Source organism: Lathyrus oleraceus, chromosome 4 (genome assembly GCF_024323335.1).
Source record: "Lathyrus oleraceus cultivar Zhongwan6 chromosome 4, CAAS_Psat_ZW6_1.0, whole genome shotgun sequence".
In the NCBI taxonomy this organism is placed as follows: Eukaryota; Viridiplantae; Streptophyta; class Magnoliopsida; order Fabales; family Fabaceae; genus Lathyrus; species Lathyrus oleraceus.
In genome coordinates, this window is record NC_066582.1 from 5673842 (window position 1) to 5745277 (window position 71436).

The following is a 71436-nucleotide window of genomic DNA, read 5'->3' on the forward strand; positions in this document are numbered from 1 at the left end:
CCTTTCCTTTTTCCAGGTTTACTTCGAGCGTTTCCTTTCCCTCCTTTGGGATAAATAACGCACGGTGGCGACTCTTCTGTCTTTTCTTTCGTCGGTTGTTTTTTTCGCACACTGTATTTTTCAGGCAGCGACAGCTGGCGACTCTGTTAGGGAATCTGGTTTCCCTAAGCGAGTCCCTCCTAGCTTTTGTAGGTTGTTTGTTTATTGGGTGTTCATGCTTTTGTACAGTTATTTACTTTTCAGCATTTACCTGCTTCATTGCATTGTGTACATATCATTGCTGTATCTGTTGGCTGGCTGCGGTTGTTTGTTTGTTAGGGTGGATTGTACCCTTGTTTGGTGATCTTTGTGAGATGAGTTCTATACCCGAACTCGAGTGCACTTAGGATAGGAGAATGGCATAGTCTTGTTGACTTGTGTGGAGTTATTCCTTAGCAAGTTGACTTGCAAGCCCGTTCACTTGGTGGAGGTCATGTTGAGATCAATAATGTCACACAAGTAAGTTGTGGTTAGACATTACTTTTTCCAATATAGACCTTAGAAGCCAAGGACCTTAGTTTACCAAACCCATCTTGGCATATTCGTAGGATGTAGTGCGAAAGTCGTTCAAGTGTAAGATTTGATACGATTGTTACGCGATACTACACTCATAAGAGTCTCTCTTGAGAATATTTTTGGAATACGAGTAGTCGTTCCTCCGATAATATCCGAAAGATGGGATTATGACTATGGGAACCTTTCGTAGAACATGTTTGGCAGGTTTAAACCTTAGTACACTCCCTTTGGGTGGTTCTTTAAACTCCATGCTCGTGACTTGCAACAAACCCTTGATTCATGGTTGATCCGATCAGGTATCCTTAAAATCAATGAAACTTGGGTGTTGATAAGGTGTAAACCATAATCCACCAAAATGAGTGATTGATATTAAGGATAACATGATCCATCCCATGACCTTTGCAACCTGACAGATGTTCAAGCGGATCCAGCGATCCTGATTCCCAGGCCACTCATTGATTTTTCTTCTCCTAAACACACGTTACTCCTTCTACTACAGGCTAGTAAGTCTCCAAAGGTCGAGCATCCGGTAGATTGCGTAGTAACGTCGTTCAACCCTTAACCCGTAGTTAGCTGAACTACGGCTTGCTCTGATTCTTATTCCAGATGAGATACGTAGGCATAAGACATGATGTCTTAGCGAGCACACATCCCCCAAACCCATAGGTCAGCCGAGCTACGAAGACTCTGATTCTCATATTCAGATGAGATACGTATGCAGTGGATGCGACATCTGTGCGAGTCATTTTCATTTAACCCTTTTTTAGTAAACAACACAAGATAAAATCACACCCTTTAGACAAAAACTGCAAAAGTGAATCCCGTAGAGTACTACGGATGTGTGGGGTGCTAATACCTTCCCTTCGCATAACCGACTCCCGAACCCAAGATTTGGTTGCGATACCTTGTCTCTTCCTTTCCTTTTTCCAGGTTTACTTCGAGCGTTTCCTTTCCCTCCTTTGGGATAAATAACGCACGGTGGCGACTCTTCTGTCTTTTCTTTCGCCGGTTGTTTTTTTCGCACACTGTATTTTTCAGGAAGCGACAAGACAGATGCTTCTGGTTCAGGTATGAGTGTAGTCCTTATTCAAAACAATCACCTCATTTGCTACTATAGCAAACAATTTTGTCCATGTAAGCTAGCAGCTTTGACTTATGTAATAGAATTATGTGTCATCACATTCGAAGTCAAGAAGTGGAGAATGTATTTTCTTAGGGAACATTTGGCATACATACTGATCATCAAAGCCTAATAGAGTTAATGACATAACTTATTCAAACACTTGAACAACGGTTTTAGTTGGCCAAATTTTTAGGATATTCTTATGAAATTGTATACAAACCTGGCACGCAAAATAGGGTGGATGATGCTCTGTCTTGTATCCATTGTCTGGCCCTTTCTATCCCTCATATGTAAATTATTGATAAATTCAAAGGGTGTGTCGAGCATGATGAGGAGTTTAAACAAATGGTTGATAATATCAAGGCAAATCCGGAACCTCGCGAGGGATTCCAACTAGTGAATGGGATGGTGTTTTTCAAAAGGAAGCTTTATCTCCCTAGTACCTCTGGTTGATGCACACGGTGATTAAGATGAATGAAACAAACAAGAGAGAATAGAGAATAATAACAAACTCCCACAACTCTTAAAATGGTTACAAAATGGTTGCGCACACACACACTATAAAAGGAATAATGATGATATTGTTCACACCACTCACTTGCTTAAATACAAGTGGGACTATAAAGGAAATACCAAAATACCCTATAACAAACTTTGTCAACAAGTTTCTGAAAATGAATTAATTCTAACACCACCCCTTAATTCATATTCAACTTAAAAAAACTAACAACACCAGTTATATCCCTCAAGCGAAGAAATTGACCAGTCTTGGTCGTCTTCGTCAGAACATCTGCCAGCTGCTTTTGGGTTCTACAACGCACAACTTCTAGCTCTCCATTCTAAACCTGATTTCTCAGAAAGTGATACTTAGTCTCAATATGCTTGCTTCTCCCATGCAGCACTGGGTTCTTGGAAATATTGATTGCAGAATTGTTATCAATCATCAACTTCAGAGGCTTGTTTACTTTGATCTTCAGATTCTGCAGTAAGTTCAGAAGTCACACAGCTTGACATGCAGTCACAACACCTGCAATATATTCTACTTCATAGGTTGACAAAGCAACAACTAGTTGCTTCTTGGAACACTAAGAAATATGACTTCCCAGAAACTTAAACAAGTACCCAAAAGTACTTTTTCTATCAACTTTGTCTTCACACCAATCAAAATTTGAGTAACTCAGAAGTTCTGAGTTAGTTTCAGCACCATAAGGGAACAAAACTACATACTTCAGAGTTTCCTTTATATACCTTAGAATTCTGACAGCAACTTGGTAATGAGACCACTTCGGCTTACTCATAAGCTTACTCACCATTTCAACTGCATACCAAATATCAGGTATGGTATTACACAAATACCTCAGAGACCCTACCAACTGCTTGAACATTGCCACATCTACATCATCACCATCTGAATTTGAATCCAATTTTTTATTTGTATCAGCAGGTGTGACATCAACTTTATAACTCAGCAGCTCAAACCTCTTCAGAAACTCAAGTTCATATTTCAGCTGATGTAAAATTATGTCTTTCTTAGAGTACATAATCTCCACCCCTAGAAAATATACCATATTTCCTAAATCAGTCATCTCAAACTCATTCATCAGCTCCTTCTTGAACTTAGCTATCTCATTTTCACAACTTCCTGTTAGCAATATGTCATCAATGTACAAACACACCATAAGCATATTTCCTTCAGAAGTATGTTGAACAAAAACACCATACTCCATCTCACACTTCTGAAATCCCAGCTTCTTGAAAAATGAATCAATTTTCAGATTCCAAGCTCTAGGGGCTTGCTTCAGTCCATACAAAGCTTTGTGTAATTTGTACACCATCCCTTCCTGATTCTTTTTCTCAAATCCAGGAGGTTGTGACACATAAACATCTTCTTCTAATGGACCGTTCAGAAATGCATATTTCATGTCTAAATGCATTAGAGGCCAATTCCTATTAGCAGCTATCGCAATCACCAACCTGCTTATTTCATGTCTTTCTACAGGCCCAAACACTTCAAAGTAATCTAACCTAGGTTTCTGCAGAAAACCTATCACAACTAACCTTGCTTTGTGTTTGCCAATTCATCCATCTGGCTTTAGCTTCACCTTATAAACCCATCTCACGTTGATGGCTTTCTTATTCTTTGGAAGTTATGTCAGCTTCCAAGTCTTGTTTCTCTCTATGGAATCAAGTTCTTCTTTCATGGCCTTTAGCCAGACTTTTTGCTTGAGAGCTTCTTCCGTACTCACGGGTTCAGAGTCTACTAACATGTCACACTAAATAACTTCCCCTTCAGAATCTACTTCAATATCTTGCAGTATGTCAAACTCTACAAACCTTCTCAGAATGTTTCTGATTCTTTGTGGCCTCTGAACTTGTTTAAAACCTTCTTATTCTAGAATAATATCATATACTGGAACTCCATAAGTACTAGCTTCAGAAGCATGACCACCTTCAGAATCTGGAATGTTCCAAGAATCTAGACTACCACCCAAATCAGAATCACCATCAGAATCTGGATCAGAATCAGATTCTTCCTCAAAATCAATCTCACCTTCTGATTTTGACTCATTCTCATAATCATTTTCATGCTTTGACTCATCTTCAGAATCAGAATCAATATCTTCGGAAGTTAACTCTGTACCGGAGTTGGATTGAGACTTACTGCAATCCCATACTTCTGAATCTTTCACAACAACATCTCTGCTGACTTCAACCTTATTAGTGAATGGATAATAAAGCTTATAAGCACGTGTACAGTGATACACCACCAATAACATCACCTTGCTTATATCATCCAACTTCTTTCTAATAACATCTGGAACATGTTTATAACAGACAGAACCAAATACTCTGAAATGATTCACACTTTGCTTATCTTCAGTCCACCTCTCAAAAGGAACAATTTCCTTCAGCTTCTTGGTTGGACACATGTTGATCATATACGTCACAGTGGCAACAACTTCTCCCCATAGTGTTAGGAAGTTTCTCCTTGCCATATTAAGCAAAGTTCGGTTTCTCCTTTCAGCAATACCATTGTGTTGATGAGTATATGGAGCAATCACTTCATGCTCAATTCCATTCTCCTCATAGAACTTCTTGAACTCTATAGAGTTATACTCACCTCCACCATCAGTTCCGAGAATCTTCAGAGTCTGACCACTCTGTTTCTCAACCTTGATTCTGAATTTCTTAAGTTTAGAAAACACCTCGTGTTTGAACTTTATAAGGGATACCTATGTGATCCTTGTAAACTCATCCACAAATGACACAAAGTATTTATTCCCTCCTAATGAAGGTTCTGGAAATGGTCCACACACATCAAAATGCACTACTTCCAAAGCACGTTTTGCTCTTGGAGCTACTTCTGATGCAAATGTAAGTCTTGGTTGCTTCCCTCTCATGCACACATTGCATGAATTTTCTGATTTCTTAATTGTAGGAATTCCACGTACTGGTTTCTTTAAATTCAAATGCCCTAATCTTATGAAGTTCAAATGACCAAATCTTTTGTACCACGGCTCACTTTCCTTCATAACACTTGTTGCGCTACGACATTCAGAGTCTGCAGTTTTAACATTCAGCTTGAAATATTATATTTTTTCCCTGTTCTTACTCCATAATCAGGTTCTGATTACAGTCATACAGCTTCAAAATGTTTTCCTTCATGGTAACTGTGAATCCCTTTTCAATTAATTGACCTACACTCACCAGATTTCTCTTCATGCCAAGAATATACCAGACGTTCTGAATTAACATAGATTTTCCATTATATAGAATCACTCTAGAGATGTAGTCTTGTACCTTCTCATTGTTCTTCATGCTGAGATTCTCATACTGCTTACGTAGAGACTGAAGCTTCACCTTCTTCATTGATGCATCATCGTCATAGCACCGCACCGGTGTGTCCCACGTAACTTTCATCGTCATCGAATCAAAGATTTTCTCAAACACGTTCACATCCACACACTGATGGATATAGAACAGAGCCTTCTGATCCTTCTTTCTCAACTCACGTTGAGCATTTCTCTGCGTATCTGTTGCATTTTCTAGAAGTGCGACCTGAACGTAACTATCGTTGATGAGATCAAGAACATCTTGAGCTCCAAACAACACACGCATCTGAATCATCCAACAATTCCAGTTTATCTCGTCGAACACTGGAAGCTTGGTACTTAGATTACCGTTTCCTTTCATCTTCAACCTTGTGCAATGCACTCAGATCTCACCTAAACACAGTGTTTCTCAATCCCGCGAAATCAATATATGTGATTCTGTTATGATTCTGATCAGAAATTCAACGCGAATTCTCCGAACACAAATCAATCACATAACGCCTCACTGTTTCACTCGTGTTTCCCGTGGTGTTTCCCTGTGGATATAAACAGGAGCTTTAGATACCAATTGTTGGTGCACAAGGTGATAAAGATGTGTAAGACCCCAATTTTTACCCTAAGATCCCTTATGATATCTCATCTTTTGCATTGGCTTTAGGATCACACCTCCGCATCCTCCTTACCCCTCATTTATTGGGTTTGCATTGGGAGAGATCATCAAGCATATTTGATTGTATCATACTTTATATGTCTTTGTTTACTAACAAAAATACCAAAAATATGTATTTGTATAGCTTTGTTTCTTTTGTAGGTAGTGTGTGTGTCCACCTAAGCCTCATCAAGCTCACGACTAGGGTTTAAGACCCTCAGTGCAAGGAGATAAATCAAGAGATGGTTCACAATGGTTATAAACATCATATATAGATCCCCATGTTCTTCATTTGTCATTTGGATCAAGAAATCATCAAGAGTTTGAAGCTTGTTTGCCTTGGAAGCCCTAATTCATCTGGGTATCTTGTGTGACTTCCTTAGCAATTTTCTTCAACATTTAGTCCAATATATCAAGGGATACTTAATTTCATATCATCTTATGCATATATGATACTCCATGAGTCCAAAAGGTCAAGATAACTTCAAGTTTTCAAGTTGGTTCAAAGAAGTTGACCAGAGAAAGTCAACTGGTCAAAATTGGGGTTCACTAGACCCTATCTCCTACAAGTTTTCTCATATGAAAATTATTCCAAGATAAACGTTACTCCATATGACATTACAAACAACTTTCATGTTGACATAAAGATCTAGTTTTTCTTGGAATGTCATTTTTTATGGTGAAAGATTATAGGTCATTTTGTTTGTTCCCTAGTTAGGAGGTCAACTTCCAAGGACCATAACTTGCTCAATTTATATGAGATGAAGGCCATCCAAGTTTCATGATCAATTCCAATATGTCCTATTAAACTTTTATAATTTCAGAAATGTCAAATTCAACTTGCAAGGGCATCTGCCAAGAGGAAACATTATAGGTCATTTTGGGTCATTACCATTGAACAAGCAATTTTCCTCAACTTCTAAAATGCATAACTCCCTCATGCCAAATCCAAATAATGTCAAATTTGTTACAAAATTGAAGAGGGATAAAAGAGCTACAACTTTGGTGAAGAAACCATTTCCATTTGAAGCTTATAGCAAACGTTATTCAAGGTGGAAGAAGTGGTCATTTGACTTGGTACTTGGAAAAATTTCAATTATGTTTGATTTCTCAAACTTCCACCTCAAAATTCATCATGATCCAAGCTCCAAATGGAAAAGTGTTCAACATAAAAGTTGTTCCCCTTAATGCCACCTTTCCAAAAAGTCCAAGATCAATTCATTTAAACAAGACTTAAGGGACTTGCACATGGTTCCTTTAATAGGTTTGTTTTGGCAAGATTTGAATTCAATTGTCCATTTCCTTTTGCATGCTTACATGTTAATGTTGCAGGATCCATTGTGCACGAATTGGAATGTGATCATATCATGAATTGGGCCCAAATCATTGCCCATGCATCCATGCACCAAAGTTGCTAAAATTGACAAAATTTCAAAATGTGTGAAAAGCAACTTGCTAGGCTATATATACATGACCGTTGTGATCAGAATGAGGATCCCTTTTGCCCAAGTTTTGAACCCTTGCATCCCTATCCTCCATTAAAGGATAAACTTGAAGATTTCAATTGAATCGAGTTTCAATTCTCCTTATGTTTTGAGATTGAAACTCCAAGAATCCAAACCTCTCTTTGATCTATTTCACTTCCTGCAAGCTTCTAGAGTCGAGCCAAGGCAAATTAGAAGCAAGATAAAGCTTAATTGAAGCTACCCGAAGGTGATTTTTCTCAAACTTCTCTTCTTCGGTTCTCCCTCATTTCTCTATTTTGCTTGATTATTGGTTGTCTAAAGTACTACCAATGTAGGCAACAAGATTGAGTTGCTTTAATGTCAAATCGAAGCAACTCAAATCATGAACCTCAATTTTCAAATCCATGTATCTTTCAATATACTTGGAATTGGATGAAATGGAGGTCAGATTCGAGCTCCTGAGCATTTTTCCTTTAAAATCATGTCCTTGGTTTTCATTTTTGTGATAGTTTGTGGTGGACCAGTCCGGTGAGGTCCACTAGAGTAAATGACTGAAGTTAGGGCTCCGGTGGTGCGTTGGCACCTTCCAAACCATCTGATCCTTTCCAAATGTTTTAATCTTGGCCTTTCCTTTTGATTACCACGCGTGTGATGCATTGACTCAGGTTCACCACGGAACGCGCACGCTTGGCCATCAGATCTGCCACCTTTTTTTGTATTTTCTGATTTTTCATTTAATAGCTTTATTTTATTTAATTCATAGAAATTTCATTTTTAATCCAAAAAATATGTGACTTTCACCAAAAAATCTTTAAATGTTTTTTTCTTCCATATTCTGAATTAAAATTACTTTTTGGATTAATTTTGGTATTTTTCATGAATTAAATGTTTTTTTGCATATTTTTAATTGTGTAAAAATACTTCTGACTTTCCAAAAATTGTGAAATTATTTGTCTAAGGTCCTTTGACCTTGTTTAACCTAGGATAAATCCTTTGGCCATTTATTTGGTGTTTTGAAGGGATTTGAGGTTTTGTCCAAATTAAAATGCATTTTAATTCATTTTTAATTTTATTTTTAATTGATTAAATGTTTAAAAATTATGTTGAGCCATTTTTATGGTCTTGTGATGTTTGACTTTCTATTTGGGCTTTGGTCATGGTTGATTTGACTTTTGTTTGATCAAAACAATTGGATTTAGTGGATTGATGAAATGTACATTTCATCTCCCAAAATGAATGAATGGTATTGATCAGATAGATTTCCTCTCATGATCAATTTATGTTTCTATCTCCCATTCCATCTTCATCTTCATCCCTATTCTTTCTCATTCCCTCATTTGACCAATGAAATCTCTAATGTCTAAATGCTAATTGATTCATCAATGACCTTGTGTCAAATGAATCAATATGAGTCTGACTGAGATATGTCCCTCCCTTTTTTTTAGTGTGTGGTATGTTTTAGGAGTTTGGTTCTTTGTACAAAATCTCTAACATGCATTAACACCTATATTTTTATTGTCCGACCTCAGATAGTTGTGACTTCTACATAAGTCCAATTACGATTGCTTAACATAGAGCTAAATTTGACCCTCGAGACATAGCATTCTAGTAAGTGAGATTGTAAGTCTCTCATTCTTAATGATATTGTGTGGAAACTTGATCTTTTTTCCTTTCATGAGAGCTAGTGGCATACTTGTTGAATTATCCAAGTTGGAGCCCTTCTCATAGATGATGTCTTGGTTCAAGGATTCATACTTATGAATGAATGATTGAGTATTCTCAAAAGAATGACTTAACAAATCAAAACTCAACAGTAAACATTTGACTAACTATTGACTAACCCTTATTCATTATACTTTTACTTTCAAGTTATTTACTTTATGCAATTTAAATTTCAGGAATTTATCATTCATTTCCATTTACATTTCATGCAACTTGTTTATGTTTCAGTCATTTTTACTTTGCTCACTTGAGCCATGGCTTGTGATTGTATATATTTGTTGGTGTGTTTTGATTTTGTTTGTGGTTTTAGGATCCTAAAATACCTAATAACAACAAAAACCCTAAAAAATATTTTGTGGACTGTTGGGACTTGATTTGAACTCTTGGACTTAGGATTAGGCAACTTTTCCTGTGCTAAAGGACTTGGTCAATGCCAACATCTAAGACTAAGCTATCTTTGACAGTGGCTTTCATCTGATGCAAGACCTTGGATCTCCTTGGATTCATCTGCTACTTTGTATTTGTGCTTAGTTGTTATTTTGATATTGTCTATGTTTGATGTTTTGTTCTGAGTTGATCAAGGAATATTTCATCTACTACATTGGAAGACACTTAAAACTGTTAGCTATTGGAGTTGTTTGCTTGAATATTCTGGCTATCTTTATTTGATGCCTTGGTCTTCATATGATGTCTGAATATTGCTTATTGCTTATTGCTTGATCCAAGTCCAAAGGAAAATATGTTTCTATATGATATTCTTGTCTGTTGGATTGTATCTCATTGGTCAGATCTTTTCAACTCTTAACTTTTAATTTTTGCTTAAGATAGTCTCTTCATCTCCTCTCACTTCTTTAATTTCAAAATCTCCCCCTCTTTTCAAAAAATTTCTTTGCTTGAGATTTCAAACATAGACATGTTTTAAGGATTAGAAACTTTGATCTTATGCCGTTGAATTTTTAAACTTTTTCTTAAATCAAATTTGTAAATAAACTTAATCATATTGATTTAAATTTCAAAAGACAAAAATAATTAACACCCCATTCAAATCTTTGGCCTCTTTGTGCCTTTTCATTTAAACTTTTGTTAAAATCAATTCACCAACTTCTTTGAAATTTTTACCACGAACTACGAGGTTTTGATCCCTCATTTTTATGTTGGTACATAAGCACAAGATCGAAGGTCTTGTCAAACACAAAAATATAATCAATAAATTTTTTCTCATCTCCACACTCTATATTTTATCAAACATCTTTTATACCAAAAACATTTGCACACATAAAAAGGGTTCCCTAGGAGTACCTATGACACTTTGGGTGCTAACACATTCCCTCTGTGTAACCAACCCTCTTACCTGTAATCTCTGGCATTTTATTAGTTTTGATTAGAAAATTTCTTATCTTTGGATTTTTTTCGTTTTTTTGTCATTTTTCTTTAGAAACAATAAATGCGCGGTGACGACTTTGATTTTATTGACGTCAAGTTTATCCATAGCTTGAAGGTCATGAATTTACCACTACAATATGAACAAAACAAACAAGATAAAGAAGAGAGAATAATAATAAACTTCCACTACTCTTAAAATCGTTACAAAATGGTTGGACGCACACTGCAAAAGAAATAATTATGCTATTGTTCACACCACTCACTTGCTTAAATACAAGTTAGATTATAAAAGAAATATTAAAATACCCCTCTAACAAATTTTGTCAACAAGTTTCTGAAAAATGAATTAATTCTAACACCTCTCCCCTCAAATAAGTGTTGTTGGAAGAATTTCACTCCTCATTGTTGGGAGGCCATAGTGGAATACGAAGGGCATTCGGAAGGCTACAAGAAAATGTGTTTTGGAAAAGTATGCGCAAAGATGTGACTGAATTTGTGAGAAATTGTGTGATATGTCAACAAATGAAAACTACCAACCTTGCACCATATGGCCTGCTTCAGCCCTTTCCCGTTCCTAATCCAGTGTCGAAGGACATTTCATTTGATTTCATTATAGGTCTTCCTTCATTCCAAAACAACATAGTAATACTTGTAGAGGTGTGTGTACAGACTCTGCAAGGCAGCTCATTTTGGCATGCTACCTACTCATTTCACAACTTCTAAAGTAGATGAACTCTTTGCTACCATGAAATGCAAGCTGCATGGAATGCCAAAGAGTATGGTATCGGACAGGGACCTCATCTTTCTAAGCCACTTTTGGCAAGATCTATTTCGTTTGAGTGGTACCAAATTACGCATGTCTACGGCTTACCACCCACAGAGCGATGGGCCGACTGAAATTGTGAACAAGTTACTCCAACAATACCTGAGATGTTTTATGCAGCACAAGACACAACATTGGTGTCGTTATCTCCATTGGACAGAGTGGCATTACAATACGGCGACTCATACTTCCATAGGTTTCTCTCTATTCCAGGCGGTGTATGGAAGGGAAGACCACTTCCTACTCTATCTGACTGTAAAACAAACACAATTCACATCCAAGATGTAGACAATACATTAATGGAGAGAAAGATAGTACTACAAGAGCTCAATAAGAAGTTGCTTAAAACGCAAGAAACTATGAAGAGCTTTGCTGATATGAAGAGGATTCCTCATCCATTTGTTGTAGGTGCCTTAGATTTTGTGAAATTAAGGCCCTATAGGTCTTCCTTCATTCCAAAACAACACAGTAATACTACAGTAATACTTGTAGAGGTGTGTGTACAGACTCTGCAAGGCAGCTCATTTTGGCATGCTACCTACTCATTTCACTACTTCTAAAGTAGATGAACTATTTGCTACCATGAAATGCAAGCTGCATGGAATGCCAAAGAGTATGGTATCGGACAGGGACCTCATCTTTCTAAGCCACTTTTGGCAAGATCTATTTCGTTTGAGTGGTACCAAATTACGCATGTCTACGGCTTACCACCCACAGAGCGATGGGCCGACTGAAATTGTGAACAAGTTACTCCAACAATACCTGAGATGTTTTATGCAGCACAGGACACAACATTGGTGTCGTTATCTCCATTGGACAGAGTGGCACTACAATACGGCGACTCATACTTCCACAGGTTTCTCTCTATTCCAGGCGGTGTATGGAAGGGAAGACCACTTCCTACTCTATCTGACTGTAAAACAAACACAATTCACATCCAAGATGTAGACAATACATTAATGGAGAGAAAGATAGTACTACAAGAGCTCAATAAGAAGTTGCTTAAAGCGCAAGAAACTATGAAGAGCTTTGCTGATATGAAGAGGATTCCTCATCCATTTGTTGTAGGTGCCTTAGATTTTGTGAAATTAAGGCCCTATAGGTCTTCCTTCATTCCAAAACAACACAGTAATACTACAGTAATACTTGTAGAGGTGTGTGGACAGACTCTGCAAGGCAGCTCATTTTGGCATGCTACCTACTCATTTCACTACTTCTAAAGTAGATGAACTATTTGCTACCATGAAATGCAAGCTGCATGGAATGCCAAAGAGTATGGTATCGGACAGGGACCTCATCTTTCTAAGCCACTTTTGGCAAGATCTATTTCGTTTGAGTGGTACCAAATTACGCATGTCTACGACTTATCACCCACAGAGCGATGGGCCGACTGAAATTATGAACAAGGTACTCCAACAATACCTGAGATGTTTTATGCAGCACAAGACACAACATTGGTGTCGTTATCTCCATTGGACAGAGTGGCACTACAATACGGCGACTCATACTTCCACAGGTTTCTCTCTATTCCAGGTGGTGTATGGAAGGGAAGACCACTTCCTACTCTATCTGACTATAAAACAAACACAATTCACATCCAAGATGTAGACAATACATTAATGGAGAGAAAGATAGTACTACAAGAGTTCAATAAGAAGTTGCTTAAAGCGCAAGAAACTATGAAAAGCTTTGCTGATATGAAGATGATTCATCTGCTACTTTGTATTTATGCTTAATTGTTATTTTGATATTGTCTATGTTTGATGTTTTGTTCTGAGTTGATCAAGGAATATTTCATCTACTACATTGGAAGACACTGAAGACTGTTAGCTATTGGAGTTGTTTGCTTGAATATTCTGGATATCTTTATTTGATGTCTTGGTCTTCATATGATGTCTGAATATTGCTTATTGCTTGATCGAAGTCCAAAGGAAAATGTGTTTCTATATGACATTCTTGTCTGTTGGATTGTATCTCATTGGTCAGATCTTTTCAACTCTTAACTTTTAATTTTTGTTTAGGATAGTCTCTTCATCTCCTCTTACTTCTTTAATTTCAAAATCTCCCACTCTTTTTAAAAAATTTATTTACTTGAGATTTCAAACTTAGACATGTTTTAATGATTAGAAACTTTGGTCTTATGCCGTTGAATTTTTAAACTTTTTCTTAAATCAAATTTGTAAATAAACTTAACCATTTTAACTTAAATTTCAAAAGACAAAAAGAATTAACACCCCATTCAAATCTTTGGCCTCTTTGTGCCTTTTCATTTAAACTTTTGTTAAAATCAATTCACCAACTTCTTTGAAATTTTTACCACGAACTACGAGGTTTTGATCCCTCATTTTTATGTTGGTACGTAGGCACAAGACCGAATGTCTTGTCAAACACAAAAATATAATCAATAAATATTTTTCTCATCTCCACACTCTATATTTTATCAAACATCTTTTATACCAAAAACATGTGCTCACATAAAAAAGGGCTTCCTAGGAGTACTTATGACACTTTGGGTGCTAACATATTCTCTCTGTGTAACCAACCCTCTTACCTGTAATCTCTGATATTTTATTAGTTTTGATTTGAAAATTTCTTATCTTTGGGTTTTGTTCGTACTTTTGTCATTTTCCTTTGAAAACAATAAAATCGCGGTGACGACTGTGATTTTATTGACGTCAAGTTTATCCATAGCTTGATGGTCATGAATTTACCGCTACAATATGAACAAAACAAACAAGAGAAAGAAGAGAGAATAATAATAAACTTCCACTACTCTTAAAATCGTTACAAAATGGTTGGACGCACACTACAAAAGAAATAATTATGATATTGTTCACACCACTCACTTATAAAAGAAATATTAAAATACCTCTGACAAACTTTGTCAACAAATTTCTGAAAAATAAATTAATTCTAATATCTCTCCCCTCAAATAAAGTCTTGCCGGTCATTGTTGGGAGTAGGAAGGACATTCGGAAGGCTACAAGAAAATGTGTTTTGGGAAAGTATGCGCAAAGATGTGACTGAATTTGTGAGAAATTGTGTGATATGTCAACAAATGAAAACCACCAACCTTGCACCATATGGCCTGCTTCAGCCCTTTCCCGTTCCTAATCAAGTGTCGGAGGACATTTCATTTGATTTCATTATAGATCTTCCTTCATTCCAAAACAACACAGTAATACTTGTAGAGGTGTGTGTGCAGACTCTGCAAGGCAGCTTATTTTGGCATGCTACCTACTCATTTCACTACTTCTAAAGTAGATGAACTCTTTGCTACCATGAAATAACAAGTATCTCCAAAAATTATATATAAACACAACTTTTATACCTGGAGACTTGGATGAAGAAGTTTACATGAAAGTTCCTCTTGATTTCAAAGTTTCAAACAAGAATTTGATTTGTAAGTTAAACAAATATATCTATGGCTTAAATTAATCCAGCTAACAATGAAACCATAAACCTACCATCAGCTTTATTGACTTGTGTTACAAACAATCAAAATATGATTATTATGTATTAAAGAACAAAACGGTTTTGACATGTGCCGATACTGATACCGTTATCACCATTTTTATATTAAAGAATAAATTGAAGTTACGTAATCAATGTCATGACACTTGTATTGATAGAAATCGCGAAAGCCGCAAAGCGACACCTTCCGTTTTTTAAAACTCTGGTTTGAAATAACAACATTTTCTTCTTCTTTCCTTTTATTTTGTGTTACTTCTGATTTTTTTAGTTACATATTACCAATAGACAAGTGTTAACAAAAACCAAAATGCTTAACACGTAAGAAATGATCAAAAGCAACTTTATTTTCGAGCAAGTGACTTATAAAGAAGAATAAGAATGTATCTTTCCTATGCAGCAAAAACAAAGTATAAATGATGAAAATGTAACCTAAAATTTGTGATGTATATCGTAAGAAAGTTATAGTTATGATGTTGAGATGGTTCAGACTTCGGAATTTCTGAAATCAGCTTCAGTCAGAGTTCCTGATTGATCATAATCTAGTTTTCTAAAAAGCTCCATCACAGCTGTAACATCTTCTTGGTTGATCTTTCCCATTTCCTTCAACTTGTACAAAACAAACTCTGCAGCACTGAAAAAAAATGTTATCAGTATCACCATCTAATGTCGAAACAGTAAAATCTTCGTCAAAATAGTCTCTCTATTAGCTTATCGTCGTACCTGACAGCTTTGTCTCCGTCAAGATCAGCTGCCTCAAGATCACGGGGCGAAAACTTTCGCGTAAGAACCATTTTCGCCAAAGATCTTTGCCTATCTTCGGTATAAAAATCAGCAAGATATGCAAAACACTGAGCCAAGCAAATGGTGCTACTCAATATCCAAAACACAGCAAAAGTCCTACCAATAGCAGTTGAGAAGCTCTTATCACCATAACCTAAAGTAGTTACAGTCGAACAAACACAATAGAACGCGTCGACGAAATCTAGCTTCTCAACAAAATACAGAAAAGCAGTTCCTACAATCATGAGTACAACAAAAGTGGACGCTGAAAGCAGAAACTTGTATTTGCTTTTCTTAGTTACAAGCTCTTTAGAAACCTCTTCTAGACCGAGTTTCTCGGCTTTGCATATTGCTTTAACAAGATAGACTTCCTGTTTTTCTACAACGTAATCTGCTGCTTTGCTGAGAATTAAGCCACCAAGAGCCATACCAGTGAAGACATAAAGGCAAGCAAGTAGTTTCGCGATAGTGCTGTTAGGGACGAGATCGCCGTATCCAACAGTAGTCATTGTAACGACGCAGAAATAAAGAGCATCAAGAAAACCATTTGTTTTTATGCCTTGAATTTGGTAACTTGCGAGAAAGAAACATAAGGTGCCTGTACCTAAGTATGCTGCTAAAAACAAGAAAACCGGCTTGAAATTGAGTTCGGCTTCTTGTGTTTCGTCTATGGATTGAGAGTCTAAAGGGGTTTGGAGGCTAACATTCTGTTCTTGCAACAGATTGGTCTCTGTGTCTGAAATGCGGCCTCGCCGCGTTCGTCTTCTCTGAAGAAGGTCGGTTTTCTCATTGACATGAGAATGGTCCCTTGGCTCTGAAAGCAATAACTGTTGAGTCTCATCGCTTCCCATCAACTTACAAATGCTTCATTCGTTATCTGAAAAAGTTGAAGATGTAAGGTATTCATTCGTGTCAATGTCGATATCATGTTTCTGATACGAGCGTTTCATAGCTTATAACACAAGCATTTATCATATAAGCTATTTCTATAAAAAAAAATAGGTGGTATGACTATGTAAGGGTTGGAGAGTGTAAAATAGCATCGGAATCAATATTTCGGAATCAGACAGTACATATTCATCCAAAACATCGAATCAATATTCTATAACTAGGAAATATGAGACACCACGTGCATAGCATCGCCTATATGCATGTATGTTTATTCATATTTTGAGTTATCCAATGACTTTATCAAATCATCAAATCAATGAATTGTTATATATGAGATTAACCAATTACAATTCAATGTATAAACTAATGATTATCGCAATTGAAGAATGATTGAAATTTGAAAAGATTGATTGAGAGAGAATGCAAGAAAACAATAGTTACAATACCTGAGAAGATTGGTTGTGTAAAGAAATTGATAATCAAATTTGGGGGTATGAAGAACGAATATTATCATCAACAGAGGCAACAACGTCTCCTATTCTTCCAAATGGATATTTCATATTATGTTAATTTATTAATGAATTTCACTGTTATTTTATATTTTTTTTCTAATTTTATTTTGATTTATAATATACTAGTGGTAAATTCTGAAAGATATTTTCTTATTATTTAAAAGTGTGTCCATCTATTTTAGCTTTTTTTAAAATAGAAAGGAAGTTAAATTAAGAACACTATTAAAAATAAAGAAAATATTAAAAATTAACTATAAAAAATAAAGATTTTTTATTGATTTCAGTAATATAATAATAATGGATAACGATTAAAAGCTCTAACATTAAAAAGATCCACTCAATAATAATTAAAATAAAAAACTAATTAATATAAATCTTAATTTAGTTTTAATATTAATTTATCTATTTAATTATTATAATTCTACACTACCTTATTCTTCAAGATTTTATTTCTTCTACAAAGTGAATTGAATTGGTTGAGAATGGCCATAGTATAATGTTTTTTTTCTTTTAAAAGAAAAATATCTTTCTTGGCCATTGGAAGAGAGGGGTTCACATTTAATGAAGAAGTTATAAGTTCACGTGGTTGACAAATAATCCGTATAATGACATTATGAAAATCAGGACGCATTGATTAACGTGCAGTTTTGTCCCCTAGTGTATCTAGTCTCTATTATAAAAAATAAAAAATAAAGATTAAAAAAAATATATTTTATTTCTTATAATATATCTAAAGATTGAAAACATTCAAAAGTGTAAAAGTGTAAGCTTAGGTGAGGTTGAAAGAATAAAGAAAAAACACATAGTTTGTTTGGGCTATTATGAATAATAGTAAAAATCTTATACTGTGAGGACCGGACTAACCATGTTTTGGTGAACCATGATAAGTTATTGTGTGTTATCTATTACTCCTTCCGTTTCTTTTTAAGTGTCATTTTTTTGACTTTTTACACATACCAAGGAAGCTAATCATTGTTATTACTTTTCAAACAATAATTCTTCTTTTATCTATAATACCCTTAATTATTTATTACATTCACTTTACTTTTTCTCTCTCTACAATCATTATGTAGGGGTAATTTTGACAAAATTGTAATTAATACTACCTTGAACTTTGCAAGTGACAATTAAAAAGAAACAAATTTTTTGCAAGAAAGTGACACTTATAAAGGAACGGAAGGAGTATTACATTTGTTAAACTGGTTTGTTTCTGTACCTCACACATCATCACCATACTTAACAAATCTCAAACTTTGTTGCTTTATACAACTAATAATATACTAAGTTCAAACAAATTTTAAAAGGGTGACTATTCAAACCCCTTCCCCCTTCTTTCCTAGTGACATTTCTAGTTACTTCAATTGGTATCAGAGCCTAGCTTCTGAACTTTGAAAAACTTAACTGTGTTAGAGCAAAAAGATCCTAAAAGAAATGTCTGATCAAACCAAGTTTATAGCTGAAGGAGGATCGTCTCATAGACCCCCTTTCTACAATGGCTCCAACTACTATTATTGGAAAGGGAAGATGATATTGTTTCTTCTCTATCAATATATCAATATGTGGCCAGTTGTTGAAACAGGAAACTTCATTCCAATGACCACTCCAACTGAAAGATCTACAACAGTCCCCAAACCACGAGAAAATTAGAACAAGGGTGCAATTGATAAGATACTTTTAAACTCTAAAGCTCAATGCATTTTATCTTGTGCATTAAGCAGGGAAGAATATGATAGAATAGAGGAATGCAACACTGCAAAAGAAATTTGGGACACACTCAAGATTCACCATGAAGGAACAAGGCATGTCAAAGAATAAAGAATTGACTAGGGGTAAGAAAATTTGAAACTTTTGAAATGAAGGAAGATAAAACAATAGATAAAATGTGTGCAAGACTAACTATCATTGTAATGAGCTTAGATCCCTTGATAAGACCTGCATAACTCATGAAAGAGTAAGAAAAATTATGAGAAACAATTCTAAACTTTGTAGGCCAATGGTCACCACCATAACACAAGCAAAGAATTGAAAGAATTGCAGGTTGAAGAACTTATTATATCACTATGTTCTCATAAGGGTCTAATCATGGAGGACAAACCATAGCAGAAGGGAAATTTTTTTGCTCTCAAAGAAACTCAAAACACATATACTCAAAATCAAACCAGTTCTTCACAAAGAAATGAATAGAAAACTAAAGAGCTAACAAAACCTCACTCTGAATATGAGGATGATCTGGATTTAATCATTCAGAAGATCCACAAAATGGTGTTCGTAAGAAGTCACAATAGAAAACCATTTCAAAACAAGAGAGATCCTCAAAAAACTAAAGTAGACAAGAGCAAAATCACTTGTTATGGATTCAACAAAGTAGGACGATTCAAAACTGAATATCCTCAGCTCAAAAGACCAACCAAAATATCTCCATTCAAGAAGAAGTCTATGATGGCCTCATGAGACGATTCAAATAATTCAAATTTAGAAACTAAGAAAGAAGAAGTCAATCTATGTTTAATGACAAATTCAGACACTGAAGAGGTAGATGTTTCTAACTCCAGTTAAACCTAGAAAACTATGGAAATAATGTTTGATAAATTCTAGATAATTCAAAACTTCTAACTCAAAAATGTTTTTTCCAAAGAGAACAAAATTTGAACTTAAGCAAGGAAAAGGAAGAAGTTGAGAAAATAAATGAAAGACGTCTAAACACTATATAAAGTCTACACAATTCACACTCATCTCTTTCCACACGTCAAAAATATCTAAACCAAAAATTACAGCAACCTAGTACTCAAATGATAATTCAAACAGAAAAAGAAGCCAAGCACCTTAAAAATCAGGTAGAGGATCTAACTCACGATATCACCAAAATTTTCAAATCATATGAAACATTTCATAAAGTCATGGGATCACAATCAAGAATATTTGATAAAGCTGAAATATGGTTCAAATCTTCAAAAAAATCCAAAGATTTATGAAAACTTGTTTATCCTCATAAGAAGAAAAAAGAACGTTCATTATGTAAAAAGACAGAACACTCAGAAGAGAAATGCTTTATAAAAACAAAACAAAGACATACTAAAAGTGTTGCTATTGCAAAAAGACCATTCATGATGAGTCAATTTTTTTTAAATTCCTATCAAATCCTCAAAACAAGTTTCTACATATAGGGAAAATATGCAATCTAAGAGGATTTATCAAAAGTCAAAGTATTCTTTCAAAACGGGAAAAAAAAATATTCCTTTTAAACCAAAAAAAATTGTTCATACAAGTAAAGAAAGTATCACTAACCACCAAGGACCCAAAACCTTATGGCTACCTAAAAATATTCTAACATCTAATGCAAGAATGTCTTTTATTAATAAAAAAACACTAGTACTTAGACAGTGGATGCTCGAGACATATGACATGAGATCAAGGATGTTTTGTCTCACTAGGAGATAAAGATGGAGGATCAGTAACATTTAAAAATGATGAAAAGGCCAAAATAAAAGGTATAGGAACCATAGGTAAGAATGGTTCCACTCTTACTAAAGATGTTCAATTTGTTGAAGAACTGAAACACAATCTACTAAGTATAACTCAGTTATGTGATAATGGCTATGAAGTTACTTTTAAATAAAACTCATGCATAGTAAAGAAACCACTTTCAAATAAAATTATTTTATGCAGATCTAGACAAAAGAACCTTTATACTTTATACTTAGATGATCTTACATCTGAATCATGTTCTATATCCATTTACAAGGAGAAATGGATATGGCACATAAGGGTTAGTCATATAAGTATGAAGACTATTTCAAGCCTATCTAAACTTGACTTAGTCAGAGGTCTTCCCAAAATAAATTTTAACAAAGATGCAATTTGTGAAGCATGCATAAAAGGGAAACAGGTCAAAAGTAGTTTTCACTCAAAAAATATTATATCAACTACTAAACACTTGATCTTATTCATATAGACCTGTGTGGACCTGTCAAAACAGCTAGTCAAAATGGTAAAAGGTATGGATTTGTTATTTCCAACGATTTTTCCAGAGTCCCATGGTATTATTCTTAAAACATAAGGATGATTCTTTTGAGGCTTTCAAAATATTTTTTAAAAAGGTTTAAAACTAAAAAAGTTCAAATATCATAGCCTTAAGAAGTGGCCACATAGGTGAATTTGAAAACATATCCTTCAAACATTTTTTTTTGATGAAAATAGGATATCTCACAATTTTTCATGCCCTAAAAAACCTCAAAAAATGGTGTAGTTGAAGGAAAAATAGGGCTCTTCAAGAAATGGAAATAACCATGTTAAATGAATCAAAAGTGGAATATTATTTTTGGGCTTAAGCCGTTTACACATATTTCTATGTCTTAAATCAAGTATCCATTAGAAAAATTATGAACAAAACTCCATATGAACTATGGAAAAACAAATCACCTAACATATCTACTTTCACACTTTTGGTTGTTTTTGTTATATCATCTACAATAAAGATAATTTAGGTAAATTTGATTCTAAATCGGATAAAAGAATCTTTCTTGGTTATTATTTAAACTCAAAATGATATAGAATCTATAACTTAATAAATCAACATGTTGAAGAAATCATGCATGTAATATTTGATGAATTTAATGATACTGTGATAGAAAAATATATTAAAGAATAAACTGAAGAACAAATCCAGATCCTCAACAGACAAGGAAACACCTCAAGTAGAACACAAGAAAGTGTAAATAGACATTAGAAGTCATCAATAGCTCCTCCAAAAGGTTGGAAATCAGTAACAAATCATCCTTAAGAACTATTTATGAGTTTTGAATGATGTCAAAACTAGGACACTTAATATTTATGTACATTGGATCTTATTGTCTATGACTAGAAGTGCATTATCATATTAGGACACTTAAAATCAGGTTAGATAGGTCATTACAAGTCAAAATTATGAATTTTCATGAAAAACAAGTCTATGAGTCGATACATTGAGTATATGAGTCAATGCATATTGAAGGGTTCTTAAAACAAAAATTATGTTATCTATTAGCGCTACATACGACCCTTGAGTCTATACATATTGTGTATGTAGCGCTACATACGTGTTTGAAGTCGACTCCTGCTGAAGTTTTTTGCAAGTAAATGACTCTGCCTCACTTGTATTGACTCCTAGAGTCTAAGTAGCAGCTCCCAGGCTTTATGTATTGACTCATACGAATTTGGAGTCAATACATTTTATTCTATTTTATAAAACTTGTAATTTTTGGCTAAAAACCTGTTTTGTTTGTTATTTTTCTAGATACACACATACATATAAATATGCATTCATGCATCATATCTCAACATTAAATCCAAGAACATACAAATAACTTTATCATATTCTTCAACCTTTTCTCTTCATAGATTCAACAATTACACATAATCATTTTTGTTGAATGCCATATATATTAGATTGATAAGGTCCAATTTAGGATTGTTGTAATCAAAGATCAAGAATAAAACCAGTTAGAGTTTTTCCTTCAATATCAAGGATTGATTTTGGTTTTTTTTATAAGATTTCACAACGAGGATTCGGCCGAGTGAAAGCTTTGAAGAACGAGGTTCTATCAAAGGAGTAGCGGTAACTAGAGGATCGACTTGGAAGTCTTGGATCACTTGATCTTGCTTAATATCAAAGGGAGATAAGAAGTTAGGATCAACATCAAACATAGGATTTGGGGGTTTGGATTGCTAATTTTTATCTTGTATACAACTCTTGCAAAGGTTAATTACATATCTTAATTCTATTTGGAATTAGGGGAAGACATGCCCATAGTGAGGATAATTAAGGAACTGCCTAAACAAATCTTGGTGTTCTCTCTCTCTCTCTCTCTCTCTCTCTCTCTCTCTCTCTCTCTCTCTCTCTCTCTCTCTCTCTCTCTCTCTCTCTCTCTATTTCCCACTCACTCTCTCACTCTCTTTAAAATTTGATAATACACTAAGGGTGCAATTTGATAAACTGAATTTTCTGGTTGTGTTGAAGTAATTCAAACTGTTTTATAAAGATAATTGCAATCTAAACAATTGAAGTTGGTTTTCATATCTTCAACACAAAGGGAAATTAGCTTGGTGTTTATTGCACAACGAGTGTTTGATAATTTTTTTGTATCAATTTGTGTTTCCAAGTTCATTGGGAATTGACTAGAAAGTGTAATATTGTTCAAACGATTATTTTGTAAAACATATTGATTTACTTTCTCATCATTAGTATATGTTTCGTTACAGTTTAAACTCATATTCGATTCTTCTGATTAACGGTTCGGGATAGACGAATGTTGATCCGAAATTGCTTTCGCTTGCCATAGTAAACATTTTCTAAAAATGATTTTTAATCGAAGAAAATTTTATTGTGATCTATTCACCCCTCACCCCTACCCCCTCTAGATCGTTGCCTTTGTCTAACAAGTAGTATCACGAGAACTGGTTTATCTTATTCTTCAAAATCGCTTTTTAGATTATGGCTTCCGAACCTAAAAGAGCGTATAATAAATTATACGTCTCGTGACTGTATATAGAATATAGTCTATCAGGTACTTGACTGCAAGTGCGCAGTCTAGTCGTTTTAGTTTTAAAAGATATCGAATCCATAAGGACCGATGGTCAAACTAATGCTACCGACGTTACTATGTTTAGCTAAGGGAATGATTTTTAGAAGTTTGGTTGAAGAAAATTAAATCTAAGGGAAGTTAAGTCTTAAGAAAATATAAATATGAGGATATCAGTATGCAACGCATTAGTCGTTAGGGATTCGATAAGTCACTGATGTATAATTTAAGCACCAAATATCTTTCTGTAGAAAATACTTATTTAAAAGGCTTTATCTCACACTCTCGTGATTGTTGATTCGGACTATACCTTTAAGTCAGAATGTACGCTCTCGCTGTCCCATTTGAAGTTAAAAATACTTTTTGAAAATAAATAAGTTCTAATTGCTTTTAAAGTGCTCTCGCTGTTTTTAAAATCAATGCCTAGTTTTTACTATCCAATTCGACCCTCACGCTCTTGCGATTGTCGGTTCTCACCTTAGTTAATTTCCCACTCTCGTGTTAAATAGCTTCTCACTCTTGTGATAAAGTTAATTAAATTTAAATTAAAAACCACAGCCAAAAAGATTGTTTGAGGAAAGAAGTTTTACACCGATTATTATTAAATCCCGTCTGATTAAATTGTTTACACACCGATACCGGTAGTTTAGTCGAACATGTTAAATAACGCAAACACAGACGAAGATAAACAGATCAACCATAAAGCAAACATGATTATAATAATAATAAAGCAATAACAAATAGTAATTGATTAAAAACCTGGAAATTGGATTAATAGAATACGCTGAATCTTGAAGTACTTGACCAGTCCTCCACAGGTCGGTAGGACTCTGCTTCTTCGAAATAATTACTTAAACTAAATTAAATAAATTGTAGTAGTTCCCCATTGTAGGAAACTACTACTATGGCTAAATGGAAAATGGAAAGGAAAAAGTGAAAATCAAAGCTCTGAACGGTAAAAGAAAATAATGTTGCTGAAGAAAAATAAAAGAAAAACAGAATTGCCATGGAAAAATGCAGAGAGAAAAGGTCTTGAAAGCTAGCTTCAGAGAGAAAAATTGAGTGTCCCCATAGGTCTCCAACTTTCCTCCTTTTATATTCCCCATTAGGTCTTGGTAGTTGAGAGAAATAAGGATGACTTGGTTGAGTGAGGAATTCACGGGAAAGTGGCTGAGGAACGAGAAATAAGGGCCTGGTGGATCGCTTCTATTGACAAATTTAAAGCGCTGATTTTGGCCGCGTGACGTTCGTGATGGGCCTGTGACGGTCGTGACAGGCTGGGCGTGACGGTCGTGATAGGCTTTGTGACGGTCGTCACATGCACATAATTTGTATTCTCTACTTTTCTGTTGTTTTCTCTTCTGTTTATTCTTCTTTTCTTCCTTTTCTATACTTTTCTCATTTAAGCATGGGAATTGAAATACCTGCAAAAATAACTCGAACACTTGCGGAATAATCGGAATATAAATGAAAGTGGTACGATTTTTTAGTGTAAATCAAGGCAAATATAAGACGTATTTTCACGTTATCAAACTCCCCTAAACTTGAATCTTTGCTTGTCCTCAAGCAAATAAAATTTGAAAACACTAGTTAAACGCGAATACATAACACATTTCCAATTCGTACGTGGTTGTTAGGTGCTTGGTTAAGATGATAGATACTCAAGTAAAACACTAAAGATACAGTGACGACACAAGCAATAAGCATTAACGTAGATCTCTCCTTTGTACAAACCAGTTCGAATCATGCTATTATATCTCAACCTAATGCTTCTCGTTCCTATTTCACCTGGTTTCATTCTAGTGCAATCACATTAAGCCCTTTGCCTTTACACGCACTTAGTGAAGTAGCCGGTTAGTGACTTTGATCCTTTTTTTAGCACGAGGTCTGGTACATTAGTGTGGTAACCCTTTATATATCCCATTTGAAGGTTGTGGGGGATCGAACCATAGTTCGCCCTACCGAGGACAGTACCAGGTACCTCTGAACCAACTAGTTGGGTTTTTCTGTTCCTTCCTTTTATACATCTTGAAACCGTTTGTATGGTGCATTTTTCAATTTCTGGATAGCAAAAGTATGAAGGATCTTCTTAATTCGTAGGCATCAATCATTTATATTCATCGGCTCTTCACATGGTTTGTGTTTAAGACGGTGTTGACTGCTAGTATAAACTACTAGGGGTTAATCTAGAATGGAGACTTTAGGTATCGGTATAATGGGTATTCAAACTGATCTCGTAAAAGTGAGAGATCTATGGTGTCGGGACGGTATCAATCTTGTTAGATTTTTCTCAGTTTCCTAACAGAACCTCTGTAAGGCACCCTATATACTCGTAGGGTATGCATTTAACTAAAAAAAACAAAAAAATTGTTATGGAAAATTAGATATAAATGAATGAACGATTAGATAAAGACAAAAAAATTGTTACGGCTAAAAATAGAAACAAGTAAAGAAAAGACAAGGATTTCCTCCCACATTTAAACAAAGCATTGTCCTTAATGCGACAATATAAAGAATGAAAAGGGGAGAAACACAAAGATCACTACTCTTCGTCACGATGTTGGGCTCTGCGCGTTCTAGCTCTTGCTCGTGCATGCTCACTTCTTCCACGCTAGGTAGGATCCAACCTCACATGCTGAGTGTACTCCTGGATGGCATCAACGCGATGTGTCAGGGCACTCATCTCTTCGGAAAGTTCTGCCATCCCCTGGTCGTGCCAGTTCGCATAGTCATGTTGATCCCTCTGTATTTGCTGGATCATTTACATCATTTCTATATGGCGCTCCTCCATCCTCTGGTTGTGTCGCAACATCTCAGCATAGATGTCCTCCATGGTGGCGGGTCGTCGCTCATTTCTTCGATGGCCTCAGGAAGATGTCTCTGTAGCATACTCAGGAGGCGGATATGGCATTTCTCGGTCAAGTTCCTCTTCGACTTCATCTGCTCCATTATTAGGATCTCCTTCATTGGGCTCAGGAGCGTTCAGATCAAAAATCCAATTCGCAATATTTTGCGTTTCTGTATGGTTCCTGATGGGCATAATGATGCTTCGAACTATCTTGTTCCTAACCACAGGATGGTACTTCCCGTCGTCTCTGGCCTTGATGACGTGTGAGGAACGACAATAGTCGATGTTGAGGAACTCGGCTGGAAAGGCAAGTAAGTCAACGAGCCTATCTCCCAGATTCAGGCCTAATGCTATGGAGGTGATGATTCCTCCAAAACAGAGCGTCGTGCTGCCTCTCATGCATGCAGCCTGTATGTTGGCCAATAGGAATGGGGTGGCATTGAACGCCGCCGGGGTGAACACACAGTGAATAAAGAAGAGCTCCTTAGAGTTTACCTTGTGAGTGTTGACTCTTCCGAAAACCGTGTGCCCTAAGACTCGGGGGAAATATCTTATAGTTGGGTTGTGGATGTAAGTTGCGTTGAGCGCATCCCGGCTTGCGAAGTTCATGTTGGTAAGGCTATGCCACACTCCAAATTATATTTCTGACCATCCGTCAGGGATACAACAGTGAACTCCCTCTCCATGTCGGAAGCCAAGCATTCGCGCTATTTGAGTTTGGTTCAGGGAATACTCGGTACCGAACATTCTAAATGTGGAGGCTCCGGTGAGAAACTGAGTTTCACCAGGAGGGGTAATGTAGGAGAATGAACTCAGGAATTCCAAGGTCAACGCCTCATAATTTGGTTGCAGGTTGGTGCAAAGTTGCGTCAAACTAGAGTTGTTCAGCATCCATTCTACACCATCTGAAAGTCCCAGCTCCGTCAGACAGTCGTTATCAACATACCACGTAGCTTGGACTGAACATTGATAGAGCCTGAGGTAGTTGTCTCTCTGTCGCTCGCTGGCTTCTCCTTCTCTGAATACGATATTTGAGAGGTCGGGAGCAGCTCTCTCTTGACGGGCCATTTAGTGTGCGAATTTGAAAATATAGGTTTTGGTGGGAGAGATGGATTTCGTGAGTTATAAGGTACTCACACATTTCTCGCTTAAAAGGATGTGAAGAAAGGGTTAATGTAGAAAAGAGTGGTTTGAGTGGGATGGTTAAGGAAAATAGAATGATTTGATGAGGAAGAAGAAAGAAAGTGCGCCTGTTTTTATAGGCGCGCCTTCTGGATCCGTGACGATCGTCACAGGGATGTTACGGTCGTCACACGTAACGATCTTGCATAACGGTCATCTGCAATGGTCGTGTGTAACGGTCATGTACTTAATGTGTGACGGGCGTGGCGTATCTGTGACGGGCGTAACACTGCAACGTTCACAATTTTTTTTTTGAAAACAGGCCAAAAAGTATAAGATTTTTAATAGTAGTAATGATAGCAGAAACACAGTACGACAACAGTATAAAATAAAATAAAGGTAGTATGGAATTAACAGCAGTAAAAAATAAAATGACAGAGGTAAGTTTAATTTATTATAGAAGCAAAAAGAAATAACAATGTTATTTAAATTAAATTAAAAGACTAAAGTTAAATGTAACATTAAAAGAAATAATAGCAATAAAAGTGCTCCCTCCCCATACTAAAACATATCAGTGTCCTCATTGCTTTAATGTGAGTAGGAGAGGTCAGCGGTCAATGTAATCAGCCACGGTTCTGTCCCAAAGAAGCTACAGCCTAGTTCAAGTGATCGAACTGTTCGACAGCGACATCCATTAAGCCTAAGACGTCAAGGTGCATGCTCTTTATTTCATCTTTCACATTGGTAATGTCAGTATGGAAACCATCCAGACGGGTAAGGATTATGGTCATATTTTCTACATAGGATAGAAGTTCCGGTTCATCTATGTTATAGTAGTTTGGAGGGGTTTCAGGGTCAGATTCATCAATAGAGATAGGGTCATCTACATACTCATATATAGGCGGTGTCTCAGGAGGTGATGGTGGAGTAATGTGGTGTTCATCTAAATCATAAAGCCAGTTATGTCGGTTATGAACACTTGTTCTCTCATGGTTTGGTAAGGTAAACAGCTGGACAACTTCGTTATTAATGAGGTAATCAAAAGTGTCCGGCCCAAGGTTTCCTATGATTCTACGGTCAAAGCAAAATTCAATATCCATGGGGCGGATGTGTCCAAAAGGTGTATGCTCGTAAAATGGGCGTCTAAGTCCAATGGCATCAGCTATCATGGTTACTAGGCCGCCTTTTATGATTGGGGTGCGATTGTTCTTTGCAAGGTGAATGAATCTTTCCATCATAAATGACACAACATTGACATGTCGACCTTGGTCGACACAGAGTAAGATGAAAAGTTCATCTCATGACACTATGGTGTTGTTTGCTTCTTTTCCAAACAGGGTGTGGGCTAGTATTTTGTGGAAGTAGCGGATAGCAGGGTTGTGTATCATTTGGGAGTGCATCTCGTTTGGGTTAGGGTGGTAGTCTCCAGTTAAACTACCCCAGAAGTAATCTAGGTTGATGTCATCAATTAATTCCTCCTGGCGGGTAGTGAAAACAAATGGGCCACTAGGAAATTCTAGGAGGTCAGCAAGGTCTCTACGATTATAAGTGAAGTCCATACTAAACAACCTAAAGGAAATCAACCCTTTGTTGAGTCTGTAACCATGCTCGAGGTTGTAAACTAGGGAGCTAAGGAATTCTAGGGTGAGTTCACCGTATGTGACAAACCTTCTCTTAATAGCAGCATTCTCCCATCCTAGCTGGTTAAACATAAACAATATGTTATCTCGGATACCTAACCTATCCATGGTAAGTTCATCATAATATATGGATAAAGCCATATCCTTATGAGCTAAATAATCATATCGCCTTCTCTGAACTCTGCCTCTAAAAACTGTATCTACTGGTTGCATGATGAAAGTTAGTTACTAACTAGTTATATTTCGCCTGTTAATCAGTATCCAATGTTTCTAAGTTGGTAACTAGAAGCAACAAGTATATTACTGCATAGAATCAGTGAAAGGGAGCAAAATATAGATAAAAGTCAAAGAAGGGAAATACTTAAAAACAAAGATAACAAATTAAAGAAAAGGAGGGTTGTCTCTCACTAAGCACTTTGTTTAATGTCGTAAGTTCGACAGTAACGTTGCGATTTACTAGTTTTGGGGTTGAGCGGGCAGCTCTATAAGTCTTATACTATTTGAATAGTCTCTGTTGTCGATACTATGATAATGTTTTAATCGCTGCCCGTTTACCATAAACGGTTCACTATTTCGACCTTTGATTTCTATCACACCGCTTTTAAAGACTTTTGTGATTTCGAAAGGGCCTGACCACCTAGATTTAAGTTTTCCCGGGAAAAACTTAAGTCTCGAATTAAATAGTAGCACTATGTCGCCGATATTAAACTCTTTCCTAGATATACATTTATCGTGCCATTTTTTGGTTCGTTCTTTGTATATCTTGGCATTATTATAGGTGTCTAGTCGAAGTTCTTCCAATTCGTGAATGTCCAAAATTCGCTTCTCGCCTACGGAAGTATAATTTAGATTTAGGGTCTTAATTTCCCAATAAGCTTTGTGTTCTAATTCCACAGTGAGATGACATGATTTACCATAGACTAATTTAAAGGGTGTGGTCCTTATCGGGGTCTTGTAGGATGTCCTATAGGCCCACAGAGCTTTGTTTAGTTTAGATGACCAGTCTTTTCTAGATATTCCGATAGTTTTTTCTAGAATTTGTTTGATTTATCTATTCGAAACCTCGACTTACCCACTGGTTTGTGGGTGATAAGGTGTTGCTACACAGTGTCGGACTCCATACTTCCGAAGAAGTTTTCCAAAGATATTCGATATGAAATGGGATCCACCGTCACTAACGACTAGTTTTGGCACACCGAATCTAGGAAAGATTATGTTCTTGAACAACTTAATCACTACTCGTGTGTCATTTGTCGGAGAAGCTACGACCTCGATCCATTTCGAAACGTAATTAACAGCTACGAGTATGTACTTATTACCAAAAGAAGACGAGAATGGTCCCATGAAGTCAATCCCCCATACATCAAAGACTTCCACTTCTAAGATGCCTGTTTGTGGCATTTCATCGTGTCTTGAAACGTTACCAGTGCGTTGGCACCGGTCGCAATTTATAACCACATTATGGACATCTTTCTATAGAGTAGGCCAAAAAAGGCATGATTGTAAGATCTTAACACAAGTTTTTGCTGTGCTTGCGTGCCCTCAATAGGGGGCGGAATGGCAATGAGAGATTATGTCGTCTATTTCATCCTCAGGAACACATCGATAAAAAATACCGTCGGTACCTCTTTTGAAAAGCAGAGGTTCATCCCAGTAGTATTGTTTTAGATCATGAAAGAATTTCTTCTTTTGTTGGTATGATAGGTCCGATGGAAGTACTCCAACAACTAGGTAGTTGACAAAATCAGCATACCATGGCAGAGTTGCATTCACATGAATTTCTTCCACAGATTCTTCTATTCCGGTATCATTTAAGATTAGTTCAGACATGTCGCTTTCCATTTGGGCTATAAGTCGTTCGTAAGGGAAATCATCATTGATTGGAATTGTTCAGGCATATTCCCTTTAATTTGTGATAAATGGTCTGCTACTACATTTTCAGTACCCTTTTTATCCTTTATTTCTAAGTCAAATTCTTGTAAGAGTAGGATCCATCTTAAGAGTGTTGGTTTGGCATCCTTCTTAGTTAGCAAATATCTAATAGCGGTGTGGTCGGTATATATAATGATTTCCGCTCATACTATGTAGGAACGGAATTTGTCTAAAGCGAACACAACGACTAGAAGTTCCTTTTCAGTGGTGGCGTAGTTTGTTTGGGCAGGATCTAATGTTCTACTTGCATAGTAGATAACATGAAGTTTTTTATCCTTTCTTTGTCCTAGTACTGCGCCTACGGCATAATCACTCATATCACACATGATTTCGAAAGGTAATCTCCAGTCAGGTGGTTGCATGATAGGTGCGGTGATTAAAGATGTTTTTAATTGCTCAAACGCTGTTAAACATTTCTCATCAAAGATAAAGTCAGCGTCCTTCATTAATAAACTAGTAAGTGGTTTGGTAATTTTCGAGAAATCTTTGATAAAGCGTCGGTAGAAACCGGCGTGTCCTAAAAAGCTTCGTATTTCTCGTACGGTTTTCGGAGGTTGAAGATTCTCTATGATTTCGATCTTAGCTTTGTCTACTTCAATTCCTTTATCAGATACTACGTGTCCTAACACGATTCCTTGTTGGACCATGAAATGGAATTTCTCCCAGTTCAAGACGAGATTCACCTTTACACATCTTTCAAGTACCATTTCAAGGTTTGATAGACATCCTTCGAAGCTCTGCCCACAAACAGAAAATTCGTCCATAAAGACTTCCATAATGTCGTCTATAAAGTCAGCGAAGATTGACATTATGCATCTTTGGAATGTTGTGGGAGTGTTACATAGTCCAAATGGCATTCGTCGGTAAGCGAATGTACCATAAGGTCATGTGAAGGTTGTCTTCTCTTGGTCGTTGGGATGGATAGGGATTTGAAAGAATCCTGAATAAACGTCTAGATAGCAAAAATGGGAATGCTTAGCCAATCGTTTAAGCATTTGATCAATGAAAGGCAGAGGAAAATGATCCTTTCAAGTGGCTTTGTTTAGTTTTCTATAATCGATGGACATTCTACTTCCGGTCACAACTCTTTGTGCTATAGATTCGCCCTTCTCGTTTTTAACAACTGTAACACCCCCTTTCTTGGGTACTACATGGACGGGGCTAACCCATTGACTATCGGAGATCGGGTATATGATTCCAGCATCTAATAACTTCTTTACTTCATCCTTGACTACAGTACTTAAGATTGGGTCGATCCTTCTTTGGTGTTCTCTAGAGGTTTTGCAATCTTCCTCTAGCATAATGCGATGCATACAGATAGAAGGACTTATTCCTTTTAGGTCGGCGATGTTGTAGCCTAACGTGGTTGGATATTTTCTTAAGACATCTAGTAACTTTTCAGTTTCCATTTGTCCCAAGTCGGCGTTGATTATTACTGGTCTTTTGAGTTCAGTGTCTAGGAATTCGTATCTTAGGTTCTTTGGTAGTGTTTTTAATTCCAAGTCTGGTTTCTTCGGGCATGGCATGTGGTTGGGTGTAAGTGCTAAGCATTCGCTTAGACTGTCATTTTGGTATTACTCACGCTAATTATCATATTCAAAGATTGGAGGGATTTAGATTTTCATTGTATCAGAATATATGGTTTCTTGCATCTCCATCTCTCTTACGCACTTGTCTATGACAACAAGTAGATAACAAGTATCGTCTATAGCTGGAGCTTGTAAGAATTGTGTCAAGATGAATTCAACCTTTTCTTCTCCAACTTTGAATGTTAGCTTACCTCTTTTCACGTCTATTATGGCTCAGGCGGTGGCTAAGAATGGCATTCCTAATATAATAGGTGTATTGGCATCTTCTTTGATGTCCATGATTATGAAGTCTGTAGGAATGTAGAATTATCCTACATGCACTGGGACATTCTCTAGTATACCGACAGGATATCTGATTGAGCGGTCAGCTAGTTGAACAAACATCTTGGTTGGTCTTAGTTCTCCCATGTTGAGCCTTTTACATATGGTTAAGGGCATTACACTAATGTTGGCTCCTAGGTCGCATAGAGCTTTGTATATGACGAACTTTCCAATGACACATGGTATGGAGAAAATACCTGGGTCTTTTAGTTTGAGAGGCATGTTATTTTGGATTATTGCGCTACACTCAGTGGTAAGTGTAACTGTTTCATTATCCTCGATCTTTTTCTTATTGGATAAGATCTCTTTAAGAAATTTGGCATAAGAGGGCATTTGTGTGATGGCTTATGTAAAGGGAATTGTAATGTTTAGTTGCTTCAGAAGTTCAACAAATTTCCTAAATTGCCCTGTAGTTTTAGAATTTACGAGTCTTTGAGGATACGGAATGGGTGGTTTATAAGGTGGTGGAGGCACATAAGGTTTTTCTTTCTCTTCGGCCTCTCGGGTATTATCTTCCTTCTCCTCCGGTTCACTTACCTTCTCAGTTTTTGTTTTGTCTGGTTTTTGGTACATGGCAGGATTTTGGAGTCTTGGATCTACGGGTCCGTCTAGTTCTTTTCCACTCCTCAATATAACGGCATTTGCATGTCCTTTTGGATTAGGTTGCGGCTGTCCAGGAAATGTGCCAGCAGGAGCGGCAGTAGATGCTTGTTGTTGAGCCACTTGTGAAATCTGTGTTTCAAGCATTTTGTTGTGGGTGGCTAAGGCGTCTACTTTGCTCGCTAATTGTTTAAGTTGCTCACTAGTATGTATGTTTTGGTTCAAGAAGTCTTTGTTTGTCTGAGCTTGGGTAGATATGAGGCTTTCCATCATTAGTTCAAGGTTGGACTTCCTAGGCATGTTAGGAGCATTATTAACTGGCTTTTGATATCCATGCAGGATAAATAGTGCTTGGCCAGGTGCATACATGGCGTTGTTATTCTTATACGAAAAGTTGGGATGGTTTTTCCAACCTGGGTTGTATGTATTCGAATAAGGGTTTCCTTGTGCGTAATTTAATTGATCGGTTGGGACTCCTGCCAATATCTGACATTTTGGTGCAGTGTGTCCTGGAGTTCTACATAACTAACAGTTTGGAGTCACGGCAGCCACGGTGGCTGTGGGTGGTATGGTCAAGTTGTGTAACTTTTGAACAAGGGCATCTACCTTTGCATGGATGTGGTCAAGGCTACTGATTTCGTACATTCCACTTTTTGTTTGGGACTTTTCTACTGGAGTTCTTTCACCTCCCCATTGGCAATGGTTTTGGGCCATGTTTTCAATGAGTTGATAGACTTCATTGTATGGCTTGTCCATAAGTGCATCTCCCGCGGCAGTGTCTATTGTCAGTCTTGTGTTATACAGAAGCCCATTGTAAAATGTGTGAATGATCACCCAGTCTTCGAGACCGTGATGTGGACATATTCTCATCATGTCTTTGTATCTCTCCCACGCATCGTAGAGAGATTCTACATCTTTTTGTCGAAATCCGTTAATTTGAGCTCTCAGCATAGCAGTTTTGCTTGGCGGAAAATATCGGGATAAGAAAACGTTCTTCAATTCTTCCCATGTTGTAACTGAGTTGGATGGCAAGGATTGCAACCAAGCCCAAGATTTGTCTCTTAGAGAGAAAGGAAAGAGGCATAGTCTTATCGCATCTTGAGATACACCATTCGCCTTCACAGGGTCTGCGTACTGCACAAACTTGGTCAAATGTTCATTAGGGTCGTCCGTAGGATTTCCAGCACATTGATGTTGTTGAACGGTTGATAATAATGATGGTTTCAGCTCGAAATCGTTTCGATTGATAGCAGGGGAAGCAATGCTGCTGTGAGGTTCTTGTTGGGACGGGGTAGCGTAGAACTTAAGAGGACGATTTTATGGATCTACTGCAGCCATGGTTGGTTCTTTAACTGGTTCGGCAGTAGGAAAGAAGATATCAGGAATATTGTACCTTCGTTGGTACTCTAGTATTCGGCGTCTTAAATATAAGAAACGCTCTAATTCTGCGATTGGTGGTGCTAAGTTGTCACCTTGTGAGCGAGTACTTGGCATACAATCGGGGGAAATAAGGGAAAGGAGATTAGTTTTTACCTTATTCTATACTGTGCAACGAAAGAATCACACTATTTGACTAAATCGGGTCCCTGGCAACGGCGCCAAAAACTTGATATGTCTCGTGACTGTATATAGAATACAGTCTATCAGGTACTTGACTGCAAGTGCACAGTCTAGTCATTTTAGTTTTAAAATATATCGAACCCACAAGGACCGATGGTCAAACTAATGCTACCGACGTTACTATGTTTAGCTAAGGGAATGATTTTTAGAAGTTTGGTTGAAGAAAATTAAATCTAAGGGAAGTTAAGTCTTAAGAAAATATAAATAGGAGGATATCAATATGCAACGTATTAGTCGTCAGGGATTCGATAAGTCACCGGTGTATAATTTAAGCACCAAATATCTTTCTGTAGAAAATACTTATTTAAAAGGCTTTATCTCACACTCTCGTGATTGTTGATTCGGACTATACCTTTAAGTCAGAATGTACGCTCTCGCTGTCCCATTTGAAGTTAAAAATACTTTTTGAAAATAAATAACTTCTAATTGCTTTTAAAGTGCTCTCGTTGTTTTTAAAATCAATGCCTAGTTTTTACCATCCAGTTCGACCCTCACGCTCTCGCGATTGTCGGTTCTCACCTTAGTTAATTTCCCACTCTAGCTCGTGGAAAAATCGTGTTAAATAGCTTCTCACTCTTGTGATAAAGTGAATTAAATTTAAATTAAAAACCACAGCAAAAAATATTGTTTGAGGAAAGAAGTTTTACACCGATTATTATTAAATCCCGTCTGATTAAATTGTTTACATACCGATACCGGTAGTTTAGCCGAACATGTTAAATAACGCAAACACAAACAAACATAAACAGATCAACCATAAAGCAAACATGATTATAATAATAATAAAGCAATAACAAGTAGTAATTGATTAAAAACCTGGAAATTGGATTAATAGAATACGCTGAATCTTGAAGTACTTGAGCAGTCCTCCACAGGTCGGTAGGATTTTGCTTCTTCGAAATAATTGCTTAAACTAAATTAAATAAATTGTAGTAGCTCCCCAGTGTAGGAAACTACTACTATGGCTAAATGGAAAACGGAAAGGAAAAAGGGAAAATCAAAGCTCTGAACGGTAAAAGAAAATAATGTTGCTGAAGAAAAATAAAAGAAAAACAGAATTGCCGTGGAAAAATGCAGAGAGAAAAAGGTCTTGAAAGCTGGCTTCAGAGAGAAAAATTGAGCGTCCCCGTAGGTCTCCAACTTCCATCCTTTTATATTCCCCATTGGGTCTTGGCAGTTGAGAGAAATAAGGATGACTTGGTTGAGTGAGGAATTCATGGGAAAGTGGCCGAGGAACGAGAAATAAGGGCCTGGTGGATCGCTTCTATTGACAGATTCAAAGCCCTGATTTTGGCGCGTGACGTTCGTGATGGGCCTGTGACGGTCGTGACAGGCTTTGTGACAGTCGTCACATGCACATAATTTGTATTCTCTATTTTTCTGTTGTTCTCTTCTGTTCCTTCCTTTTCTATACTTTGCTCATTTAAGCATGAGAATTGAAATACCTGCAAAAATAACTCGAACACTTGCAGAATAATCGGAATATAAATGAAAGTGGTATGATTTTTGAGTGTAAATCATTGCAAATATACGACGTATTTTCACGTTATCAATAAAGCACACGTTTTCAATGGCGAAAACTATTGTTAGATGATAGACTTAAATCTAGAGGGGTGAATAGATCACTAGTTAAAAAAAAGACAAAACGTAGTTTTAAAAAATTTATGGTGCACGAAAGTAAGCAGAAGTTTTCCGAATCAAATCGTCTAACTGAATCCGCTATCAAAATCCAGAATATGTGTAATTGTAATCACGGCATGATAATGAATCACTAATTGACCAAACACAATTAATAACAACTAGTTGAATGCAAAACAATAAGGATATTCTACTTTAAATGATAATTCACACAAAAAATCAATTGAGACAATTTGTCGAACAACTAGTGTTCAATCAAAATTGTTTGGAAATTTATGTGATCTTGTTGATCTTAAAACCCAATCACAACCTAAGGAATTGTGATCAATCTCGAAAACACCAATTTCAAAATGTGATAAAAAATATTATCCAAACAAATTGATCACACGATTGATGAAATCAACAATTTGCAAATCAAAAATAAAAGAGAGATAGAGAGTACACAAGGATTTGTTTAGGCAGTTCGCCAATTAACCTTCCTATGAGTACGTCTACCCTCATTTCGAACTCGAATTAAGATAATGAAATTAATCTTACATTACAAATGTATGTATACAAGAGAGATGTAGCAATCCAACCTACAAACCCTAAGCTTGATGTTGATTCTGACACTTTCTCTACCCTTGATCAAAGCTTGATCAAGTAACCCAACAATGTCAATTTTATTCACCGTCTCATGCTACTTCTTTGCAAGAAACCCCTTGTTCTTCAAAACTTTCACTCGATCAAATCCGAAGATTTACCAATGTGATTCACCGTCTCATGCCATTCCTTTGCAAGAACCTCCCGTTCTTCAAAGACTTCACTAGATCAGATCTGAATCTTATCCAAAACCTTCAAACCTTAAACGATCTTGAAGGAAAAACCCAGCTCAATTTTTTGATTTAAAACCCTCACAGATCTCAACCCTCAAGAATTTTAATGTATGTGTTGACTTATGCAAGTCATGTATCGACACATACGATGAATGTGCCAACCTGTAGAAGCAATGTGTTGACCTATACACGTTATGTGCCAACCTGAAGAGGCAGCACATCTAACAGGGCGTACAAGCTTTAAAAATACAGTATATGAGTCAACCTATAATACGTATGTGGAAACGTATAGAAGAAATTTCCTTCTATGTATTGACCTATAATGCGTATGTGTCGATTTGTAGGCTATTTTTCACATAAAAATGAGTTTTTGATACATACAACTTGATGCATAAAACCTTTTCTTGATGCATGAATCTTTTCTAAACTTTTCCAACATGTTGTCATGCTTCCTAATGCTAAAATATATAACTAGACTCATAAGATAGCGTCCAATGTACATAAACGCTAAATAAATGCTAAAATATCCTAGTTTTGACATCATATTAAATATATCTAATAGAAAGTTGCACTCACATACTCCCCATTTTTTATGATGGAAAAACTTGAGACGATGTGTTTCGTGTCCATGAAGGCTCTCCCTAAATGTATGCATCATAGCTTCATATTCTTCTCCCCCTTTGACAACATCAAAAAGAGACAAAGCAAGATATTAGCAGTATCACATAAATACAACATATCACATATACAATATACCATACAAAGGCGTTTGCAAAGATAAGGACGTGCAATCACATATACACAACATACATGAAAATACACAATGAAAAAAAAACATAAATAACAATACAACAACATTACACAATTTTCATCCAAGGAATTACACATAGTAAAACCATTGTCTCATATTCAAAATAATTAGTAACATTGTCAATACATAACAAGCAGTAAAACAAGCCAATCAAAAAGAATAATGCATGATGACTCAAAGTACGACTTAAAGAAATGCACAACAAAACATGAGACTCAAAGACACAACAACACAAAACTTCATCATCTTCCACGGCCTATGGGCATTGGTCTTACTCCCCTATTCCATCCTTGTCCATCATTACCATAGTTATAATCCAAGAACTCACATATTTCTCGATAAAACTGAGCATAATGTTGATGGTTGTCATCTAAGCCGAGATCATATGGCTGGAAGATTGTGAAATAAGATAAGGATTATATGAAGAAGAAAATCTAAGTGCAATGATGATGGTAACAAAAAATGATACAATATATTTTGAAAAAGCGGTGAAAAGCGAAAAATGGAGAGAAGCAATGTTAGTAGAAATTAAAGCCATTGAAACGAACTAGACTTGGGAACTTACTATGCTACCTAAAGGAGCTACACCCATTGGAGTCAAGTGTGTGTTTAAAACTACAGCTAACAATGAGGGGAAGATGGATAAGTTCAAAGAAAGATTGGTGGCAAAAGGGTATGCACAACGCCCTGTTAACGATTACACTAAAGTGTTTGCTCTAGTGGCAAGGTTAGACATTATCCATGCAATACTTGCAATAGCAACTCAATTCAGTTGGGAGGTTTTTTAACTTTACGTGAAGAGTTCCTTTCTTCACGGTGAACTCAAGGAGGAAGTTTTTCGTGCAACAACCTGAAGGATTCATAAATAAAAGAGAAGAAGAGAAATTTTATAGAATGAGAAGGGAATTATATGGCCTCAAACAAGCACCACGAGCTTGGTATAGCAGAATTGAAGCTTAATTTGTAGGACAAGGTTTTGAGAGATGCCCCGATGAACACACATTGTTCACAAAGTCAAAAGAAGGTAAAATATTGATAGTAAATCTTTATGTGTACGACTTGATTTTTACTGGAAATGATAAAACAATGTGTGATGAATTTAAAAATTCAATGATGTTGGAGTTTTATATGTATGATTTTGGTAAAATGAAGCATTTTCTCGGAATAGAAGTTAAACATAGCTTAGATGGAATTTTTATTTGTCAAAGGAGGTATGCAAGAGAAGTATTAGCAAGGTTCTATATGGCAAACATCAACACAGTGAAAAACCCAATAGTGTCAGGCACAAAGTTGCACGAGAATGAGGGAAGAGCTAGAGTTGATGAAACTTTATTCAAGCAAGTAGTATGGAGTCTCATGTATTTGACTGTAACTAAGAATGACATGATGGATGTTGTTAGTCTGATTAGCAGGTTCATGTCCAGTCCTTCCATGTCACATTGTATTGTGTAACACCCTAAACCCCGAATAATAGATTTTAAATAAAAATAAAAGAAAAAGGATGTTACTCAATCATAAATACTTCATAAACCATAAAACAACAGATGTTGCACAACGGAAATTTATTTAGAAACACCATAAAACATGTCTGGATAGAACTGAATCAATACATCATAATCAAAATTTCAAAATAGTTTATTACAAACAAATCAAAGTAATGCAAACGAACACCCTTATCCCCAGTGTTACAAATTAAAGCATTCTAATTCGAAAACTAGAATATATGAAAGATAAAAGTTTACTGAGAGGCAACAATCATCTCACTGCAACAACGAACCTCAGTCCTACTAATCACCTGTGCAAAGCACACCACAAAACTAAGAAAACAAGAAAGGGATGAGAATATACTTACATATAGTAATGGTGAAAGTTTTGGAAAATAATATGATAATCGAGAAACGATAATTCACTCAAAACATGAATGATAATCACGCAATCACAAATACAAAACACAACATCGAAACAACCATTCATACCAAGACACATCAATGTATGCAAGAATAATGTTAACCAACTCCATCTCCTAAATGCATGTGGTATCAGCATTTTGTGAACATCATAGTTATGTTACTGATAACGTCCACCATCGTAAAAAGTCTCTGGCCCCTCAACTGAACTGATGATCCCCACCATAGGATCAGAGACATACCTCTAATCCCTCAAGTAGACTAACGATCCCCACCATAGAATTTGAGGCCACCCAAAAATAGACCGAAGTCTCACCTAACTCCGAAATAGTATGAATGCATGACATGTTATAAGCATTTAAACCGACATCCATAGAAAATCACCCAAACATCATCAAAGGTTGTATATTCACCAACAATTGATATTTCATCATTATGACTATAACGAGTTCCATGTATGAATCCAAATGTTAGTCATAGTCCTCCAAAATAACACTGTAACATCGTAACATCGTTAATTCCTCTTTCCGAAAATAGGAAAACATTGTTTTCGGAGCTTAAACGACTTAAAAATGAATAGTCACTACATAAGAGTGAGTTTGACTCCTAGGATGATTCTCTTTCCGAAAAGATATAATATGAGTTATTCTGACATCAGACGCCAAACCTGCGCAATATTCGGTTGAAGCGCGACTTATCCTTCAATACGTGCAACAAGCCCTCCTACCTCAGATTTTCCAAGTTTCTGCCTCCCAAGGTCGAATTCTTACTTCATACAGTTCCCAATAACAAATTTGAAAAAGTTATGATTTTCCCCAAAAGATTAATTTTAGATTTTCACAGAATAAATTATCGACTAAGTTTTTTTTTTATGAAAAATGGATTACGGTTAACAGAATAATCAAAAAGGACAAAGGTTAACCAAATGAGATTATCTCATTTGAACATAGGTCGAATCACTAACCGACCAAATTATAATCTTATTTTTCTAGAAATATTATTCAGTTCTTAAATTTTATCATCACATCATAAAAAATTTATATTTTATTAAAAATCATTAGTTGTTACAGTAATTTAAAAAAAATCCCAAAAATTATTTTATCAATTAAAATACCCATATCGATACTATTATTGATTCATCCAAAAGTGGCCAAATGAGATTATCCCATTTGAAGACATATTGTAAAACAAACGGTCGATTCAGCCTTCAACAATAAAAAACTTATATTCATATCATTATCCCTATAAACACTGGTGGGATATTATCATGTAGAATCGACCAAAAGGGTTTTGGGAAAACCCAATTTGGTTAAGCATTCAGGGATCGATACTTTTTTAATAAAACATTCACAAACATGCAATTTCATCTTATATTGAATCAATAACAAAGACCATTGACACACCTGCTCCAAGGTCTTAATGTTCCTCCTTCTCATATAGTAAGAATCCCCTTTACCTTATTGATTGAGCTTTCAAGGTCTTGATGTTTCTCCCTCTCCAAATCGCTGCCTCACGATCTCTTCCAAAATGGTCTTCCCAGACTTAGATGCGCCGTTTAGGGATATGTTTAATTCAACGTTAAGATTAATTCTCAAATACTTAGTCCTAAACAAAATATTTTTTAATTGATAAATAAAATAAAATAAATCTTAAATTAAATAATTATTCAATTAAGTGTCAGACCTTTAATATTTAAACAAAATATTTATTTGATTTTAAAAGAAAAATATTTTTTTAACATAAGGTGTCACACTATATTTAAATAATTAAATAATTATTATTATAAATCTCAAATAATCATTATCATTATTTTAAATAATTAAATAAAATCCAACGCTCCCACCCAAATATTTTAATAAAATACTCTCGAATACTCTAAAATATCATAAAACATCCAAAAATACAATAACATCACATAAATAAATTATCAAATAATTCATAAGATGTTATAATTAAATAAAAATAATTAAATAAGTTAGAGGCGTTACAACTTTCCCCCACTTAAAAAGAATTTCACCCTCGAAAATTACCTGGTGAAAATAACTATGGGTAGGATTCCTTCATCCCGCTCTCCAACTCCCAAGTCATGCTACCTCCAGCAGGTCCTGCCCAAATGATCTTCACTAGAGTAATCTTTTTGCCTCACATCTGCTTAACCTCTCGACCTGCGATCCGAACAGGAGCTGCTTCAACAGTCAGATTGTCATGAACTTGCACACCATCCATCTAGTTTACGTGCGAAGAATCATAAACATACTTCAGAAGTTGTGACACATGGAAAAGATCATGCAAGTTCGAAAGAGATGGGGGTAAGGCCACACGATAAGAAACTACTTCAATCCTCTGAGTAATATGATACGGTCCAATAAAGCAAGGAGTGAGCTTCTTAGATTTCAGGGTTCTTCAAACGCCAGTCACTAGAGTGACTATCAGAAAAACGTGATCTCCATCTTGAAATTCAAAATCCTTTCTCCGCTTGTCATGGTGACTCTTTTGCCTACTATAAGATACCTTCATCTTCTCTTGAATTACTTTGACTTTCTCAGTCGTCTGCTGCACAGTTTCTGGTCCAAGTATAATGCTATATCCAGAATCATACCAACATAGAGGAGTCCTACATCTCCTTCCATACAACGCCTCAAATGGTGCCATCCCAATACTATAATGGTAGTTATTATTGTATGTGAACTCTATAAGAGGAAAGTAACTATCCTAAGTACCTTCATGCTCTAGAACACAAGTCCTCAAAAGACTGGATAATCCTTCCAGTCTGTCCATCAGCATGTGGGTGATAGACCGAACACAATTTCAACTTAGTGCCCAAAGCATCCCGTAAGCTTCCCCAAAATCTGAATGTAAACCTCAGATCTCTATCGGAGATGATACTCGATGGAATACCATGAAGCTTCACAATCACCTCAATGTAAATCTCTACCAATCTTTGTAGTGGAAAATTGATCTTAATCGGTATGAAGTGAGTCGATTTAGTCAGCCTATCAACAATCACCCAAATCGCATCACTTCCTTTCGGAGTACTCGGCAACCCAGTCACAAAGTCCATACATATGATATCCCACTTCCATTCTATAATATTCAACAAATGCATTAGTTCAGACGGTCTCTGATGCTCGACTTTAGATTTTTGACAAATTAAGTAAGAATAACCAAATTGTGCAATGTACCTTTTAATCCATGAACACCGGAACATTTTCTTTAAATCCGGATACATAAGTGGCTCCTGCATGAATACTCAAACTGCTTTGATGACTCTCCTCTAAGATCATGCTCTTAAGCTCTAGCACATCAGGTACACAAACTCTGCCTTGAAACTTCAGAATTCCATTCTCATCAATCTGGAAATCCTCATTGTTGCCTTGACCTACTAATGTTAGTGAATCAACCAAAGCCAAATCCAATCTCCATTTCTCTTTGATCTCTTCAAGAAAACCACTGGTTAGGTTCAACATACCCAACTTCACACTATTCGAAGTCACTTCACATACTAAGCTCAACTCTCTAAATTGTTCAATCACTTCTACCTCTCTGACCATCATCGCCGACATGTGCAAAGATTTCCTACTCAAAGCATCTACTACCATATTGTCTTTACCAGGATGATAATTCAAACCAAAGTCATAGTCCTTCAAAAATTCTAAACATCTCCCTTGTCTCATGTTAAGCTCCTTCTGATCAAAGAGATACTTCAAACTCTTGTGACCACTTAGAACTTCAAATCTAGAACCATATAAGCAGTACCTTCAAATCTTCAGAACAAAACAACTGCAACTAACTCCAAATCATGTGTAGGATAACTTCTCTCGTGAATCTTCAATTATCGAGACGCATAATCCACCACCTACCCATTCTGCATAAGCATTCCACCTAAACCCATCTTAGATACATCACAATAAACCACAAACGGTTTTGTAGGATTAGGTAGAATCATCACTGGTGCAGTTGTTAACTTCTTCTTCAAAGCTTGAAAATTTTCTTCACATTGTAGATCCCATACAAAAGGTTTACCCTTCTGAGTCAATTGCGTCAAAGGTAAGGCCATCTTTGAGAAACCCTAAATAAATCTCTGACAATAACCAACCATGCAAAGACAACTTCTGATCTTAGTAATCACCTTCGGAGCCTCCTACTATAACACTGCATTAACTTTCGAAGGATCTACCGCTATACCGCCACTAGAAATCACATGACCCAAAAAACTGATTTCCCACAACCAGAACTCACACTTAGATAGTTTCGCAAACAACTTCTTTTATTTTAAAACCTGAAGTACAATACGGAGATGTTATGCATGTTCTTCATCTAATTTAGAGTAACACCTTAAACCTCACACATAATTTTTCGCGTAAATTAAATATAAAATAAAACCACGTAGGGTGTCACACATTCATAACACACATGACCTTCTCTGTAACACGGGTTTCAATGGTAAATTTTAATACACACATTTTTAATAAGGATGTTTACACGACATCCCACTTATCTGGATCATACATGGGATGTTTACACGACATCCATCTCATCTGATCGGTATTATATATTCACATAATAAGACATTTATAACTTGTCATTGCATGCTCACTTCCATTTTAAAGTATCATCGCAGCGGAATTATCATCACAATTATGGAAGATAAAACAAGTAGTAACATCTATTCTCAACTTCAATTGTAATAACAAAATAAGAGAATTGTAATTAATAAACTCAACATCTTAAGAATTCTCAACAAAAAAATTAGTCTTATGACTTCAACATAATCAGACATAAGGAATAAAATAAGCGTTTAAACCAACCCGATGTTACATGATCAGAGCAAGATACCCCTACTAAAAGCGACAAAATAAAGAAGTAATCCAAGAGCTACCTTCCACTTACTTTAGCAATACTACTCTTGAGTATCTGCATGATGCCCATGTAAAGGCAACATTCAAACAAAAGGGGTGAGAATTCATTTCAATAATAAAGATATAGAATGAAGAATAAAATACATCTACACAATCATGCACAATAATATATCACATTCTTACATTCCAATCATAATCAACATCATACATAACAACATCTCAATTATCATCAACATCATACAAATCATATCTCAATTATCATTAACATCATATGCAACAACATTTCATCCAACAACACATCAACAATAATCAATACAAATGCAACACTTATGCAATATACTCAACACCGACTCGACATGCACATGGTACCAAATATGAACGCTCAGGTTCATCTCACTCCATGATCCCCACCATAAGATCGACTCTCTCTTAGAACCGGAGCACACCAAAATTGCTACCATCACCATAGGTAACACTTCACTAATCCCTCATAATAGAACTTAGCTACTCGCACCCGATCCATCACAATGGGATCGAGGCTCACCAAAACTCGTTACCATCAACATAGGTAACGCTTCACTAATTCCCCATAATAAGAATTAGCTACTCGCACCGATCCATCACCCTAGAATCGAGGCTCACCAAAATTGGACCGAAACCCGTACACCAAGATGCATGACTCTCAAATAACATGCATTAACACAACAAGGTTCACCTAAAGGATCCCCACACGCATCTCATCATTTATACATCACATCATTCATCATGCAACAACCAATTCATGTTGCCACGTGAATAATATAAACAAACATCAGCAACTTATCAACATCTTAACATCATTGACATACAACATAATCATCAATCCACAGTATTAAAAAAATGCAACGATCCATCAACCAAACATATAAACCAATACATTTATTAACATATTAGGCATGTGAATATTATTAAAACATATCAATAATAACTACCATGTTATAAGTCTGAGCGTTAGCTTTCTATAACTATCAATAATCGTACTTATGAAATAAAAGTTATGACCAAAATCGTCGGGATGTGTCAACAATTCATTAACCGAACGTATGAACAAAAACTTCACCAACACAGTAGGAATATGAATAATACTCAATAAATTCACTTATCACCATCACATTATATCTCTTAGATTCAGTTTTCTAATGCTTCAAACCCCAACTCAAAATGATTCACGAGTTGAAAAATATGATCAAAACCGCGCACGAAGGCGTTGTTATAAAGTTGTTGTTTTCTAAAATTTCCAACATAATTTTCATCTTCTTCAACCCCAAAAACATCCATGCAATAATCTCAAAAATTATTTTATTCCTGAAAAAAGTTATAGCCCTCTGTTTCAGATATCCAACGCTTTAAACGACACTCGATTTGGACTTACGGATCAAAAGTTATGACCAAAATGATTTCGACCGAAAAACATAAAAAATGCTCGCGATTGCGACGGACGGAATGCAGAATTTTCTGCGTTTTTCATTGTTGGAGGCCTTTCGGACCTCCGATTTCGATTCCGTAAAAAGGCAAATGCTCAGAAAATTATGACCCATGTAATACTTTAATTATATAAAGTTAATTTACAGTTTTAACACAATTAAATAATTTAATCACAACTTTAAGATTATGCCTAAAACCTTCGAAATTGCAACAATGGTGAATATAAGTTTAATCATCAAAACAGAAAACTACACACATATAAGACAAATGAAATTCATCATATCATCATCATATAATAATCACCATAGCATCCAAATTCAAAATTATGAATCAAAACACTCAACCCTAAGGAGGTTAAGGGTTCCTCCATTCTATCCTTCTATCATATCATTTACTATTGGAACAAGTTCTCACCCTTACCTTAGATTTTCCAACAAGATGCATAATTCAAACTTTAACAATGGAGTTTTCCTTTAGCCCTAACCCTTGCCTCTTCTCACCACAAAATTCTATTTTACGTAAAATCCTCTAAACTCTCTTACTAACCTTTTTATCATTAACTTACTTCCCCCTCAATTAGAAACTTCCACCATTGCCCTCACTTATCATCTTAGTTACCACCATACCCCTCTTGGCTTTAATTTTTTTTAACAAAATAATACTAATAATATTCTTCTGTTTCTCCATATTATTTCTACTCTTCTATTTTATTCCAACCAATTAAATAAAATAGTTATAGGCTAATTATTAAAAATTCTCATTATCCCCATTAAATAAGTAAAATAACTAAATTTCATTATTTAATTAAGATGCTCATATTCTAGTTATTTTATTATTTATTTAATTAATTTGAATAAAACATTATTTATTTCAATCACTAATTAAAATTCTAATTAATTATCAACAACTATACCAAACTCTTACTTCCTCCATACTTCTATTTTTAGGATACCTACTCCCACAATCATACACAATTAATTTAAAACACTCATTAATCCTATAAAAATCTAAATAATTCAAATTAATTAATTAATTAAATTCGGGGTGTTACAACTCTCCCCCACTTAAGAAATTTTCGCCCTCAAAAATTACTTGAGGAAAATAGAGTCGGATACGACTCCTTCGTCTGCTTCTCACATTCTCAAGTCATGCTCCCACCAGCTGGTCCACCCCAACTACCTTCACTAAGGCAACCTCTTTACCATGAATCGGTTTCACTTCCCGATCCTCTATCTGCATATATGATGCATCAACAGTCAGATTATCTCCCACCTACACATCATCCACTTGGATCACATGAGATGAATCCGAAATATATCTCCTCAACTGAGACACGTGAAACACATCATGAAGATTAGCAAGCAGCGACAACAAAACGATCCTATAGGCCATCTCTCATATCCTCTGTAAATTCTGGTACGAGCCAACAAAACGTGGTGTGGGCTTTCGAGACTTCAAAGCTCGACCAACACTAGTTACCAGCATAACCCTCAAAAACACGTGATCTCCCTCTTGGAACTCAAGCACGTTCCTCCTCTTGTCATGTTAACTTTTCTGAAGACTCTACAATGCTTTCATCTTTTCTTGGATCATCTTGATCTTTTCAGTCGTCAAGTGAACAATCTCAGGTCCGAGCACAAAATGTTCGCCTGACTCATACTAACATAAATAAGTTCTATATCTCCTACCATACAACGCCTCATATGGTCTATTTTGATACTAGAATAGAAACTAGTATTGTAGGTAAACTCAATCAATGACAAGTAGTTATCACAAGTACCTCCTTGTTCTAACACATAAACCCTCAATAGGTCCTCCAAGGATTGGATAGTCCTCTTTATTTGACCGTCCGTCTATGTAAGATAAGAAGAACTCAACTTCAACTTAGTACCTAAAGTAGCCCGCAGACTCTCCAATAATCTCTATGTAAATCTCGGATCTCTATCTGATACAATACTTGAAGGATTACCATTCAACTTCACAATATCATCAATATACAATTCATTCAGCTTTTGCAAAGGATAATTGTCCCCATTGGTACAAAATGAGTCGATTTGGTCAATTTATCCATAATCACCCAAATTGAATCATATCCCTTTGAAGTCTTCGGTAAATCTGTTACAAAATCCCTGAAATTACTATCCCATTTCCATTATGGAATATTCAATGGTTGCATCAGACCCAACGACTTCTGATGCTTGATCTTTGACTTCAGACATGTCAAACAAGCATACACAAATTTGGCATCCTCTTTCTTCATTCTTGGCCATCAAAACATCTTCTTCAAATCTTGATACATATTAGCATCAGGAATACTCAATCCACTTCTGTGACCCTCCTCAAGAATACTCCTATTAAATCTGGGCACATTAGAAACACAAATTCTATCTCTGAACATCATCACACCATTTTCATCAACTCGGAAATCACATATGTTACCTTGGTTGATTATTGTGAGACGATCTATCAAATTCAAATCAGATCTCTGACCTTATCTGATCTCTTTAAGGATACCACTCGTCGACTTCAACATATCCCACTTCACACTGTTAGGAGTTTCTCCACCCACTAACTCATATCTTTGAATTGCTCAATCAATTCTAACTCTCGAGCCTTAAGCATCAATCTGTGTAAAAGCTTCTTACTCATTGCATCAACTACAATATTAGCTTTACCTGAATGGTAACTCAAATTGAAATCATAATCCTTCAAAACTTCAAGCCATCTCCCCTACCTCATATTCGACTCCTCTCATCAAATAAATATTTCAAACACTTGTGATCACTGAACACTTCGAATTTGGATTCAAATACGTAGTGCCTCCAAATCTTCCATATGAATAACACTGTTGTCAACTCAAGATCATGTGTAGGGTAATTCCTTTCATGAAATCTCAACTGTCTCTAAGAATAAGCCATAACTTGACCATTTTGCATCAACACACCTCCTAGACCCATCTTCGAAGCATCACAATATACAACAAAGGACTCACTTGGATTCGTCGAAATCAAAATTGGAGCAGCCATCAACTTCTTCTTGAGTTCCTGGAAACTCTTTTCACAATGCACATCCCAAACATACGCTAGACCCTTTCGAGTCAACTGAGTTAACAACAATGCTAAATTTGAAAAACCTTTAATGAACTTCCTGTAGAAACCAGTCAATCCAAGAAAAACTTCTAATCTCAGTGGCATACTTCAGAGTCTCCCATTGTAACACGACACATATCTTCAATAGATTCATAACTATACCACTACTAGAATCACATGATCAAGGAAACTCACTTTCTTTAACCATAACTCGCATTTGGAAAAGCTTTGCATACAGATGGTTCTCTTCCAATGCCTACAATACAATTATCAGATCACTCATAGCCTTATACTACCGTCCCTCTTCTTCACTAATGGCACTAACACACCCCACAGAGAAACACTTGGTTAAACAAACTTCTTCTGAAGCAAATATTCTAGTTGCTTCTTCAATTCCCTAACTCTAAAGTAGACACCCTATAAGGAGTCATCGACACCAGACTAGTACCAGGTACTAAGTCTATAGAAAAATCCACTTCGTGCTCTGGAGGCAAATCACTGATGTCTTCAGGAAACACTTCAGGAAATTCACACACTCTAGGAAGATCACGAACAACTCCATGTCCTCTAGCTTCCAACGAAGCTAACATTACAAACACTTGTTCCATATCCTTCACGGATTCTCTCACTTGCTTAGCTGATACAAATGTCAATTCTTCACCTCTATCAAATTCAAATTCACGCTCTAGAGGCAAGTTGCAGATATCTTTAGAAAAACATCAAGAATCACGCACCACTGGTATAACGCTAGTCGCCACACTTCTCTCCACTCTCCGAGAAACAACACTAACCATACCTGGTCGTTTTCCCTAAAGACTTCCCAACTTGACTGGCAGACAGGAATCTCGAATCCACAACATCTTCAATGTTAGGAACAACACAACTTTAACATCGCCTGAGCTCTTGCAATCAACGACACACTGCACCAACTTATCAAAACAATTGTTAAACACTTGGTTTAACTCCAACCAAGTTATTCCAAGAATAACGTCAACTTATTCCAATAAAATATAAACCATACACATCCTCAGGGAACACGTCAGGATACTCAACTCACCACTGGCTCATCTCTAGCCAAAACATCTCCTTCCCCCTCACAAGGAAGCGACTAACGAGAACACCTGACCGTATTCCCTCAAGGATCACACCATTCTTCTAACCAACACCATCCTCGAATCCAACCTCTCTTCGGTTTCAGGAAAAGCACAACATTCTCAAAACAGGTTAACTAACCAACATTTCACTCTTACATGCAACAACATAATGTCCAAGCTTGATACAGTTGGAACATCCAAGATAAGCATACGCTTCTTCCCCACTTATTTCATTCCCAACCTGCAAATGGAATATAAAACAAGCATAGACAGTGTTCTCACACACATGTCGCATAGTAGGGAACAAACATAATTAAACAACCTGGCCGGACGGACCGACCTGCTCTGATACCACTAAAGTAACACCCTAAACCTCACACATAATTTATCGCGTAAATTAAATATAAAAATAAAACCATGTAGGGTGTCACACATTCATAACACACATGACCTGCTCCGTAACACGGGTTTCAATAGTAAATTTTCATACACACATTTTTAATAAGGATGTTTACACGACATCCCACTTATCTGAATCATATCTGGGATGTTTACACGACATCCATCTTATCTGATCGGTATTATATATTCACATAATAAGACATTTATAACTTGTCATTGCATGCTCACTTCCATTTTAAAGTATCATCGCAGCGAAATTATCATCACAATTATGAAAGATAAAACAAGTAGTAACATCTAGTCTCAACTTCAATTGTAATATCTGTAGCGGTGTATTCGTCGCTATATGATCTATCGGTTAAACCATAAGCTAAGAGATACATGAAAATTTTCGAGTCGCCACCGCACTTTTATTTATCCAAAGGACTGGCTAAAAAGCGAACAAAAGCCTAAGAAGTTTTACACGTAGAAAACTAATAAAAAGATCAGAGAGTCTGGGTAAGGGGTAAATTACGCAATGGGAAGGTGTTAGGCACCCACTACGTCCTAGGTACTCCTAGGGAGCCCTTTTCACACTTGTTATGCTAAATTGTTATTTGTTATGACAAAAATATTGTGCAAACATGATTGGGATGATGAGAAAAGAATATACAAGTTTTATTATTTATTGGGTTCGAACGGATGAACCCGTTGCCTACGTACCTTCCATCAAAGGTAAGGATCAGAACGCCGTAGTTCGGCTAAAAGATTTCCAAAAGTGGGTTAGGTTCAATTTTAAACACAAACCCTAGGTCTTACGTTATCCACGGGAGAAAACTCAACCTTATATAAACAACAACGTCCACCATGTGAGAAAAGCTTCAACTTGCCAGAGAGGGGTTAACCCTATAATAGGCAAGGAAGGCTTACAATTCAATCACTAAAGATAGAAGGTGAGATTAACATCAACCACTAAGATAAATCAAACCTATAGCTCATGTATGAAAGCATTAATGGACAAAGCCAAAACAAGTGAATGAGTGAAGTTACTGATTATGATTATGAAAATGGAGTCAAAGTATGATTAAGATCAATTCAAATAAGTATTATGAAATGAGTTTGAAAAAAGGTCAAGGACTTGAGTCCAGGTTTTTAGTTTGAAAACATGAAGATGTTTGCACAACACTTATGTCAAGTTTGAAAAGTAAAGTGTGAAAAGGTTTAGGACATAATGAATGATGAATGGATGAGGATGGATAGTAAAACTTCTTAGAAGGTTCACTTCTTGAAATCATATAGCAGATGATTCAAGTGTGTCCTTTGGAATGCAATGGATAATAGAAAACAAACAAAGATGAAATCCAAAAGGCGGATATCGGATGCCAATCAATGGGCTTATACCAATCTCCTAAAACAAAATGGGATATCAGAGGCCACTCAATGGACTTACACTAATCTCCACAGGCAAAGAAATAAAAGGCGGATACCGGATACCAATAGATGGATTTACACCAGTCTCCTAAAACAGAACAGGATATCAGATGCCACTCAATGGACTTACACTAATCTCCTCAAAAGAAAAACAAAGATGAGAAATGGAAGTTAACTGCCAATCTGTCTGGACTTAGGTTAACTCCACAGTATGGTCCTAGGAAATCCAATGCCACGTTACAGGGACTTACAATGGATCCTCGCATACAAGAACAAAAGCAACAATATGATCACAGGAATGCAAATGCCAACTTACAGGGACCTATAATTGCAACCTCTCATACAAACAGATAAACAAAATATGATCACAGGAAAGCAGATGCCAACTTACAGGGACTTATAACTGCAACCTCACATACAAAACCAAACAGATCAAGTTATGATCACAGGATAACAGATGCCAACTTACAGGGACTTATAACTGTATCCTCACATACACACAGATAAACAGAAGATATGAGTGACCAATGAGGTCTTACACTCTATCCTTCCATATCACAGGAGCAAATGCCAAAGCAATGGACTTACAATTGTCCTCAATGGGCAAACAACAATGATAGCATCACAAAATAAATGAGATGATCATGTATTAATGGCAATTGATGATGATGATAAATGCATAGCATACAGGCAAGCAAGTGCACATGAAGCAAATCAAACAATCGATGAATAACAAACAGCACACTCTATAGCCAAACAATGGGGGCTCACACAAGAGGGTTTGACTTTAAAAGTCCACTGTAATGGGTAAAGGTTGCTCTTAACCTGGCCATTGAGGGACTCAGGTGAAGCAGATGAATAGGAAATGAGGGGTGTGCCTCATTGCTTCAATCTCAAATCAGAGAGAGCATCAAAGAAAGTGTGGGAGTTCAGAAAGTAGGAACTCTCTCCACATTATTGACTCGATTAGATCTTGGGTATTTATCTCATTGCTTCAACCATGTAATGGGAGCAAAGAGAGGACACACTGAATAGTGGGGGATAGATTACTTATCCCTACCTTCCACCAATTGCCTTACTTGAAGGACTTTTCCTGCTTGGGACAAATATAAACAAACACAAGCATTGCCTCTTAAGGAGGACTTCAGACAGTTTGCCCGGTCAAATAACAGACCGGGTCTCCAGACTACATGAAGAAGAAGTAATTATACCTCAAAGCAAATGCTAAATAGCAAAGCAAGCAATCAAGTTCAAAGAACTTAGGCAACTAAAGTACCTGAAAAAGTCAAACTTGTTAGTAAACAAGTCAACAGTCAAAAGCAAAATGAAATGAACCAATAGTCACACAGAGGGACCAATTGTGCAAGGCACAAAGACTCAAGTATATGAGTCACCTACAAGACAAGGGTTAGCACATGATAAACAATCAAACTAAAACATATTAGAATGATCCTCAAGGCATTGATGCTTAACCTGAAACAGATGAACTCAACATAAGCTCAGAAGGCCACTAGGACTAGCCTAGGGTCAAAGATGAAAGAAAAAGTCAAGGCAGCAAGAAAAAAGTCAACCCAAACCAAGTCTAAGCATTCAAGAAGCATTCTCAATTGGATTCATAATTATATCATGCATCATGGTCATTTCATATGCAAAAGGATGCAAAGCATGGCAAGAGAAGCATACAAAAGTCAACAGCAAAGACTTCATTCACAAGTCAACTCAAACAATTTCAAAAATCATGAAATAAATCACACTCAATCCTAACATCTAACATGGTAAACATGTAAAATTTCAAGGCATTTGGATGAGAGGAAGGCAGCCAAGTAAAATCATGAAGTCACACCAAATTCAAGTAAGCATGGTGAAAGTCAACAAGCATGGGTCAACTTCAAAAAATCATATCAATTTGAAAACAGAAGAGAAATGAATGAGATTAACACCATTGCAAAGCTTGAGATGTCTAGTTATCACATATGAAATTTCATGGACATACAATATGATATGAGAATTTCACAAAAGATTTGGCAAGGCATAGCACAAAAAGTCAACAAATGACCACATATGGAAGAAAATTCTCAATCAAATGGAAAACAGCATGATTAATTCCAAGAAAATTCATACACAAACTAGACATATGAGGGATCATTCATGCAAAATTTGAAGTGATTTGGATGTAGGGAAGTGTGTGAACAAAAATTGTGAAAATGCATGATCATGGTATAGCACCAAATGCAACACACAACTTCAAAAAAATCATAACTCACAAACCATAAATGGGAAATGCACAAACTCTATATGGAAACAAAGGTCAATGTGTCTAGTTTCACCACAAAAAATTTCAAAGGCAAAGGATATGACATGAGAATTTCACAATTGAAATGGTAAGATGTATCATTTTGGCATACATGTCAAGAAAATAATTACCATAAAAAATCCAGCCAATGGAAAAATTATTAAAAATCACCATTAAATGAAGGACACATTCATGATCATGAGGAAAAAATTTCAAGATTTTTGGATGAAATGTGGATGAGAAATTAATTTGTGAAATTGGATGATAAATTGGTGCAAGCACGAACAAGAAGCATGGCAATATGGGGTCAACCAAGTCAACGGATGGCAAATTTGTAATATTTGCTTTCATTAAACAAAACGACATCGTTTCGGGGGCGCCCAGGAAATGTCCTGATTGGCCCGCCCCCAATGAAACAGTGGCAAAGGCAAAGACAACCAATCACCACCCAATTCTGGAAAACTCCTGCAGCAATAGGGTTTCTACTAGCAGGGCACATGCTCATCTTCAAACAATTATCATGGCCAACAAACCTCCGACAAAATCACGCAAACCAACATGATAACACAAATGTAATACTCATGCAGCATAGAACAACAGCATGGCATTTCCAAGTTCATGCAACATTCGACCAGCATACAATAATCATCATCATTCACACAGCAAACAAACAAATAAACCAACATATTTCACATGGATTTTCTGGACATGGTGTTTAGTTCAAATAACAGCAGCAACAAACATCATCACCTCATGCTCATAATCATCAACTAACACTCGAAACAAGCAGATCACACAATAGCACATAAACAGCATGGTGTTCAAGGTATCTCAAAACTGCAGCAAGGTTATGTCAGCAATGGTATCAACAACATGTAACACAATGATTCGACCAAACCACACATAACAGTCACAAACCAATGGATTTCTGAGCAACTCAAAAATAGCAAACAGCAGGGCACTATGAACATCAACATCATTCGACCAAACAGGCAAACAACAGCATTCAAATGCAATTCATATGGTTTTTTTTAGGCACGTTCATGTGGTTCAAAACAGCATGGCAAGCTCCATCATTCAACAATGTTCATCAAAAAAAACAACAGCATATAGCAGCATAGACATTTGGCAATGTGTAGCAACAGGATTTATGCATCATTCTACAGTATGACCAATCAGCATAGCAGCAAGCATTTGGCAAATCACATGAGCACGACTCATGCACCAACAGACCAACAGCAGGAAGAAAATACTGGACAGTTGAGGTTTAACAGCATGGCATTGGTATTTTCATACATATGCAATCAACATCCAAGCAAGTCCAAACATTAAACACACAACAGCATGGTATTTTATGAGCAAGTTTGAAGTTTTCAATCAGCAGGGCAAATGCAGCAATGGTAACTCATGTTCATCATATAATCAAAACAAGCTCATCATCAACATACATTCTCAACCAAAATTCAAGAGGCATGGCAGCATATGTTTATCAGCATCATATCAAACAAAACAAAAGTACACGACAGCATATAAACAGCATTAGGGTTTGGCAGCAACATACATGCATCCTCATCAATCAAACACTAAACCATGAATGACCAACATATCCAGCCTCAACAATAAAACACGGCCATGAAGCAACATCATCACTAACATTCAACAATCAATCAATGTTTCCATAGTATGGTAATAGCATCATCATTAACCAACAACAAAACAAATGGAATTTCTGGATAGGGCATGTTTTGGAAACAGCAGCATGATATCATCATCATTCAAACAGCAGACCAAACAACAATATGCATTAACAGCATGGTTTGGTGTCTTCAAGCAAGCAACAACAATATCAAACCAACATGATTCGAACAAACATACAACCATCATGCATTACCAACCAACACAGCATAAGCATACTTCACGAAATTTTCTTGACAAAGTATTTGGTTCAAATAACAGCAACATGGTTAAGCAACATTCAAAATTTATCCTCAAGCCAAATTCATCATCATACAAATATCATGTGCAACATGTAACAATAACAGCCAATTTAGACATGATTCTGGAAAAGAAACTGAGCAAAGCTTAAGGTATTAATCATGAACAACAAGTGTTTACTGTCTTCATGCATACATCATCATAAAACAACATTCGAGCAAAAAAATTATAACAGCAGGGTTTAACTAGCAGCAAAAATTTATGTTGTCACCAACATCAAAACAAAATGTCTCGACCAAAACACACAATCAGCATGGTGATGGTATAGCAATATCATTCAGCAACATTTAAATAACAACAAAACCAAACACAACAAGTGGAATGCTGGAAACAGTATGAGGGTTTCAAAACAACAGCATGCCCTCATCAATAATATGCAGAATCAACAAGAATCAACATGCCTAGAAATCAACCATACACCTATCAATAGCTTCATCAAACTAAGTACAAACATCATATAGCAATGGTTTTCAAGAAATCACAACCATATGAGCAAATCGATGGATAGTGCATTTGTACACAAAAATGAAACTCAAGATTTCTTGGCCAAAACACAACCAAATTAAGCATGCTTTAGTTCTCTAGAGTCAGCATAAGAATACCTTTCAAAAGCATATTATAGCATGGTAAAAAGGGGAGGTCGATTTACTTACTTATTTTTGAAGAAAGTGTGAAGCAGTGTTGCTTTGGTGGATTTAGGGGCAAACAGATGATGATGATGCTTTGCAATGAAGGGTACTTGAGGTTGCTTGGCTCAAAGATGCAGGAAAATGTCCAATTTCGATTTCACCATGGTTGAATGCTTGGAGATGCAGAACAAAAGGAGGTGCTCCAGTTGACAAATGATGCTCAAAAGCACTCCCAAACAATGTTTAGATGATGGAGGAAGCAAAGGTTGCTCGTGTCTTTTGATGGTCGGGACAGAATTTTTCCAAATGCAAATTTGCAAGAAGAGAGTGAGAGTGTATTTTCTGTGTGGTGGCTGTCAAAATTAGGGTTCATTTGTGCAGAAACAAGGCTTTATATCATCTGTTTAAGGTCAGCTAATGATGTGTTAAGCTGGTTTAGTGTTAATGCACTCATTTGCACTTTTGCTAAGTGGAAGAATGTGGAATTGGAGGTGCAAAGCTGTACACGAGTTGGGCTTGGAAATGCTGTAAATGACCTTGCCAATTGCTTTTTTTGTGTGCTGCAGACCTGCTGTACTTGATTTGTTCAAATGAAGCCAATTGCCAATTTTGTCCATTTTGCATTTTGGTCTATAATGGTGATGTAATGGTGAAATGAACAAGGTTTAAGGCTTGGAACAAGTCACAAATAATATATGGAACATTTCCCAATTGGCAAAATCAAGAAAAAGTCAAAGAAGCCAAAAGTCAAAGTTTGGTCAAACTTTGAATTTAAATGCAAAAGGTCCAAAAATGCCATTTTGATTGGCAAGGTTTTAGGTCATGAAATTTATATTTTTGGAAAGAGGATGAAAAATGTGGTGTGTAGGAAAAAACCCCACCAAATTTGGCCTTATGGTTTGAGAGTTATGGCTTGTTGAAGTTCAAAAATTGGTGAAAATGATTTGATCATATCTTGACAACCACACATGGGATTTGAGAGTTCTTGGACTTTTTGAAAATGGGAAGACAAGATCTTCAACTTTCATGTTGGGCAAAAATTCATTTGAAGCTTGTATCATGATGTAAGTTTAAGATCAAGAAGTTTCCATTTTTGGCAGTTGAAATTACAGGTCCACTTTCTATTTCTGGAAAATTTCTGTTTTGACTTGATTTTCTTCCATGATGAGGTTGAACATGATAGATGAGGCTTATACAAGCATGAATGAACTCCTTCAAATCAATTCTATCCATCAAATCTCTGATTAAATCAACAGTTGACCAAGTTTGACTGTCTGTTGACTTTTCTAGGGTTTTGAGTGACTGGACCACTTCTGATGAATTCCAAACCCTAATTCCTTGAGAACTTGTTTTCTAATGATGTCTCAAGTTGTTTGAACCTTTGATTATTGATCATGATGCCCAAATTCCACAAGAATGGCCATCATCCATTGCTTTGACTGACTGTTGACCATCTTTGACCTAATTTCTGATGATTGCTTCAACTGCAAGCAACAAGGTTAGACTGACAATATTTTTGTACTTTCTGAATAATAAACATATGAAAGCAAAGATATACAAATGCAAAGTATGCTTGGTGATCAAGAAACAAACCCACAAGGCAATCTATCCACTAAGAGGAAAGCAAAGGCATGCATTGATCCTTGAGGTCATGATATGAATGATATGGGCCATGAGGGATCTTAGGGCCCAAAATTGGGGTCTTACAGATGCCCCTATTTAAGGTCATTCTAGCCGGAGAAGTGAAGTTTAGAAATCTTCATCTCGACGCGGTAGAATGGGCTTAAATAACAGTAATGAGACAAATTTTGGTCCCTAAGAGACCTCATGATGCAGATGTATGCGTGCAAAAGACACAAATTCTGTGGGGAATATGATTCACACAGAAGAAAAGACGATCCATCGGAGTAATACACTCACCAGGAACAGAGACTCTAACAAGACTCTATGGGGATAATAAAAGAAAAAGAAATGTGTGAACGATACACGACTCCAAACTGGGGAAAAACAAAACTGACACAGCGTGAACAAAACACGACTCTGATTAGGAGAACAGAAAACAGACAGGAGAACCCACTGGGGGGTAAAGGACTCACACTGGGGAAAAGAATTCCAAAGGAAAATAAATCCGTTGGAGAGACACAAGCTGACTCCTGAGGAGAAGCAAAAGAAAGTTCCACTGGGGGAAGTAACAAAGAAAATGAGATGTTACCAGGCATACGGGTAACAAACTCAGGAAAAATCTGACTCCACAGGGGGACCGAGGTCATAATAGGGAGCAGAAGGGAGGGAACACCAAGGATACCGGTTACTGGGTATATAATAGGTGACCGACCAAAGCGTGAATTGGATTTCACTTCCAAAACACTCATCATCCTGAAGAGAACTAGAAAAAGCAAACTTGTCTATAGGATGGACATTCAATTCCACAAGGAAAATGAATCTTACTCTGAGGGGAAAACAATCAAAAGATCGACTCAAGAGTGAACGAGATATAATATCCATTACCGTCAGAACGTGGATAGAATACTCAGATGAGACATATTATTCATTACCGGCAGACCGTGAATAATATACTCGAAAGGAAAATTATCCTGAACCGGTTACTGGGTTGTTTAAGGATAAGATCCGAAGACGTGAATTGGTTTTCACTTCCAAAACACTCATCATCCGAAAGGAGGGCTTGAAAAAAGCAAAACAACTTAAAGGATGGACATTCGAATCCACAACGGGAAAACGAATCTTACTCAAATGGGGACACAAACCCAAAGAGCGCATGAGATATAATATCCATTACCGGCAGACCGTGGATAAGATACTCGCATGAGATATATTATCTATTACCGTCAGAACGTAGATAATAAACTCGCATGGTAAGAAACACCAAAGATACCGGTTACTGGGTATATAATAGGTGATCTACCGAAAACGTGAATTGGTTTTCACTTCCAAAACACTCATCATCCAAAACACAAACTGGTTAAAGGATGGCTATTCGATTCTACAAAGAATACGAATCTTGCTCAGTTGGGGAAGATCAACAAAGGATTCCAACTAAAGAGCGCATGAGACATATTATTCATTACCGGCAGACCGTGAATAATACACTCGAAAGGAAAAGACACCAGAGATACCGGTTACTGGGTATATAATAGGTGACTAACCAAAAAGAGAGACAATCGATACCAAGCATACGGGTAAACGAAAGACAACTCAAAGGGATAAATTGCAAGCATCCGGCAATTATCCAACAACAAGAATATATTCGACTCCGCAAAGGGAAACAACGAATCTTACTCGACTGGGGAAACACAAAAGGCTTCGACTGAAGAGTGCATGAGATATATTATTCATTACCGGCAGACCGTGAATAATATACTCGCAAGGAAGACTATCCACAACCGGTTACTGGGTTAATAAAGGATAAATCAACCGAACAGAAAGGCATCGGGATACCAAATCAGGTATATAATGATAACCAATCAAAAGGAGCAACAGACATTACCAACAGAAGGGTAAATGAAAGGTGAACTGCTGAGGATAAATTGCAAGCATCCGGCAATTATCCAAAGAAGACTAGCTGGGGATACATTGATAAATAATCAATGATCCGGGGAACAAATCACTAGCATACGGTGAAAAGACCCACTGGGGATAAAATTGCTAGCATACGGCAATTATCCACAAAAGACTTGCTGAGAATATAAGTGCTGATCTGAGCAACTTATACAAGCAACGGAAAATCAACATCAAATACTAGATGAAGATAACCACAAAATTAGGGTTTACATCTACCGAATACGGGGTAGAAGACCAACAACTCCGCGTGGGGACAGAACAAATCACAAATCCGCACGGGAAACCAAAATAGGGTTTATAACAAACCACCAACTGCTGAAGAGCAGGAAAAATAGGATTTACAACTACCGAGTATACGGGTAGAAAACCAGAACTCTGGCTGGAGAATAAAAAGGTGTATAACCACAAATTCTGTTAAGAAAGCCAGGAAAGATAGGACTTACAACTGCTGGTTTGTAGGCAGAGGCCCAAAAACATTCCGCTAGGGAACAACCCATTGGGAAGCACAAGATATCTGACAAATAGCCAATTCGGGAATGATCCGAAAAGACAGACTGAATAAAGACACGTCCTAATGAGGATATAACTCCAATAGGAAAATCCATCCCAATATATGTGTTGGGAGGAAACGGAAGAAACCGTCATCCACGAGGATAATCTCAGTGGGGAACTGCAGAAGAAAAGACAGACATATTTCTGCTTATGGGGTTGACTCTATATGGAGAGATTTTAAACACCCAACATCTGCTTGGGGAGATCTGTAAAGAGATCTATATCACCATAGCAGGAGACACGACAAACAAAAGATATATGGCGAGAAATGCAACATGAATATCTGAATGTTTATGAATATGCATGAATATGCGTGATTTATGTTTGATGAATGCTAACAAAACAGACAATTCTAACACAAACAGGTTCAGGAACCAAACGTCCGGTATTATACTTCCAGGGGAAAAAACCAGCTGGAGAGCCAATCTGCGGAGATCCACATGCTGTAAAGCAAAGATCTGCAAGTACTGCTGAAGAAGCAGCGAGTCAGAGATATCAGGAAACAACCCAATCAGGGTGCAGAAAGTCACAACGGGCAAAACAGCCACCAAGACGAATCTGTAGGGGAACAAGAGAAATCCCAAAGATATCGGCAGGGGATCCCAGTGTCGACTGAGAAACAAAAGTGCATGAATAAGCACGAACTGCTGTAGAAGCAAATCCACATAAACTCCGCTGGGGGATAACCCACTGAGGGAGAATGATATCATCCAAATAGAATCTGACTGCATAAGCAACTCTATTGGGGAAAACTGTCGGCTACTCTCTTGGGGAACAAACCACTGAGGGAGGACAGATAAAACAAGTATATTCTGCAACGAACCACTCCATTTGGGGAGAATATACAGCAAACTGATCACAACAAGTAGATTCAGCAATATAAGCCACTCTACTGAGGATCACAAACAGTCAGGAAAACAAATCCGTTCACTGGAGGTTAAAGCCATCATCCGACCATACTGGGGATGAAGGAGTATTCAACAGGCAAAACTGCCGCAACAAACATTCTGCAGACTGTGCTGAGGAAAAGATGGTTGAAATACTGGGATGTCAACCCAAATCAAAACTGCTCAGGAAAATAAATCCTGCTCTGCTGGAGAGAATAACTCTGATGGAGAGATAGCAACAATTCCACAGACGACTTTGCCGGGGAAAAGGTAAAGTACCGGGTATCAAACCACCGACTTACAGAGTCTTCAAAAGAAAACAAACGTGTTGAGGAAACAGACAAATCCTGCTGGCACACTGCATGGGGAAAAGCGGTAACAACTCTACTTGCAACCCTGGTAGGGATATTAATAACAGCTCTCATCGCAACTCCGAGGGGAGTATCAATCGATCAGTTACACTCATGACTGCGCTGAGGAGACAAATAAAGTCTGGGGATATACGACCCACTGGAGAAAGTGACGGGGCACCAAGGTAACAAACCATCAACCGCCGAAACTTCTCAAGAAAACACCCAAGCTAGGGGAAACTGCTGCTGGAGAAAAACGAAATCTTCAACAACACTCTGCTTGCGATCTGTACTGGGGAACAACCCCAACAACAACTCTGTCTGAGGAACAACCTCAACAAAGGTCTGAAGAAAGAAGATACCACCAAACCAGGAGTATGAGCAAATGTCTTACCTGTTGGGAATCATGCCACCCTCGGGAGAGCACTGAGATATTCTTGAGTATCCTTTCAATCTTGTGAATGTTCACTTTGTTTAAAACAACAATTTTGAAAGATTTGATTTGTTTAAACAATGACATCTTATCAATTTACAACAATGCAAAACATTTGTTGAATTGAAACAAATAAGAGTGCAAATAATTGGATAAAAAGCTCAAATTGATTTGATAGAATGGTAGTCTGCAAATGGCAAGACTCCATAGATCTGTACAAATTTGAAATCAGTGATATATATTGGAAGAGGGCTACATTGAACATAATGATCCTTTCTCTACCAATTTGAATCTCGATGTATCTGAAGCTTCAGTTGACGACGAATCGAGAATCTTCTGACGAAATGACGACTGATGAACAGAAAGTCTTGTCAGGATGCAGTTACTTTGCCAAATCCCTAATTTTTGCCTAGATTGCCCCAGAGTGAGGCACTCAATCTAGCGGGATGCAAATATTCTCTTTTTTTCAAGTCTCTAATTTTTGCCTGGATTACCCTTGCGGGTTCTCCACCGAGACGCTCATTTTTGCCTAAGCCGCCCTTTCGGGTTTTCAACTTAGCGAGCAATTCTGTTTTTTCATTCTTTTTTCATTTGCATATACTTTTTTTTCAGGCAAAGTATCTCTTAACTGCATCTGAATTCACAGGACGAGTGAAATCCTCCCCATCCATTGTTGTAAGCATCAAAGCTCCGCCTGAAAAGGCTCTCTTAACAACATATGGACCCTCGTAGTTTGGAGTCCACTTGCCCCTGGAATCGGGCGCGAAAGACAAAACTTTCTTGAGCACAAGGTCACCTTCTCGGAACACACGAGGCTTGACCTTCTTGTCGAATGCTTTCTTCATTCTTTGTTGATATAGCTGACCATGGCACATGGCAGTTAATCGCTTCTCTTCAATCAAATTCAGTTGGTCATAACGACTCTGAATCCATTCAGCATCAGTCAACTTGGCTTCCATCAAGACTCGCATTGATGGGATCTCCACCTCTACTGGGAGAACGGCTTCCATGCCATAAACAAGAGAGAAAGGGGTTGCCCCTGTTGAAGTGCGTACAGACGTACGATATCCATGCAAAGCAAATGGCAGCATCTCATGCCAATCTTTGTAAGTGACAGTCATCTTCTGGATAATTCTCTTGATATTTTTGTTAGCAGCTTCAACAGCCCCATTCATCTTGGGTCTGTAGGGAGAGGAATTATGGTGTGCAATCTTAAATTCAGCGCACAACTCATCCATCATCTTGTTGTTCAGATTAGATCCATTATCAGTAATGATCCTCTCTGGCACACCATAACGGCAAATCAGCTGGTTCTTGATAAACTTCACAACCACCTGTCTGGTTACATTCGCGTATGAAGCAGCTTCAACCCATTTGGTGAAGTAATCAATTGCTACGAGAATAAAGCGATGTCCGTTGGACGCTTTCGGCTCAATCATGCCGATCATGTCGATTCCCCACATAGAGAAAGGCCATGGTGATGAAATCACATTCAGGAGTGTCGGAGGAATATGAATCTTATCCGCATAAATTTGACACTTGTGACATTTCTTCACGTACTTGCAACAGTCAGACTCCATTGTCAGCCAATAGTAGCCTGCTCTCAACATTTTCTTAGCCATGGCATGTCCATTGGAATGAGTACCAAATGAACCTTCATGGACCTCAGTCATTAATAGGTTTGCTTCGTGTCTATCCACGCATCTGAGCAAAACCATATCAAAATTTCTCTTGTACAGCACTTCACCACTGAGGTAGAAACTGCCTGACAACCTTCTCAAAGTTTTCCTATCTTTCACAGATGCCCCAGGCGGGTAGGCCTGGTTCTGGAGGAAATTCTTGATATCAAAATACCAAGGCTTGTCATCTTTCACGTCTTCAATTGCAAATATGTGAGCGGGTCTATCCAAGCGCATCACAGTAATATTGGGAACATCATTCCACCATCTGACAACAATCATGGAGGCGAGCGTTGCAAGGGCATCTGCCATCCGATTATCCTCTCGAGGAATATGATAAAATTCAACTTCTGTGAAGAAAGTTGAAATTCTCCTTGCATAATCTCTGTATGGGATGAGACCTGGTTGATTTGTCTCCCATTCTCCTTTGATCTGATTGACAACCAAAGCTGAATCACCATAGACATCAAGATACTTGATCCTTAAGTCAATGCATTCTTCAAGTCCCATAATACAGGCCTCGTACTCCGCCATGTTATTCGTGCATTTGAAGGTTAGCCTTGCTGTAAATGGAATGTGCGAACCCTGGGGATTAACAATTACTGCCCCAATTCCATTTCCATACTGATTAACAGCGCCATCAAACACCATCGTCCATCTGGAACCAGGTTCTGGACCTTCATCAAGTGTAGGCTCATCACAATCTTTCATCTTCAAATACAGAATTTCCTCGTCAGGGAAGTCATACTGAACAGACTGATGATCTTCAATTGGCTGGTGCGCTAGATGGTCAGCCAAGATACTACCTTTGATAGCTTTCTGAGCTCGATACTCAATATCATACTCAGACAACAGCATCTGCCAACGGGCGATCCTCCCAGTTAAAGCAGGCTTCTCGAAAATATACTTAATTGGATCCATCCTGGATATCAACCAAGTCGTATGATTAATCATGTACTGGCGCAAACGCTTAGCTGCCCAAGCTAAAGCACAGCACGTCTTCTCAAGCATAGAGTACCGAGACTCACAATCAGTAAACTTCTTACTGAGGTAGTAGATAGCAAACTCCTTCTTCCCTGATTCATCTTGTTGACCGAGTACACAACCCATTGAGTCTTCAAGAACTGTCAAGTACATAATCAGAGGTCTTCCTTCTACTGGCGGAGACAAAATCGGAGGTTCAGACAGATAATCCTTGATACTGTCGAAAGCTTTCTGGCAATCCTCGGTCCAATCATGAGACTGATCTTTCCGAAGGAGCTTGAATATCGGCGCACATGTGGCAGTCATGTGGGATATAAATCTGGAAATGTAGTTCAAGCGGCCAAGAAAACCTCGGACTTGCTTCTCAGTTTTGGGTGCGGGCATCTCTTGTATTGCTTTGACCTTTGCAGGATCAACCTCAATACCTCTTTCACTTACCACAAAACCCAACAACTTGCCGGAACGGACTCCAAAAGTACATTTGTTCGGATTCAGGCGAAGTTTGAATTTTCTCAAACGCTGAAAAAGCTTCAACAAATGCTCAATATGCTCCACTTCCGTTCGGGACTTAGCAATCATATCATCAACATAGACTTCTATCTCCTTGTGCATCATGTCATGAAACAAGGTAGTCATAGCTCGTTGATACGTGGCTCCGGCGTTCTTCAAACCGAAGGGCATCACTCGATAACAGAATGTTCCCCAAGGTGTGATGAATGTTGTCTTCTCCATATCCTCTGGTGCCATCTTGATTTGATTATATCCGGAAAATCCGTCCATAAAGGAAAAGACTTTGAATTTAGCTGTATTGTCTACCAACATGTCAATGTGTGGTAGAGGAAAATCATCTTTTGGGCTAGCTTTATTCAAATCTCTGTAGTCAACGCACATACGGACTTTTCCGTCCTTCTTAGGAACAGGCACAATATTGGCCACCCATAGAGGATATGTCGAAGTCACCAGAAACCCCGCATCAATTTGCTTCTGAACTTCCTCTTTGATCTTCACTGCCATATCTGGATGAGTTCTTCTGAGCTTCTGCTTCACAGGCACGCACTCAGGCTTCAAAGGCAGGAAATGTTGCACAATATCTGTATCTAAACCCGGCATGTCTTCATAGGACCAAGCAAAGATATCTGAATATTCTCGTAGCAAGCTGATCAAATCTTCCTTAACAGACCCTTCAAGAAGTGCCCCAATCTTCACCAGGCGCTCACAATCTTCAGATCCCAAGTTGACTGTTTCCAAGTCTTCGAGATGCGGCTGAATGATCTTCTCTTCGTGCTCAAGGAGACGGGTGATCTCATCAGGAATCTCTTCAACGTCATCTTCTTCCGCCTCAAATACAGGGAATTCAAAGTTGGGAGATGGCGTTGGATCATTATGTTCAATGGGTTTTAGGATCAACCTGCATAATGATTTTGGTTAAGAAAAATTTCAGAATTTAAACAAACAAATCATTATGCAGATGAAAAATGTTGCTTTTACAGCTTTTATTTTTGTTTTTATGGGTTTTTTGTGATCACTGATTTCATAAAGAAAAGCAAAAAGTGAAAACAAAGGAAAAACAAATGTTTTGACAATGCAAAAATTGAATGAAAACATCATTGTATATATGCTTTGCCAACAATGTCATCACTTCTCCTTTTGGCATGGGAGAAGGGTTTTAAACAAAAGTGAACAATTTACTCTGATCTATGGATAACTGTAGGAATATCCACAGCGACCCAATTGTGGCAGACACCACCAGGAATAATGAAATTGTTCAAGTCTTCTGCATCTTCTTCTTCAATGATAGCAGCAGCTTCCTCCTCTGCAGGTTGATCAGCATGGATGAATCCTCCACTGGTGAACAGACCTTGCTCGTTGCATGTCCCAGAACCATAGCCAATGCCAGCCCGGGATCGGTTATCTTCGAGTTCAAGCACTTTCCCTAATCCAGCAACTGCACCACATTCAATGGCCAGCTTCGCATCTCGGTAGGAAGTGAATGAAGGAGACTTCTTCTCGATTGGTTTATCAATAGATAATGCTTGAAACTGAGTTCCAACTTCATCCTCTGCATCAATATACGAGAAAGAAGATAAATTACTGACCAGGAGAGCCTTTTCTCCCCCTACTACAACCAATTTCTTGTTTTTCACAAACTTCAGCTTTTGGTGTAGGGTGGATGTCACGGCGCCAGCCTCGTGAATCCATGGTCTGCCTAAGAGACAGCTGTAAGATGGGTGAATATCCATTACTTGAAAAGTGATCTGGAAATCACTTGGTCCAATCTTGATTGGGAGATCAACCTCCCCAATCACGGTCTTGCGCGACCCATCAAAAGCTTTAACAACAACCCCACTCTGCCTCATAGGAGGACCTTGATATGACAATCGTGAGAGCGTGGATTTTGGCAATACATTTAGAGACGATCCAGTGCCCACCAATACGTTGGACATTGCGTCGGATTTGCAATTCATAGATATATGTAAAGCCATGTTGTGGTCTCTTCCCTCCTCAGGGAGATCAGCGTCACAAAAGCTCAGGGTGTTGCAAGCAGTAATGTTTGCAACAATGCTATCAAATTGTTCCAAGGTGACGTCGTGATCAACGTATGCCAGGTCCAAGACTTTCTGCAGAGATTCCCTATGAGGCTCTGAGTTCAGCAATAGAGAAAGGATAGAAATCTTGGAAGGCGTGTGTAGAAGCTGGTCTACAATATTGTACTCACTCTTTCTGATGAGCCTCAGCATCTCATCAGATTCTTCATCAATAATGCCACTCGGGCCAACAACTGAAGAAATGGGAGTCTTTTGTACGGAGGAGGGTTTGGCGACATCAAGTGCCGGATTCTGAACATTCACAGCATTCCCTACGGGGTGCACAACAGATTCAGAAGCAACAGCCTTAGCAGGCGCAGAAAAGACACGACCACTGCGGGTCAATCCACTAACATCAGCGATAGTGGTCACAGAAGTTGACGGCAAAGGAACCTCGACCCCATCCTGAACAGCAACAGGATTGTACCGGAAAGGTACGGCTTTGTCGGATGAATACGGCACAGGGCCGGCTGGTTTGATAATCAGAGAAGGCGAAGCTTTGGGCTTGTTGCTATTGTAGCGAATAACAACTGGCTCTGGCAACTTGAACACCGGGGAGATAACACTCACTTCGGGCTCAACAACATCCACATTGCGATTCTGGAGAATCTCAATGGTACCTTCGTTCAACAGCATTTGCAATTCATTGCGAACCTGATCACAACCCAAGCGGTTAACGGAACAGACGCGGCACTGGTCATGGTTATGCTTCAAATAGCTGTGCTGACACAGCATCTTATGTAATCCAACCAATGACTGCCGGATATGACTGATGTACTTCACCTTGTATTTCCCAAGGTCTTCTTGGATCATATTCACAGATTTCCCATGCGAAGGCAATGGGTTCCTGGTGACATTCGGGTTTGAGTCTTCAAAACTCAGAATTCCGCTTCTCATGAGGTCTTGAACCTTATTCTTCAGCGGGAAACAGTTCTCAACGTTATGGCCCGGAGCACCGGAATGGTAGATACAATGCTGGTCTGGTTTGTACCACCATTGCGGGTTGGCAGGAATAGCAGGAGGATCCTTGGGAGAAACCAACTTCCTCTCCAACAAGGAGGGATAAAGCTCTGCATATGTCATCGGAATAGGGTCGAAGCTGACCTTCTTCCTATCATAGCTCACATTAGCCTGATTGGTTGTACTTCCACGAGGCTGGTAAGCCTGTTGCTGTGGACGCTGCTGTTGCTGTTGATATTGCGGTTGTGGATATTGCTGCTGATGCTGATATTGTTGAGCATTATCCTTGAATACAGGTGCCACACTAGCCACCTGATGCTGATGTTTGGAATGATGTGCAGGCTTCCTCTGAACAGAGGGTCTTCGATGCTTTGGCTGAGACTGCACAGCATGAGCTTCACCTTCTTTCCTCTTAAACGCTCCATACCGTTTAGAGGAAGAACCATCATCTTTTGCCAATCGTCCTTCTCGGACACCTTCTTCGAGACGCATCCCCATGTTCACCATCTCGGTGAAATCAGAGGGAGCGCTGGCCACCATTCTCTCATAATAAAATGACCCAAGAGTCTTCAGAAAAATCTTGGTCATCTCTTTCTCTTCTAATGGTGGAGTGATTTGAGCTGCCAGCTCACGCCATCTCTGGGCGTACTCCTTGAACGACTCTTTGTCCTTTTGTGACATAGACCTGAGTTGATCTCTGTCAGGCGCCATGTCAACGTTGTATTTATATTGCTTGACGAAAGCTTCGCCAAGATCGTTGAAAGAGCGGATGTTGACGCTGTCCAAGCTCATATACCAACGTAGAGCAGCACCAGACAAACTGTCTTGAAAGTAGTGGATCAAGAGTTGATCGTTGTCGGTCTGCGTGGACATCTTTCTGGCATACATGACTAAGTGTGCCAAAGGACAAGTGTTCCCTTTATACTTTTCAAAGTCTGGGACCTTGAATTTGACTGGTATCTTCACACCGGGAACTAGACAAAGTTCGGCTGCAGACTTGCCGAAGAGATCTTTGCCTCTAAGAGTTCTCAATTCCTTTCTCAGCTCGAGGAATTGATCGTTCATTGCATCCATTTTTTCGTGCACATCTGAGCCTTCAGAAGCTTCAGAGTGATAAATGGTGTCGTCTACCCTAGGCATGGTATGCACGACAGGAGGAACGGGAATAGGGACCGGGCTAGATGCCGGCATTTGAGCAAACGTAGGAGCTGGCAGATCAGGCATAAAGCCGGGAGGCATCCCCCAAGGAAAACCGGGAGGCATGGCGTTTGGCTGATGGGCACTGACAGGCACCGATGAAGTAGCTATCTCAGATATAACCGTCCGCTGAACGGGAGTTGCTGGCTGTTGGGGAGCAGGCTGATTCTGGGCAGCAAGAAGTTGCTCCATCAGAGCGCCAAGTCTGGCGACTTCATCTCTCAAACTCTGGTTCTCTTGTTCCAATTGCTCCATAATTCTTGCAGAGTTGACCCTTGTATAATACCGGTGAGTCAGCTTGTCTTCAAAATAAATGAAGAGCAAAGGGTTAGAACCAGAAGACCAGAAAAATGGGTACCTGTTTATGCAGGAATGATGCATGAA

General features: G+C 37.4%; 2 protein-coding genes and 1 non-coding gene across 3 annotated transcripts; 1 reads left to right on the forward strand and 2 right to left on the reverse strand.

The window, feature by feature from the left end:
* Window positions 1-2614: 2614 nt before the first annotated feature.
* On the reverse strand, window positions 2615-3246 carry LOC127135072 (uncharacterized mitochondrial protein AtMg00810-like). Its single transcript, XM_051061890.1, has 2 exons — window positions 2801-3246; window positions 2615-2705 (listed from the first exon to the last, which is right to left on the reverse strand). The coding sequence occupies exons 1-2, from the start codon at window positions 3244-3246 to the stop codon at window positions 2615-2617; spliced, it is 537 nt and encodes a 178-aa protein (XP_050917847.1).
* Window positions 3247-15354: 12108 nt separating this feature from the next.
* On the reverse strand, window positions 15355-17281 carry LOC127138294 (two-pore potassium channel 1). Its single transcript, XM_051064710.1, has 3 exons — window positions 17146-17281; window positions 15749-16685; window positions 15355-15659 (listed from the first exon to the last, which is right to left on the reverse strand). The coding sequence occupies exons 2-3, from the start codon at window positions 16657-16659 to the stop codon at window positions 15512-15514; spliced, it is 1059 nt and encodes a 352-aa protein (XP_050920667.1). The 5' UTR covers window positions 16660-16685; window positions 17146-17281; the 3' UTR covers window positions 15355-15511.
* Window positions 17282-34664: 17383 nt separating this feature from the next.
* Window positions 34665-34771, forward strand: LOC127077762 (small nucleolar RNA R71). Its single transcript, XR_007787536.1, has one exon. It is a non-coding gene; the product is annotated as a small nucleolar RNA R71 (small nucleolar RNA).
* Window positions 34772-71436: the final 36665 nt, after the last annotated feature.

Bases quoted from the DNA above. Each gene is read 5' to 3' on its own strand.
- LOC127135072 (XM_051061890.1), bottom strand. From the start codon at position 3,246: ATGGTATATTTTCTAGGGGTGGAGATTATGTACTCTAAGAAAGACATA. The intron at 2,706-2,800 runs GTACTTGTTTAA...AATATATTGCAG, and splicing joins GATAGAAAAAGTACTTTTGG to GTGTTGTGACTGCATGTCAA.
- LOC127138294 (XM_051064710.1), bottom strand. From the start codon at position 16,659: ATGGGAAGCGATGAGACTCAACAGTTATTGCTTTCAGAGCCAAGGGAC. The intron at 15,660-15,748 runs GTACGACGATAA...ATTTTTTTTCAG, and splicing joins GACGGAGACAAAGCTGTCAG to TGCTGCAGAGTTTGTTTTGT.